Raw genomic sequence first — 71,414 nt, forward strand, 5'->3', positions numbered from 1 at the left:
CAAAAATAATAGCATCTATTGCTCGGGTCACAAGTTCAGCACTTGGCACAATCTCTGGAATATAGTAAATTGATTATGATTATTATTACGAATGGGGAATTAGAGAATGCCAAAGTCGAAGTAGAGAGATCCTTTTGGCTTCTGCAGTGAATCAGACAAGAAAAAACCATGCTCTGGAATAGAGCAGTTGCAATGAGAAAGGGGGGATTCACTTTTCAGAGATCAAACTGCTGAGACCTGGTGACCAGTTGGAGATGAGTGTTGGGAGAAGGCTAACACCCAACCTTCCAGCTTCGCAATGGGTAGATGCCGAGCCATCCAGGGATACCCATCTCCCGTGGATGTCGGGAAGCAGGCTTTAGGAAGTCCTGGGACCTAACACAGTTTTGTTTCATGGGAGCCGTAGCAGCCCCAGTTCTTTGGCAGGTCAGATGCTGCCCTGATGATTTTCACCCATTCTGCAGAGCAATGCAAAATACGTTACGCTTTATTCTGGTCTACAGAGGAAAGTTCTAAGTTGCTAGACCCTCCCCCAGGAAGATACGTTAAGGACACCCCTTAAAGCGCTCTGCAACTTTATTGGAAACTATGTTCTTTATGCTCCTGGTGGTGGAAAGTGGCAGTTCCATGGAAGGGGCTGGCTGCTCAGAGGGTGGGGTCAGGTGTGTCGTACGCTGCCCGGGGTGCTCTTTCTGCAACCCCTAGAACAGACCTTCACCCAGCAGCACCGACCCCAAAGAGCAGGGTCAAACCAGCCCTCAAATCCATGTTGCCACCAAGCCAGGAGCCCATGGACGTCTGTAGGACAATCCTCACCAGATCAGTTACTCTTCCTAGCCCATGAGGGCTAAGCTTGGAGAGGAACTATTATTATTATTCAGTGCCTTTCCCAAAAAAGGGTTCTGTTATTCCTAAAAGGTTTTCCGTTGTTTGATTTTCCACGGGCCTTGCATTGGGAATTGAGGAAATGCCACTGGTTCAGTGTTCAAAGAAAACTGTTTAATGGTGAGACTCACGGCACAGATGCTTCTGGATCTGGGGCCACAGGTGCAGTAGGGCCAGCCTCAGCTCCTTCCACAGCCGTGCCACTCAACGTGGGTTCCACCAACAGGACCAGCGCCAGTTCCCAAGCTGTCACTGGTCTGCTGTGCACTAAGTACAGAAACAGAGACACTTCTATAGCAATTTGACACTGCCAGGATACCCAAGAGCATCGTATTTGTTTCCTGAGACTGCTTTAACGAATCACCACAAACTTCGTGGCTGAAAACAACAGAAGTGTATCCCTCTCTTAGTTCTGGAGGTCAGAAATCTGAAATAAAGGCGTTAGAGGGTTGGTTCCTTCTGGAGACAGTGGAGGAGCATGTGGTCCACGTGTCTTCTCGTTTCTGGAGGCTGCTGGCAATCCTTAGCGTTCCTGGGCTTGTGGTTGTCTTACTCGAATCTCAGCCTCTGTCTGCACATGGCTTTCTCCTCTTTGGTCTGTGTCTTCTCCTTTTCTTTCTTGTATAGGATGGATTTAAGGCTACCTGGTTAATCCAAGGTGATCTCATCTTGAGATACTTAATTACATCTGCAAAGACCCTTTTTCCAAATAAGGTCACATTCACAGGTTCTGGGGATTTGAATGTGGACATATCTTTTGGGGAGTCTACCATTCAATGCCCTACATGGACCATAAGTGGACTCACCTTGTTGGACAGGTATAGAACAGACCAGGTGTCACCTATCTCCTGCAACTGATGGAAGGATTAGAAATAAAGAAAAACAAATAAATAGGGTGCTTCCCTGTGGAGTCTTTGAGACGTACTGCTCCACCCTGCACTTCACAATGCTCCACCAATCCAGGAGACTCTTTACAGATCTTCTCCAAAGAGCTACAAGTCTCTCATGGAACTCCTGAGATCTCCCACAGATCAAGCACAGCCCACAGATCCTTGGGAATCTTCTTAATCTCAATGTCTTACCAATCTCCACCCTCAGGGATACAGCTGAGCCAACGATTAAAGTCAGTTTTCCACGTTCCAGAGCACCAGGAGCAAGTAGAAGTCAATTTTCTTCTGCAGGAGACACTGCCTCTGCCTCTAAATATAGGTTTGGTACCTAACCCCCAATGCTAAGATTGTTAATGTGTCAGTTAGCATTTGCTGTGTAACAAACCACCCCAAAACTTGGTGGCCTCAAATAATGATTTATTATTTTTTACAATTCTGAGGGTTGTCTAGGCTTTGTTTGGTAGCCCTTGTTTGGTCTGGGTCCCGTTCAGCTTTTTTTTTGGGACCTTAGCTGAGATGGCTAGCATGGTTGGGATCCATCTCTTTCCACGTGGTCTTGTAACACTGAACAGGCTTGTTCAGATGATGGAAGAGGGTCTCCAGCAGCAAGAACCCCAATAGATAAGTGCTTTTCAAGCCTCTGCTTGAGCTACCTTTGCCCAAAGCGGGTCACGTAGCCAGGTCCCAATTCAGAGTGGAGGAATACAGTCCATTTCTTCATGGAAGACACAGAAAAGTCCGATTGCAAAGGGCCATATCAGGTTGCAAAGTATTGTGGCTGGTTTTGCAATCTAATGAAGATTGGAAAGGCTGAGTGATGCTGTTGGCTCTTGGTCTGTGGTCACTGCTCAATAAAATATCTACTGAATGCATGTTGTTTTGAGAGGTCTTCTGTTACTCTTAGTGGAGGTTAAACCGTTCAAAACATACTTCTCCCAGAGTCTGGTTCTGACTCTAGATGTCTTTGGATGCCAAAAAAAAGCTTAGTCATCTTCTGTTTGTGTTCTCATCATGGAAGAAGCCAGCAAAGTCCAGTGACCTGAGTAAGAGGAACTACTCCACCTCGGTGTCCTCCATAGAATCCACCACTGGTGTAGACGGGGGGCTGACCCTTCAGGGGGCGGCTCTCAACACCAGACCAGCCTGGTTCAGCTCTCCCCAGAGAGTCACACGTAACACTGTGTGTGATGAGGAAGCAAAGGAAATCGTTGGATGAAGAACAGCTCCATCAGCCACCCGAGTGGGAACCCACAGTGCTGCGCAGTCTGAGCACAGGGTCCACACTTTCCAATTGGGGGGGCTACTGCAGGCAACCAGGTGGGATCCCTCTCACCCTGGATTCTCTGGTAGAAACTCCTCAGCTGGGTTATCTGAGGAAGCTGGGCTGGCCTGCGTGACACAAGGATGTCTCTGGAGGCTTTCTTTTTCTGCTTTGCATGCACAATCCAGGTATGTCACCAGGTCTCTGAGCCATAGCTCCACTGTGTCTGTCTCTCTGTACAGAACCGGGTTCTGAGGATTGACACTCAATGTGATTCCTCCTCCTAAGGAGGATGAACATGGCACAAGAGAGAGCCTGAGCAGCCTCTGGGGACAATGAGACATGACCTCAGTCCACACCCACCAAATTCCTTATTTGGGATCACAGCAACACATCTCTTTGGGACTCCTCATTGGTCTCTACGGACGCTTTCTGTCCCCTTTCTGGGAAAAACTAGCCACCTGCAGTCTCCAGCCTCTGCATTCTGCCTTCAGATCTGCCTTGCAATTCTGAGGTGTCTACAGCCAGTTTGGTTCCCTTGATAGAAACTACAATGTTTGAGCTGCAGAAGGTTGTGGAGCTCAACATTTCCAACAGTGACCCTCGTGGGACCTGATCCTAGGAGATAATTGGGGAGGGGGTAGGCGTTTCATGGTCCAAAGCATTTAGAAAGTGCTTTGTAATCTGGTTGCATATTAAATGACACAGTTGCTTATTAAATGATCTAAGATAATATAGGAGGGGTCACAAGAGCGTGTAAAATATCCCCTGGGAGGAAGAGAGAGGAAAAGGAAGAGGGAGAGGAGAAGGAGGAAGAGGAGGAGGAGGAGGAAGAAAGGGGAAAAGGAGGAGGAAAAGAGGAAGGAAAGAAGAAGAGGAGGAAGAGGAAGAGAGGAGGAAGAAGGAGAAAGAGGAGGAGGAAGAGAAGGGGAAGGGGAGGACTATACATTTGATGGAGTCCAGTGGTTAAGAACACGGGGTCTTAACTTCAGATGCTCAAAGTTTACGTTCTGGCTCCACCTCTGCCAGCTGTGTGCGCCTGGGCACTGCATTCACCTCCTGTTGCGTCTGGGGTTTCCAGTCCTCTACTCCTGGGATTGTGGTGGGTATTAAACAGAGGGTGAGCACAGGGCCTGGAGCATAGTAAGTGCTCAATAAATTATGGTCATGGCGTTTTGTAATTTTTTTTTCCACTGACTATACATCATGGACTTTTCCTCCTTTCCTTAACATCAATTTTACTATCGACATAGTATTTCGTATTTCATCTTATGTCTGTACCAAAATCTACCAATCATTCCCCTATTGTTTGAGATTTAGAATACTTGCATTTTTCTTCAATATTAAAAAGTGCTATGATAAATACCTCTATAGCCAAATGTTCACATATCCATAACTATTTTAAGATAAATTTTAAGATCTATTTTAAGATAAATTTCTAGAACTTTAATTTTAGGGTCGACATTTTAAAGTGAATACTGTGACTTATGATTTCCATATGAGGCTTACCACTGAAGTCCTCTTGATTAGTTTCTAGTCTTTAATAATGAAGAGTAAACATTTTGCAGCCTTGCCCAGCTTTCCCCTGAACCTCTCAATTGGATTTGACCTTTGGCTGTGACCGTCCCCAGCCTTAGCTGAGGTCTCACGCTTGATAAGTGGGTCAGGGCCTCGGAGATGAAGTCAGCTTCTGCTCCGTTTCAAAATCTGAGCCCACGTCAGGTGCAATTGTTGTTCTTGAGCTCAGAGGCACACAGGGAACGATGTGTCATGGGGCTCACCCGCCCAGGTTCCATTCCAGGACCGTGTGTACTTGTCCTTCTTGCTGGAGATTTATGCACCACGTCTTGGCGGAGCCTGCGCCAAGCATTCCACTGGGTGGTGGCTTTTCCTTTCCACGTTCCCCAGTAAGATCCACCTCTGACCACCAAGTGCCAACCTGCCCTCTCAGCACTGACGTGCCCGGTCTGCAGAGGCCTAGAAAATTCATTCATTCCTCTCCTACTCTGTCCACTCCTATGGGACAAGATCCCGCTGTTTTCTCCACCTCCTTCAGCCCATTCCTGGCTGGAGAAAAAACAAAAAGTCACTTAGGAATAAGAGCCTTTGCAAAGTTTCAGAGTTTCCAATCCCAAGTCTACGTCAGTTTTTTTATCCTCTCTTGCTTAATTTGCTCCAGAATAACTTCTCTGCTATGTCAGGAGATGTCAGAGAAAAGACTGCTTTCTCCCAGTCCACTTGCATTTATGAAATCCGGCTTTCCTAAGCAACATCGCGCCTGGGAACAGAGGATCTTTTATAGGTCAAATTGTTCCATTGCCACAACATAACGATTCTGCTCTTTTTCTCTGCCACAGGTGAAGGAGCTAAAGATGTCATTTATTTCCAGATAAATCAGTAAATTTATAAAGACATAATTTAGGGAATGAGCCTTTCCCAACTTGATTTTTTCACATGTTTTTATGTCCTTCTCTTGTTCACAGAGAATATCTTCTAGGGACTTGGAGATGACATAGTTTTAAGTATGTCTATTTGTAGAGAAGCCCACTCGTAGAAGTCAAATGGGCTCCTTCTGCTCCTTCCTTCCCTTCCCTCTGCCTTCTTGTCCCCCTTCACTTGCTCTTTTACAAGCATCTCTTACCTGAGGTCAGAACCGTCTAGATGAGGCAGTAACCTGACTTTTGAGGACCCTCTCGGACCAGCTGTGCCCAGGCCTCGCCAAGACTCCCACGCAGGCTGCAGGCTGTAGTGGATTGGAAAAGGCTTTGTTTGTACTGTAAATACTCACCAGATATTTGTTGGGTGTCTGCTGTGATAGATGCTCCAGTGACGACTTAAACCGCTGGACAAAAATGCCCCATTAAGGCTCACCTCTGTTTTCTCCTCGGAGAGTCAGCATAATGGGAAAAATTGCAGGTTTGGGGATCAGAGGAACTGGTTTTGTGTCCTGGCTTTCACTGGCTGTTTCACCTAGAGGTTCTTCAAGCCTCATCTATGAAATGGGCATAAAGATTCTCTGTTGAAAGAGAAACTGTACACAACGGTCTTTTATACGCTCTAAAGCTCAGGAAGTCTGAGTCTCCTGGATTCTTGCCCCCTTGGACAACAGTGACCGTCTCATGAAGCCAATTTCTCACCAGAAGCTGTTCTGCTGCAAAGTGCGAGTGACACAGAACTTCCTGGAGGGTCTCATTGGCAGGATACGGCAGGATGCTTGAAAGGGGGGCCTCCCTTGATCGGTGCAATCAGTGGATGTTTCAAGGCATGTTCATGTTTCTGCAAAGGAAGAAGAAATGAGAACACGTAACTCGGCATCACGCCTCAGTATCTTAGGTGAAGCAGAGACATCAAATTATACGGTGTCTATGAAAGCACAGAGGCCAAACTGACAGCAGGATGCAAAATAGATCAGGGTGGGAAGTGTGGGAGCGCAGCCGGGCTGCTTGGCTTGAATCCCACTTCCCTCATTTCTTAGTGGTGCATCCTTTAGCGTCACTCAATGTGTGGCTGTGCTCAGTTTCCCCAGCTTAAGATAGAGGATGGTGGCAGCGCCCATTTTGTAGGGTTGCTGTGACTCACGTAAAACGTTTAGAATGGTGGCAGGCACATAGTTTGCCCCTCGTCAATATGAACTATTATTATCGTGGTTATCAGTGATGAACGGGTAATTGACTGCGACTGAGCTCTCGGGACACGGTGTGGCAGGAAAGCTCAGGCGTTGGAGTTAACTGGTCTTACGAGGCTTGGCTGTTTCTCAGAACAGTTGGAGCCCCTGGGTTGGAGATCACAGGGTCACGTCAAGCAGGCCACTGACAGCAGGTCCTCCAGGACTCGGCTGCTGGGGATGGTGGGGGGTTGATGGAGACCCAAGGCCAGGAGCCCGGGTCCTGGTGCCAACCAGCCTAGAGGGCAAAATTGGCAAACTCCACATTCCCTTGCCCCCCTCCTCTGAGACTGCAGCCATCGGAGTAGAAATAGTCTTCCCAGACATCTCCAGGCTGAAGCCTGTCCCGAGGGGCAGAAGAATCTGTCGTGCATTTTTGGAGTCTGAGGGGACCCCCAGGAAGGTGGGCAGCATGGAAGGGTCGGGGAAAGCACAGTCCTGGTTCCCAGCCCCCCTGGGCAGAACAGGACAAGGAAGGATTGAGAGAGACTCCTCTATCTTTCTCTCTCTCTCTACCTTTTTGTTTCTCTCTCTTTCACCAAATATCCACACACACACACAGACACACACACACAGACAGAAACAGACACACAGAGACACACACAGATACATACAGACACATACACACAGATGCACACAGACACACATGTACACACTCACAGATACACACTGTTGTACCTCACAGGGCTGTAAACCATAACACGCTACGATTCTGCAGCACAGAATCTCCACTGGGCTCCAGAGCAGAAGGGAGCTGTTAGGAAATCAGAGACAACCTGGCTCCAGATGACAATTCGGGCTGCTACCATGGAACACCTAGGAAAATTTTAAAAGTTACCCTTATCTGAGCCCCCTCCTAGACCCGCTAAATCAACCTCTCTGGGCAGGGGCCCAGGCCTCGGTTACTTGACAAGCTCTCCGGTGATCTAATGAGCTGTCAGGGTTGAGAACCTCTGCCGGGAAAAATGAAAATGACTTTGACAAAGGGAGAAAGACTGAATTGTTTCCTTTGGACTGGAAGAGGCACCAGCCTTGAGTGGAAGAGGGGAGCGGGCCAACAGGACCCCCTCCTGGCTGGGGACTCCGACACGACATAAAGTCTCCGTGGCAGAGAGGGACTTCCCCAACCTCCACCTGCCACTCCAGCTTGGGGGCTCCTGACACAAGAGATGGGGAAACTGCCAGAAATCCAGGAAATGCATCCAATGAAACCAAGCCCCCCTGCCTTACCTGGGAAGGCTTGCTAAAGATGGAAGACTCATTCTGGGAGCTCAAGGGGTGCAAATTTCAAGGAGCCCAAAGAATCCCCTGGTTTCATTTGCCTCCAGCTCTCTAACCATCCAATGACTCTGCCAGCCTGTCTTGCTGGGCAGGTTAGAAGGTTTTCAACAGAGGTTTGTTTATTTGGATTTAATTATCTCGTGAAGATCATCACTTAGGAGTGACTTCATGATGGACCCAGAAAGGCCCAGAAAGACAGAGCCAGAAGAAACTACTTCCCTGGGCTCCGTCCTGACACGCTGTCAGGGTGGAAAGTTGGGGTGGGGTCCGGGCAGGCAGAGCAGATCACAGGGACCATTTCAGGCTGTGGATTTAGCACACTGGAACCGACTTGGTGACTCTGAGACATTTGGCTCCCCGGGGTGATGCCGTGAAAGATTAACTGGGCAATATTTGAGCTCCTTAACACGATGTGGTTGATTTACAACGAGCTCCGTCTGCACACGTGTAACCCTATGTCCGCAGCCTCTTCACACGGGAAGAATTTGCAGGGAGGGCTGAGGAGGGAACTGAGAAGCGGCAGGACCTTTTTGGTATTTGCAGCAAGGACAGCCTTGGCACCAAATTTTCCGGGCATACCCACTGAGTCCAGGTTCTCCGTGCCCAGAGGAGCCTCTTGGGATCGCTGTGTTCTGGAAAGTATGCAAAGCTGGATGCTGTCTCTTTAAATAGTAGAGCTGAGCCGCTCTCAGGCCACCATGACATATCCTAGCGTTGGCCCAGCCCCTGAATAAACTGGAAAGGCGCCTGGTCCGGCTTCAGTAACAGGAGCATCACCAGGGAAGCGAGTCGGGCAGCCTGGTTGGAAGCAGCGGGGCTCCGACGGGTCTTCCAGCTGTGGGTCTCCCTGCAGCCCGTGGGGAGGGTCTCACCGTTGCACCCCTTGCATTTGCCTGAGGAATCCTTGCGGAGGAAGGAGTTTGCACAGTTCTGCCTGGTGAGTTCTCTTGGCAAACTGTGCCTCTCGGTGGCGGGTGTTTCTGCTTTGCAGAGAGTTGCCCAACTCCCCACCCCCTGCAGGCTGCAAATAGAGAGGACAGCAGCGGAGACAGCGTGTTTGTGTTGGAATTGACAGAAGGGTCAGAGGATTCCAGAGGCAGTTTTTAAATCCCTGGTAAAGAGCTGGATATATATTCTGGCTGGGGAGGGAAGAAGCTTCTAGAAACCCCCAACGCATCTAGATTTGAAGGGAGAAAGGGCTCCAGGTGCTCTTTCCCTGGTGAAGCACAGCTCTGTGCAACGGATGGGAGCGAGACGCTCCACCTGTAGCCCAGCCCTGGCCCAGCCCTGGGAGGTGCCCAGTGTGGTCAGCAGGCACTGAGCAGAGTTTCTATTTCATCTTCCACCACTGCGAGCAGGACAGGAAGCACGAGGCAATGAACGGGGGGATGAAGTCATGCGTCCAGCAGCTTATAGTGCAGTTGTGAGCTGGGTGGTTATGGATTAAAATATTGGGTTCAAAAGAACGAAAGAAACGAGGCGTGCCTTATGATGTGTGCACTTTTCTGGATGTAAATTACACTTCATTAAAAAGTTTAAATGATAAATATGAAAGAGGAAGGCAGGGAAAGAAGATCCTGAGTTAAATATGCTAATATTTGTCAAGTGCTCAGGAGAGTACTGGGTATACAGGAACTACCTAAAGACTGGTTAAGTAAGTAAGTAAATCTGAATAGCATAAAACAAGGCAACTATCCCTAGGGCAGATCTGACCTACAGAATGAATCACCAACGGAGAAGAGAAACTTCTGTTTCTTTGGGTAGCCATTCTCCTCGCTCGTGTGCCTTCAGCCTGTGGGAATTGCGGGCTATTTTAGAACAGGGTGGTCAGGCCTGCCTTGAAAAGTTAAATGTGGGTTAAATGTGATGAAGAAGACGATGATGATAATAAGGGCAGTACTTTACTGGACAGTGGGCTTCTATTATGTTCTGGACACTGAGCTAACTGCTTCACACACAGTGTCTCCTTCAATCCTCCCCAAACCCTTTAAAGTGGAAGCTAGTCCTTTTACAGATGAGAGATCCGAAGCTCAGCGAACTTAAGCTGATTATCCACACTCAGACACTGGCGAGCAGGGTAATCCGGTTTGTCTGAGTCCGAAGCCAGAGCATCTGATCACCGCCCTGCACTCTCTTTTGCAGACACCAGTGAACAGCACCAGGGAAAGGGTACGGCCTGTCTGTGGCATTTAACCAAATTCTTACAAGTGTTGTTTTTAATCGGACAGTGTAAAAGTTTTAAAAGACCACATTGCACTTGCAGAATTTTTCCTTGAACCAATTTTTACTTTTTAAGAGTAAGAATATACAATGACCTAACATAGCAGCTACTTTGAAATAGTAAAATAATATGGTACTGTTTGAATCATTTGGAATGACGAGGTTTTATGACAGTACATTGGCAGATAAGTGTGTGTGTGTGTGTGTGTGTGTGTGTGTGTGTGTGTAAATTTGCTGCATCTGTAGCAAAGGCGTTTACCATCCCCATTCGGGATCCCTGCTCCGTCCCTCCACGGCTGGCGGGCGCGGACCTCTCAGCCGCGCGCCTCCACCACGCCCGGATCAGCCCGCCTCTCCTGGGAACGCTGGCTGACTCGCCCCTCTGGCCGGCTGTGAATCAGCTGATTTCCCGGGCTGCTCTTCCTCCACCTCCAAGGGCCATTCCCCTCACCCCAACCCCAAACCGGAGAGGCCAGGGGAGCCCGGGAGCCAAGCCAGGCTGCAGCCGGCAAACATCGCCTGGAACGCAGCCGGCTGGGGGCTGGTTGTGCCCAGGCTAGAGGAGTCAGGGGCTGGGGAGTCAGCAGAACGCTCCCTCTCACCTTCCCCCATCCCTCTCCCCCAAGCAGAGCTGAGCTAGATGGGTCTCCACCCATCCCCCGGCCCGCGCACTTCCTGGGGGCGAAAGCGCGGGTGAGCGTGGTGCAGGTACCCCCAGAAAAGATACCAGGACAAGCCAGGGGACGTCAGGGCTGGAGAAGAGAAGGACCGCAGACCTTCCGCGGCTGGGGTGGGGTGGAGGGACACATCTTCCAGCCTCTCAGTGCCCGCTCCCCTCTACCCGGCGGAGAAGAAACCAGCCTAAGCCACCCGCGTCCGTGCGTCCCGAAGCCCAGCGCGGGGCACTGGCGGGGGCTACACTGGCGGCTTTGCCCACGTGGGCTGCGGGGGCGAAGGGCTGTTTATTGGTCAACACCAGGTTTCCACGCACTCTGCAGAGCCAGGGGAGGTGGGAGGCGAAGGCGAGAAGGCTCGGCTGCTTCTCGTTTCGAGTGAAAGTCTCAGCGGTTTTGCCGTGATCGACTTTTTCCTGGGGCGCATTTAAGGCCGAATAACTGTCTGCTGCCCTCCCTCCCTCCTGCCCTCTCTCCTCCTCGAGTCCCGCCCTCCCGCACACGCTGACCCAGGGACACACCCTACCGCAGCGACGCAAACAGGGCGTTGTTCCGGTTAAAGGGGGACGCCGGGAGCCTCCCACTCGCCCCTCGCTTGGCGCGCGTGCAGCCCCGCAGCGCAGCTGTTTTTGCGGACGCCAGCAGCCGAGCCGAGGCCACTCTGCGGAACGTGGACGGCTATTCCCCTGGGCTGTAAGTGGTTTTTTTGCGGAGGGCAGAAGAGATGGAGGAATATCATGGGCATCTTCCCTCGACGGTGCCAGAAAGCGCAGAGCAGGCGCGGGCGCTGGGCTGGCCAGGTCCCCGAGTTTCTGTCTGAGCGCGGGGACCCCTGTCAGTCTCGTATCACTCCTGCCAGGCTTGGGGGATACAACGAGGGGCACCTTTGCGGTCTGTGCACTGAACGCATTGCTGGGTTTTGGGGTCGGGATGGAGGGTAGGGTCGGTGCATTTTTTCGTCTCGCTGGGGAGGCGCCGAATCGGGAGCATATTGGCAGAGCAGCCCCTGCGGTGCACTATCCGGGGGTGTTGGACACCAGTGGTCCCCTAGTTCCTAGCTACCTGCCCTCCTCTTGCAGTAGGAATCATCATATTTAAGTTAACCCTCTTGGGAGACATTAGATTCCCTGTCTTATTATTTTTTTTTTTTTTTTTTTTTTTTTTTTTTTTTCTGGATATTCCGGGGTTTCTTGGACTGTTTCTTGTGGAGAGGAATGGAGGGGTATAGGATTGGGTTCTTTTAAAACTGGATTATTGAAATCTCTCCCCGGACCCCAAAACTCTGTCATGATGGCCCCCAAAGACGCAGCTGGCCTTTCACCGCCGTACATATCCTCTAACAAGTCACCCCGCCACCCCCAGCCCCCGCCGTCAGTTCCCCAAAGTCTAAAACGCGGGGCTTGGACCGCAGGACCCCCGGCTCTGACCGGCTGGAATTCTCCGGGACTCGAGCCTTTACTCTTCCCGCCAGGCATCTCCTCCCCTCGGTCCGGCATCCGGTCCCCTGCGCCACCGCACCCAGCCCGAGCCGAGGCTGGCCCAGGTCCGCGCCCCAGCTCTGGGTGCAGGCGTCGCAGCCGGGTCCCCCGGGCGAAAACGTGCGGGGCCAGCCCGGGAGCGGAAGGGGAGGGCACGCCGCCTGCCCCCGCCAGGAACTGCCTGGGAAGGGCGAGCGGTGGGCGGGGAGCGCGGGGTCGGGCGGCCGCCGTTCGGGGCCATCCCTTCCTCTCCAAACTCCCCGGCTCGGCACCGTCTCCCCGGAGCCGCCGGCGTCACCGCCCGGCAGACACGGGGCCAGGACGGCTCCTTTTCGCTGGCAGAACTGGGCGGAAACTTGGAGGATAACGGAACGCGGATCCTCCCTCCGCACCGGGGTCCGGGAAAGCAGCCTCCCAGCTGCTCTGCCCGCAGCCTCGTCGCCTGTGTCCCCAGGCCTGCTTTTCCCCTCGCAGAAATCCGGGCACCGCCCCCCTGGTCCCTTGCCCACCCTACTCCGCAGGGGAACGTGCCATCTGAACCCGGGTCCCGGAGAACTTGCGCTCCGCCCCTGGTCTCTCCGACCCTGGGAAGGGCCCGGGGCGGGTGGAGGCGTGTGGTGGCTTTAGCTGGTCATCCGGGAAGCCCCTCTCCTCCCGGGCTGACCTAGACGTGCGCGCCGCGCGCACCGCCTTTTTGGTTCCAAAGCCAAGGACGTCCCGGGAAGCCTCGGGCGGGCGCAGGGGCCGCGGGGCCGGGAAGCTGCGGTCGGCTGCTGCCCCCTCCCGGCCACCCGGCGGAGCGAGGGCGCGCCACTCCCCACCCCTCTTCCACCCCCTCTCCACCCTCCCCGACCCGGGCGGGCGGGCCCACAGGGCGCCGGGCCCGGGCATTCCGCTCGCGCAGTGACCCTCCCTCCGCGCGCTGCTCCCTCGCCCTGGCTCGTTCCGCGCCACTCGCCGGCCCGGGCCTTGGTCTCACCTCCCGCTTCCTCTCTCCCCGGGCAGGCAGATCCCCCCGCTGAGCAGAACTTGCCACCATGCTCCTGCTGCTGCTGGGCATCATCGTCCTCCACGTCGCCGTGCTGGTGCTGCTGTTCGTCTCCACCATCGTCAGCGTGAGTGCCGGGCTGGGGGGCGCACGGCGCGCCCGGGGCCGGCGGGAGGGAGCGGGCCCCGCGGCGCGCTGAGTCCCGGACCGGTTCCCAGCCTGCGCTCCCTCCCCGTTCGCGGCTGCGTTGTTATTTGCAGACACCGTTAAGTCTCAGAGGTCCCAGGGCGTTTGGCATTTTCTGGCAACCTGCCCCTTTTTAGTTGTTTTGAGAAAAGCAGAGCAGATCCAGGGGTGGGAAGGAAGCAGAGCGCTGGACCGGGCTGGCGTCGCAGGCCGCGAGTTGGCCCGAGTCGTCACCGGGTCCTCCGACCCCAATTTGAGGAGATTGTTGAATTTTTTTGATGCCGTTTTGTTGAGGAGGAAAGTGAAGTATTGGTGAAGGTTCGCTTTTCTCGTCGTCAGAACTGAAAGGATCGATGGGACAAGTTTATAAAATGCTCTTTGGGACTTGAAACTGGGAAGTTTAAAATTGACGTCTCAGAAAGAGGTCAGGGTGCCAGGTCTGCGTGAAGATGTGGACAGAACCCCTTGTCACCAAAACCTCCACTGACAGGAACAGGTCTCCAGAAGGGCTTTTGCTACAAAATGACCAAATGTCAAACGCATTAGAAACTTCTTTTCTTGGCTCTGAAGATGAGCCCGGACCCAGGGCGGTTAAACGGCTGTGACTGTAGCTTCTTAACTTCAGGCAGGTCCCAGGGATGTGATTCTTGTCCTTTTAAAAGCTGAGACATGATTATGTGGGATTGAGAGACAGTGATGTTGGGGGCGTTGTGAATTGGTTTATCATTCATACGATTCTCCGCACCACGTCGATTGTGCCGGATGACAGCCTTTTCAGACTGAACTAAAAGTGAGGAAATGGGTTTGGGTGGGGGGGGTGGGCTTGGCTTGGGGAAGGCACCCAGGAAGTAAGGGGAGCAGAGAAAGCTTGAATGCAGGTGTCTCGGTTGAGTCCTCGGCACCTTCTAGTACAGTGCACACTTGTGCACGGGACAGCTCAGATGTGGTGCTTTTCCACTCACAGAGTGCTTTGCAGTTACAAGAGGTTGGCTCTCTGCTCATCGCCCCGTCCGAGGCTGGCTGTCACCGCCGCCTTAACCAGGGTGTGGCCTCTGCCCTTACCCCCCTGGTGGGGGCGGCTGAGGATGGCCTGTGGAACTGGCTGCCTTCTGCCTTCCCTGTGTCTTCACCCCCTTGCCCCTGCCCCCTTCGCCCCTCACTGTCCCCCCTGACTCAGGATGTCCGATTCTTTCTAGCAATGGCTGGTGAGCGACGGGCTCACGATGGACCTCTGGCAGAACTGCAGCATGTCGTCCTCCGGCAGCATCCAGCACTGCGCTCTCTCGTCGACTAACGGTGAGCCTGGCTGGCTTTCTCCCCTGGCACGGCTTCCTACGTCTGTAACTTGTTTCCCAGGCCGGACCTGGAGACCCTCCTTCTTGGAAGGCAACAAGCTTAGAATGTTGTTGCTGGGGTGGGGTGGAGTATGGTGGGGACGTGTGAACCCCAGAGGAAGAGGAAGAGGGAGCCTTACAGTGCACCCCTCTAACAGGGAAAGGCTCTTGAGCTCCCTCCTCATCACTTGCTATTATTTTTCAAAAGAATTCTTTCTGAGTAAGGAAATATGGATCAAGACAAGTAATGAAGATGGAATAATAGCTAAACCTTTGGTGGACCTCACTGGGACTTTTGATCCAACCGTCTTCTTTGTCTGTGTCCAGAAATGTCCCACCACTTCCTCCCACCGTGACAGTGGGGCTGTCCCAAGGACAATGGGGCCTGCTTTGGGTTGTCCAGTTACAATGTTGCCCTTCGGGATCTCAGGCCTCAGTGGTGCCACCTGGCATAAAAACCATGGAGTGTTTCCTTGTTGCAAGATGTGTGTGTGTTCGCAAAGCCCTAGTCTGAGCTTGTGGGTTCTTTGTCTGGAAGATTGCATTTCTGCTCTGGTCTCAGCGCTTTTGCTTGGAAACTATTGGAAAATGGGCTTAAATTGGAGTCAGCTTACAGGGAGAGTCGGCAAGGGGAGGCACCCCTGGGGAGCCCTAGCACCTAGAGGTGTGGAATGCTCAGCACGTGGCCTGGTGTCTTTGGGTATGGAGAGGCATGTGTCCTTTTAGTGGCCGTTGGGTGCATAGTGGCAGTGTGGAGCCCGGGAAGGGGCCACAACATTAGGAGTTGGAAACACAGGGAGCCCTGCTCAGCACAGTTTAGTGCTCTGCAGGCTGTGTCCTCAGCCTGGAGAGGGAAGGAGTCATAGAAAGGGTAGGGCTTTCTGAGCATCTCTGAAGCACGGTTTTAAGTGTTGCTGCAGTTACTCCTAGATCCGATATTTATGTCAAGATGGCTATACTTGATGAGAGAAACCAATTTTGATCCAGCTCAATATGGCAAGCAGGGAAGTCACCCTTAGTTAGGGCTTTGCAATTCTGTTTCTTTGCTGGACTTTTTTTTTTTTTTTTTTTTACTTCCTATGGGCTCTGCACCCAAATAATATCCAAGCATGCCATGGAAGCATTTCAAACAAATATCTTGAGCCTCAGTATAAATAGAAATCGCCAAGTCATGTGGCATCTTTCGTGGAAAGGGTAAGAAAAGAAGACTTTCCTAGTGGAGTAGAACGCTCTGCTTCATGCTTCCACGTTCCTGCAAAAACAAAACCAAAAACAAATTAAAGGACCCCACTCTTTATTGAGCAGAGGTGGGGAAGCTTGTCTTTTCTCTGAGTGCATGGGGGGTATGGAATTAAAACCATCCTCAGGGCTTGCACGTTGGGTTTACATGGCGATTTGGCAACAAAGTAAATGAGATGCTCACAAGTGCACCCCTAGCGCTGATAGCACTGCTTGCCCCCAAAGCCCCAGCATCCGGCCCCTCCTCCCCCCACGCCTCCAGGGTCTGGCCGAGTTCCCTGGAAACTCAGGGCGAGAGGCTGCTCCCTGCTGCCACCTGGTGGCCGCGCAGCAGGGCGGCGGCGTGCAGGGCTCCGTTCCCAAGTGCGGTTTGTCCACGTGGGGCTGGCACGGAATGCTGCGCTCTCGGCCGGAAAGAGGGGCAGCTTTGGCAGGGGTGTCAAAACCCGGCCGTGTTTCGGTAGAGATGGACGGCAGAGGAACAGCTTCCTAAGTTGTATCCAAATCTCCTGCAGGAAGGAAAGTGACATCTGCCCGGTGGCCTGGTACTTACCTGCATTTGGCTGTCATTCAGCCCCCCAAGCGGACTTCAAAGAGGCACGTGTGCTGTTTTAATCAGAAAACTTCTTATCGCTCAACTTGCTGCTTCGGTGCCATGCTTATCTTTTCAGGTTCACTTGCAGTAACTTTGGGGTTCCAGCTTAAGATGGTTTACTTTCTGTAAGGACCCCACTTCCTTCTTTAGGTCTTCTTTCTCAGTTCTCACAATCAGGGCATTTTGAAGAAATTCAGACAAGCCCTCAGACAAGCTGTGTTTGTTTTGATTCAGGCTTATTTTGAGCAAGGAGTTTCCAGTTGAGCCTCCAAGCAGTGATCTTTGTTGGAGTCTTCGGTGTGTGCGACGACTTCGGCTGTCACAGGCCAACTCTTTCATGACTGCTCTTTCTTGTTTTGGTCTAACCATTGCCATGACTGATGCTAAGGGGAAAAATATATATGATTTCTTGCAATTGGGAAGCCTTTGCAAATGAATGGAGCTAGTTGCAGGTCATTTAACCTTGTTTGTATTTGTTCTTAGAATGTTCAAGACACTTTTTGTTTAAGCAATTGAAAGTAATTCATTGTTGATAGTGATTCGGGAAGAAGATGTTGTGTGAGTGTGTTATATGGAAAGTACTTTGGTGTTCATGGCTTGCTCTTGACAACCCTGAAGAGCCTGGTTTTCTTGTGTGTGGGGCCACGGGGTCCCCATTCATTGTGTTTTCTACACAGACGGTGTCCCCTGGTGCTGTGCAATGGGGTGCCCAGTCTACATCACACATCTGTTTTACACAGTTTGATGTTATGTGGTTTGAAGAAGTTATGCCCGATCTTTCCTCCAAGCTACCTCTTGATATTGGACGTAGTTTTAGATTTCTTACCAGCTGCCCTCAACTCGGCCTGCCTTCTCATGTTCTAAATTCATCATACACACCTTCTGGTCCCTTCCTTCTCCCAACTGTAGGCAGAGGTGAAGGAGTCGTGATCTTCTACTGAATGTCTTCTGGGCCTGGGGGTTACGAGACTTGCCCCTGGTGATCCCGAGTCACCAGTTGTGGACGATGAGTCATGGCACAGGCAGCCTCGGCCAGAGGCCCCGGGAGTGGGGGCTGGCAAACTGCAAGTGCGTCAGCAGTCAGGGAGGAAGTGGGGTGGAAGTCTTGGGTGGGAGGTGAAATTTGATCCATCCATCCTCCAAAAGATGGGTCAGATATAAATAGACACAGGCAAGGGGGGTATATTCCCTTCGAGGCAATGAAGCTACCAGAAGCAAGGGGACAGCAGTGCATGGGACATGTAGACAAGTCGGCCAGTGTTTGCTCAGGATTCGGGTCAGCTGCAAATAACAGAACATCCCCAAAGGGTGGTGGTGTTAATAAGACAGTTTATTTTTCTCCAGGATAGGTATGACAGTTCCTTGAAATTGTCAGAGACCCAGGTCTTTCTAACTCATTTCTTTGCTGTCTCTTGGGTTTGGCCCTCATCTTCGTGGCCCAAAAGGCTGTTGAACTCCGGCCATTTCATCCACGTTCCAAGCAGTAGGGTGGGGAGAGAAGGAGGAGAAGAATGTGACCTCCTTCCTTTTCTTAAAAAAAAAATTATTTATTTTTAGTTGTGGAAAAATATACATAACAAAAATCCTTTTAACCATTTTAAGTGGAGAAGTCTTTTTGACACTAAATACATTGATAATACTGTGTAACTTTCACCATCTCTTTTTCCAGACTATTTTCATCATCCTAAAGCAAAACTCATACTCATTTGGCAAGAACTCCCCATTCCCCCCCTGCCCTCAACCACTGTTCTGCTTTCTGTTTCTATAATTTTGCTTATTCTAACTATTTCATAGAAGCGAAGTCATACAATATTTGTCCTTTTGTGTCGGGCTTATTTCACCCAGCACGATGTCTTCAAGGTGTGTCCATGTTGTAGCAAGTACCAGCTCTTCACATCTTTTCCCGGCTGAATCCTAGTCCATTGTACGGATGTACCACTTTCTGTTTCTGCATCCCCTGTTGATGGACACTTGGGTTGCTTCCTTTTAATGAGACTTCCAGATGGACCTCACATTTCTGTGTCTATCTCATAGCTGGAACTCAGTGGAAGGGAGGCTGAGAAATGTAGCGTTTTGGCCCCTGGAGAAGCTGGTTTCCCGATTCATAGACATTTAATAACGAGCACCGCCTGCAACCCTGACTTGAAATTGCTTCTCTCAGAGGCTGTGGCCACCCCTGCCGTCCCCAGCATGCTTGTTGACATCACTGTGCTGGGTCCTAGGTAGTTTCAGTGCCAGGCCCAGCTATTTTAGGATTCTGCAGGTATCCAGTCTCTTCTCAAACCCAAGCTCTCTCAGCAGCACGTTCGTCTTGCCGTGACCCAAATCAGAAACTGCAGAACCGTCTTAGTCTTCTCTCTGTTGATTTCTCTACTTCTGCCCTGTTCATTGAGAGAGTCTTATTATTGTTTCATGATGCCTCTTGAACCTTTCTTTTCCTCCAGTTCCTCTGAACAGAAGGCACTCCGGGGTCCCTTCTGAACCCCAGACCCCTAAACCCACTGGGATGTCTCAGAGCCCCCCACCCTCATACCCCATCAACATGTGCAAGGTCACCCGCATTCTCTTCCACCAGGCTGCCCCGTTGCTGGTGCCACCAGCCGGCCTCGGGTCTGGGCTCTCCCTGATGTGTTTCCTTCTCTCTCCCTTCTTGATTCAGTAGGGAAACTGTCAGCCGGTCTCATGTGTCTGTCTGTTGTTGCCATGTCTGTGGTCAAACCACCTCCAGTCTTGCCAGAGCCGTAGTTTTCTACCTGGTTTCCCCAGGCCCCTTCTTGCTCCCTTGTGACTCATTTTTTCATATTCTATCTATGAGGATGTATGAAAAATACAAACCCAATCATGGCACTCCCCAACTTCAGGCCTCCAGAGGCTCTCTGTTGGACCTGATCTTCAGATGAAATTCCTCCATAAGGACCTTAGGAATTGACCTTGAGCTCCCGTCTCCCAGCTTGCCTCCCTCCTCCTGGGGTTTCAAACTTCACTTAGTTCCTTGAATGTGAAGGGCCACTTCCCATCTCAGGCTTCCCTCCTTCCCGTCCTTGTGTTCTTCTGTTTGGAATGTTCTGCTGAACCCCTTCTCACACAGACCTTCTATTTTACTGGGCAAACCAGTCCCTGAGCATAGATAACATGGAGCAGTGAGGGGGCTGTGGAGGGGGTGAAGCAGGGTATTGTGATAATGAGGGCTGGCGTGGGGAGGGAGCCCTCTTTGAGGTATGGCCCATTGAGGGGACCAGGAGCTGCCATATGGACAGTCATGGGGTGGTGGGGGGCTTTCCAAGGTAAAGGGACCCTCGAGTGCAACATTGTCTACCAGGGAGAGAAGGAACTGGGTGTGTTTGAAGCACAGAAGGCAGGCCAGTGAAGCGGGAACAGAGAGCAAGGGCTGGAGTAGCAGGTGGTTCTGAAAGTCCTCCTAGACCTGGAAAGCAGTTTGGGGTGCACTGAGGCATTGCTAATGTTTACGATTTCATCCCGAGCTGCTCTGTCTTACAAGTGTTTTCGTTCCAAGTTAAGGTAACAGTCCGGAGCATTTATAAGGCTGAACATAGCAGAAATCTTGCAAAGTAGAAATGCACCGTTGTATTTTCAGTGATTATCCTGGGTGAGGGGATTCTCGTCACATTTATCATTTTCTTTTCCTTTGCTGCCTGACACTTTTTCCTTTTTGAGATCTTTTACTTTTCTAATCAGAATATAGCCACAAACATTAACTTATGTTAAGAAATTACTATTTACAATCAGATATGTCCTCTCTGCCTTGATGAAGAGCTTGGCTTCTCAGGGCAGTGCAGGAAGGGTCCAGACTGGGGCAGACGTGACGAGGCCGGTTCCTAGAGCCCTTGTTTGCAGACTGATAAGGTCTGAGAAGCTCTGGTGGGGACTGGGGATGGGGATGGGATGCCCCCTGGAGCTCTCACCCCTTGGGGTAAGTTTATAATCTGCTGACCCAGAAGGTTCAGCCAAAGCATTTGCTTTGCTCTTGAGTGTACTCATGGATTTGTTTCGTTCTGAATTCTCCGTATTATCCAAATATTAAGTACAAAGACACATGAGAATGCCCCCTTTATGGGATGTAGCTGAATGGGCCAGATTTCTGGAGCCAGGCTCCAGGGTGCTTGGGAAGCTGGGGGCACCACCCTGGCCCCCCCACGCCCCTTGGCTTGGTCTTTGTAAACCTCAGAGACAGGCTGAGGCAGGGCAGGCGGAATTCATCTTCAGGGGACCCTTCTCCCCATGCCCTGTACCCCATTACAGAATCCTCTCTTGACTCTCAAGCAAGAGTTGACAAATGGTTTCATAAGAGCGTGACCTTGAAATGGAGCATTTTCCTTTGTAAAGAGGCCTGGGAGGAAATAATGGGGGCCCCCTCCAGTCTGTCCCCACAGCCACCTCCAGCACAGAAAGGCAGCGCCAACCACACGCCTTTCCCCAGCGCTGTCAGTCGGGTCTACTTGGGTCTTCGTGGAGACTTGGTCCAAGCCCGGAAAGACTCATTGTCTTTCCTTTCCATTCTATACAACAACAGCAACAACAAACTTACACCAGTCAGTAGATCAGGGCAGCGTTAGAGCAGGGCTTTGGATTGAAAATGAGGAAGAGTAAGTCTTGCCAGACCTGGTAGCACTGAGCATGGCCCCTGGTGGCCTCGTTCGGTGTCCGTCATCAGAATGATTCCAGATTTATCTTGTTTGTCATTTCTGCAGGGCATCAGCCCATTTCCTCATCTGCGGCTCGGCGTTTGGACCTCCTCTGTGTTTATGGGTTCATGTTTTGAACCATGCTTAAAATATTTGTGGCTCCCTGGGCTAACCCATAATCTCTAGCCAAGTAATGGCTCTTGAGTTCCCAGGCCCTTGTGGGATGCTGAGGCCCTGGCTTGGCAAGGGAGGTACAAGAGACAGGATATGCTGTCCTAATGTTGCTCCGACCCTTGAGAAAGTTTCTACCAAATGCCAACATCCAAGAGTTGATACGGAATGCTTGTTCTAACCTGTGCCTGAACCATACAGCCCTTGGAGCTCACAGTCTTTGCTTTTGAAAAGTTTTCAGTTGCAGCACCAGATTTTCAGTTGCATCCCTTGTATTTAAGGAGCAGGGATTGGCCATGGTGGGGCTGAGATAGTGGATGTTGGTTTTTGGTGCCCGAGGGAAGGGTGCCCGTCTGGGACCAAGACTTCTGAGTGTGCAGGAATCGACACACAGATAGATGCCTAAGGCCATTTAATTTATCTCCCAGCCCCACTCTATCTGATGCTTTGGGCCCCTCTGCAGTGTACCTACCACTGGTCATCCCCCCAGTGATGGGAAACTCACCGTCTTTTAAGGGAGCCCCTTCCATTTTCAAAGATCTAACAACGTGATTCCTTTATTCATTATTCAAATAGATTGAGTACATTCTATAGACTAGGCATTGTTCTAGAATCTGGGCACACAGAGGTGAACAAAACTCAAGGTCTCTGTCCTTGTGGAGTTCACATTTAGTTGGGGGAAACTGACCATAAATAATGAAAAATAATTGTGGATACTGGAAAGTGCCCTGTAGGAAATAAATAGGGGGATGAAATAGGAAGTAACCATTGGGGAGGAAGCAGCTGGCTCTTTGAAGGTGACGAGGATTGAAACTTGAAAAACAGAGAGGGACTGGTTATGTGAAGAACCCGAGGCAGAGAATTCTAGGAAGAGGGATCGGGCAGGGCTGGGGACTGAGGTAGGAAAGAGTTGGGTGTGTCCAGCAATGAAAGGGGCCAGTGTGGCTGAATATGCTAGCCAGAAGTCTCAAAGCAGTCTGGAACACTCTGGAACATTCCAGAACATTCCAGAACATTCTCAGTACAGGCCATGGTTCTGAAATTGGTCATCAGGACACCACTGAATGTTTACAAGCAGAAGAGCAGCACAATTTGATTTGTGTTTTGAAAGATCATCCTGGCTGTGATGTTGAGAGTGTATTTGGGGAGAGACAAGAGTGGAAACTGGGGACCTGGGAGGAGCCCATAGTAATGGTCCAGGCACGACAGCAACATGATGGTGAAGGTGACAAGAACACCAACAGCACGTGCAGGTGCCAGGCCCTCTTCCAGGAGTGTTGCCTTGAATCCTCACCAGAACTACAGGAAGTAGTTGGTAACTTGGCTGGGGCAGGGTAGAGAAGGGGTGCAGGAGACAGGTGTGACGATAGGACTTGCTGGTGGCTTGGATTTCGGGGGGTTAGGGACAGAGTAATTAGAGATGACAACTAGATTTTCCCCTTGAGCAACTGGCTGTGCCTTGGGGCCTTTGATTTAGATGGAGAAAGAGCAAGATGTTTTTGAGGGATGGAATAGAAATCAGTATTTGGGTTTGAACCATCAGAGATGTTAGCAAGGAACTTGGATTTAGGATTCTGTAGCTCAGGGGGAGAGGTCTTGGCTGGAAATTCAAATTCCAGAGCCATCGTCTCTGAGGGAGGGTATTTAACCCCAGGGTGCTGAATGCAATCATTTTAGAGGCAGATGAGGGTACAGGGCAGCAGGTTAACAAAGGAATTAGCAGAGGAGATTGGGAGGTGGCCAGGGATGTTGGGAGAATACCATGAGATTGCATCCTTAAGAAATTATTTTGTTAAACCCAACTCTGCCCCCTCTTCTGTCTAGTTATTTTTGGTTGTCTTTATTCATCTTGATGTGCAGCATTTTCTGCGCTAGACTAGGGTTGTAACCAAGTTGCATAGCTTGTCTTCAAGGTGTTTAAACCTTAAGAGTCCTGGGAAGAGCACAGAAGGGCTACAGCTCCTCTTCCACATGATGACCCTTCAAATATTTGAGGATGGCAATTCTGACTTCCCTGGGTCTTTTCTTCTCCTGGTAATGCACTGTCCTTTCAGTGGTTTCCCTGGTGTTGGCAAGAGTTCCCTGGGGTCCCATCTGTGCAGCGTTGCCTCTAGATAGCAGTCCTCAGCCTCGTCTTGCCCCTCTGAGGTTGGCTGAGTGGTGTGTGGGTTGGCAGTCTGGGGAACAGAGAATAAGAAATCTCTCTCCCTTTGCCACCCTAGTCCCCCACATCCCCTCTAGCTTCTGTGAATTCTAAATCCAAAGGAGAGGAGCTGGATCATGTGACGCATTAGCTTTTAAGCACGTTATTGAAGTTCTCCGCACCCTATTGGGCTGTCGTGGGAAATGAAGTGGACAAACAAGAAGACTGGGCATCTGGAGTCCTTGTTTTTTTGACACTGGCTCTGCCTTTGACACACGGTGGAATCTGGAGTGGGTCTCTTGGTTTTCTAGTAACAGAGAGGGCATTGCTTTAGGGCCTGGGGTCAGTGTCCCCCACTCACATTGCAAGAATCCTGGGCCCCTGTTCACATTCAAGATGCATTTGTGACATTGTGGGATCCTGAAATGAGGTAGACTTTGAGTTGGTCCTTGGATATTTGGTGGAATTTCAGTTGGCAGTGTGAGCAGGGAGTGCTTTGTGCTTGGGGCAGGGAGGGTCGTTTACTGTGGCTGCTTGGGGGTGGGGGTCTGAGGAGGAGTTCTTTCTAGTATTGTTTTTGGCTTTTAATTTCCATGATGCTTTTTATTTGAAGAATTCATTTGAAACCCAAAGATATCAAGTATGGCCAGTCATCTCCTGCTTCATCTTTCATTAGCAGAGCTCATGGTTGAACTAAGAAAACTGCTTTTCTCCTCTCAGCTGTCATTTTCTATGGCCAGACCCAATGTTTCTGCATATGTTCTTTGGAACACTGGTTCCAAGGGTTGTTCTTAAGCAAAAAATGGTTCCCTGTTAAAAATCAGTTTGAAAACCACTAACATTTTAAAGTTAGGCAGACATTTTTCTCAATTGCAGGGCTTCTTAGAGCCTTTCATATTTCGTTATACATTGTGAGCGTCCAAGGAGGGAGGTTAATATACTCGACATGGAAATCACCTCCCTCCTTTTTTTTTTTTGTATCACTGGAGGGATACGTCTTCCAAAGACAATTCTTTGGGAACACACAGTGAAACTGACCCTCCTATTTCTGGAGTTTTCCAGCGGTGAATAAAGGAAGCCTCAAGCAGTTTAATATTTTCAGGTGACCTCAAGTTGCGTTATCTTCTCCTTTCAAGTCCAAGCACTAGTTAGAGAACAAGAACATGGGTGTCAAGCCACAAAAATAAACTCGACCCTAGAAAACTGGTTGTGGTTCCTGACCTGAGGTCTCTTAATTAGGGATGGGTCTGGTTGAGCTGGAATACTTTGACCTGAAGCTTTTCCCACCTGCGGAACAGTCTGTGTTCACACTTCTCCAGCCGTCACTTCTGCTTTAGCTCAAATGCCTGCCATGATGGTGTATTCAAACAGCTTTCCACGTGGCCTTCTTCATCCTTGTGAGCTCCAAGCAAATGTCTTTGGGCTGAAAGCTTTTCCCCATCTGGCTTGCTTTCTCCATGGGTCACAGGCAGGATGAGCCTGAGCCCTGAGCCCCGAGCCCCATCTCAGAGCCACCCTCTAGTCTGGACAGGGAAGAAATTGAGGACCCACGCTGGTCCTGGACATGCTTGAGCCGGTGGGCGAAGCAAAAGGGCGAAAGACGGCATTGTTTGGGACGGGGCCTCTTGGAAACACAGTTATTTCTGGAATGACATTCATGCTGAGAAATAAGGAAAATGGCAGTTTGTGCGATGGCCGTGGGCTGGGCGGTTGGGGCGTCAGAGTTCCTGGCCTTGGGGGACCTGCATTTTCCAGAGCAGCCTTCTGCAAATGGGAGGTGTTAATGCTTGCTTTTGTGATCCATCCCTGGGATGATCCCATCCCCTTGTTTTTTCTCCCATCGCCTCCCCACTTTAGCTTCTAACTCTCCTGAAGCCATTCTTGCTTTCGCTCTCAGCAAGCCCTGTCCTTTCGCATCAGTAAGCTTTTATTAGTTATCCAGAGTGAGACTCAGGGTGGGGCCGGGAGGTCTCCCAGCCCTCCCAGACTGGTCAGGGAAGATGCAGACAGACCCAGATGAAAGGCTCCATTTAAAAGGTTGTCATCGTTTCAGAGCCCCTCACGCTCTAGAGTGCAGGCTCCGGGCTAAGAATACAGCTGAGGGGGCAGATGTATTTCCTCCATCGCTTAGCTGCCAAGGCCAGCAGCTGACCTTGAGCGAGCTTTGATCCCCATGCAACTCAAGCTCCCAATTCTCATGTCAGAAAGCTGTCAGCAGCCCTGGTACCCGGCACCGAATTGAAACCTGAAGTCTGCAGTGAGCTTTAGGGCTTTAGGTGCTGGCTCTCAGCAGCAGCGTTGGAGATTGGCTTAAAATGCTCCTTCTGGTTGCTGCACAGAAACGTTGGGAAGGCACTGAGCAAGGCCTGGAGGGCAATGCTGGCTGCTCTGCTGAGGATTGGGGTGCTGTGACTTGGGGGAGAGAGACAGGGCATCACTGCCATGGGGCTTGTGTACAAGCCAACAAGTTTGCTTCTTGCCTGAGGTTCTGTCGGTACAAAGCAGTTTTGGGGCAGGATTTTATTTCTGTTTTTGTCTTGCATCATATTTCTCTTGATTCTAATCATTCTTTACAATGCAGCTGATTTGCTTTGCTCTAGTAGAGGTTGGCACTCGTCAGGCTGCAGACTAAATATGGCCCCCCTGCCTGATTTTGTAACTAAAGCTTTATTGGGACACAGCCATGCTCATGTTCACCTATTGGCTGTGTCTGCTTTTGAGCTACAGTGGCACATCTGAGTCGTTGCGACAGAGACCACGAGTCCACAAAGCCTGAAAGCGCTGGCCCTTCATAGATGATGTTTGCCAACCCTTGTGCTGTAGAGTTGTTGTGGCTGGATCTCCAAATATTTTTGGAGTCCCGGCTTACATCCTGATAACATACCTTATGTGAACCCTGGGTCCCTGTTATAATATTGCTTGGCATGACCAGAAGGCTTGCTTAGCTAAAGCCTCGAGTGGCATCTGCAAATACCTCTCGCCCCTCGACATCAGCCTTTGTACTGTCCTTCCAACAGAGCTTCTCTCTCCACTCTTTTGTTTGACATGAGAGAACCCTACAAGATATGCTAGTACCTCATTTAGAGAAGAGATTCAAAGCCAAAAAAATGTTCGGTGGCAAGTTAAGCAGACAGTTTGCAGAACTGGGCAACACTGCCAGTCTCTCAGGCTGCTCTGGAGCACACGGCTGCCTCCCCAAAGCCAGGGCAGAGTCTGGTTTTGTGCCTCCTTGTACAGGATTCCATCCTGGGAAGGTCCAAACACCTGTCGCCCCTGGCGTGTGTGATCGCTGCTGTCCCTTGGTGCCCCAGGCATCGATCTATTCCGGTTCTGATGGAGGATTCTGGCCCGGGAACAATGTCATATGAGCTCTGGAATCCCTTCAGATCACGGCGGGCTTCCCTTTGAAGGATGCCGGTGAGCGTTCTTGAGTCCACGGCCAGCCTTTTGGGGCTGGAGAGGGGGCTGCTTCCTTCTGGCTGGCTCTGCTCCTACTTTGCTTCCCGTACGTGGTTTCTAATTCGATGATAGTTGAGAAAGAAGAAGTCCCCTTCCCCTTTGGGACAGAGCAGCCTGAGCCTGCCCGTGGGTACAGCAGCTCTTTGAGATTTGAGATCCCAACTCTTAGCTTACTAACCACCATGCCATCTGTATTTTGTCTTCTTTTGCATTGGTTTTAATTATTCAACTATTACGTGTATTGCATGAAAATACTCTCTCTATTAAAAATAAATCAAACAACATAGATCAAATGAAAAGGCCTTGATAAAATTCTCTGTCATTCTAATTCCAGTTCCCGTGGGTAACCTTTGCTATCAGTTTGGCACATCATTTTTAGACCTTTTTTTCTACGACTACACCCACATATGCGTGCATGTATATATATCTGTAGTTTTTTTGGCATGTGTTTATGTAATGATACCAAGTTGAGTGTTTCACTGTACAGCTTCTACTTTTTGTTGTCTTAGAGCTCTTTCAAGCACTGTTGATTTCTAATTCATGATATCTTTAACTGCTGCAAAATATTCCACTGGACAGATATACCCTACTTTATTTTCCCTTTTAGAAGTGATACGAAAATGAATATCCTTATTTGTTTCTCTTTGAGTATATATTCCAGTGTTTATCCAGGGTATAGCAGTTGAATCGTTGTGTCATTCTGCTAAAGTCACTTCAAAATTAAATATATTCTGACAAATTGCTTGTCACAAAAGGATTATTATGTTCTAATACCATGTTATTACATACTGAGTTTACATGTGTATTCCAGTGTCTTAATTCTGTTCCATTGTTCTATTTGTTTTTCATGACCAGTGCAAAAATTATGAACATTATTTACAATAAATACACAATATTTTGATAATTGGTAGGTGATTCCTTGCCTCATTGGTTTTTTGTTTTGTTTTTGTTTTTCATATTTTGGTTTGTTTCAGCATTTCTCTTGGCTATTATTCCTTATTGTCTCGTAGATGAATTTTAGAATCACTTTGCTAAGTTCCATGAATATATCCTGTTGGGTTATTGATTAGGATAACATTGAATATATAGATTACTTTGAGGAGAATTGGCATCTTTGCAAATTTTGGTGCCTCTGTCTAGGAACACAGTATGTTTCTGTTTCTTTAGCACTTTTTTATGTCCTTCAGTACAGTTTGTCTACCTTATTGGTGTGTGTTCCCCCCGTCCCCACCCCAGAGAACCAGCTTTTAAAATTAGCTTATTTTGTCATAATTTTTTCTATTTCATTAATCTCTGCTTTCATCTGTAGCAATTCAATTAATTTTGGATTTATTTCATTCTTCTTTCTCTAGCTTCTTGATTTGAAATATTTAGTTTATTCTTTTATTCCTAGTAAATACATCTAAGGTATAGATTTTCTTCTACTGCTTTGGCCACAGCCACAGGTTGAAATGTAGGGCTTCCAATGTCACTCCTTGCGGAAAAGGATTTTATTTTGCATTTTGATTTAGTTATTCATGGGATTGTCTGGAGTACTATTTTGAAATTTCCTATTTTATGACTGGTTTGTTGTTTTAAATTTCTAATTTATGGTGGTTCCCTTTTGTTGTGCCTGTATCATTCTGTTTTCTTTGAGAGTTGTTGAGATTTTTTTGTTGCCCATTTCCTGGTCAGTTTGTGAGACTGCCCTGTGTGTGTGTGAAAATAATGTATAGTCTCTGTTGCTTGGATACACATTTTCTTTTAATCTATGAGATTGAATTAGTTAATTTGGTTAATTGGTAATATGAGTTATCTGTGTCCTTCCTTCCTTTTGATCTGCTTGATTTCCCTCTTCTGAGAGGAGTATGCTAAAGCCTTCTACTATGCAGCGTTATCACTTTCTTCTCATCAATTTTGATTTTTTTTGCTTTGTAATTTTTGTCTGTTATTATATGCATAAAGGCTTATGACTATCATGTCTTCGTAATAAAATACATTATTCAACACAATGAATTATCGCTTTTTGTCTACACTGATCCTTTTCAACTTAAATTCTGTTCGTCTGAAGCAAGTATTACTATAACTGCTTTCTTTAATATTTATCTGGTGCCTCTTTTAAAAATCTTTGTATTTTCAATGTGTTTGTTTGTTTTAGGTAGATGTATTGTGTCAGAATATACTAGAATTTTTAAATCCAGGATGAAATTCCATATCTTACAAAGAGTGACTTCAACCCATGCACATATATTGTGACTGATGATGCAACTGAACTTACTGTCTTAATGCATTTGTTTTATTTATTGTGCCGATGGTTGAAACGCTTCTTCATCTCATATCCCCAGCATCAAGCAGAGGGCCTGGCTCAAAGCAGCAGATGTTCAACAAGTGCTCAAGAAAGAAAAAAATTTTTGATCCCTTGTTTCTGGTCTGATTTGAGAAACAGCTTACAGCAGCATAACTTGGTTGCACTTGCATTGGGACTAAAGTTCAAAATATTGGCGAAAGGAGTTTTAAGGATTTAGTTACACTGTTCAATCTAAGGAACTTATTGTTCATGTAGCTTTAACATGTAAGATTTTGACTTTTCTCTGATTATGAGATGTTGGTAGTTCCTGTGCATAGTGAAAATCACGGCTGAGACCATGTGAAATGAGCTCAGAATTGGAGAATGAAATCCAAGCTAAAATTTGCACCAGCCGTACCCTTTATGGTGGTATCCACCAAAAGACAGCAGAAGTGATAGCACTCAGCTGGTTTCAGTTTAGGGACTGGTTCTCATATATCTTTGTGTTTCCAGCTGCACCCACCAGAGTGCCGGATAATTGGTTGATTTAAAATGAAATAACATTATAGCAACATTATCTTCATTGCACATTGCTCCTTCAGATCCACCATGCTGGATAAAGACAAACAGATTTAATTAAGAGTATATACAAAATGAAATCAGGATGGCTCACAACCCATCAGACATCCTTTTCTTCCCTTAATTGGCAAGGAAATTGAAAAACGAAAGAAGTATACATTGTGTTATAGTGGAATGAGCCCTAGACTGGGCGTCACAGACCTCCCAGATATGGCTGTGTCACTTGGATTCATCAAAACATCTCCGGAAATCTCTTTGAGGCCAGAGGAGCTGGATTAGTTTGATCTCTCAGGTTTCTTCCAACTCTAAAATGCTTCCAGTCTGTGTCTGGAAAATCTTACCTGAAACTCTAGTAACAGTTGACCTAATTACTGCCCTTAAAATTCTGACATGAGCTACTTGCAACTCAAACCAGGTTCTGTTGCTCAGTTATTGATTGCAAACCTTCCTGATTTTGCAGCTTTGAATGTTATTTAAACATCGATGTGAGTGGTTTTTAAGCCATTACACGGTGGCCAGTTACCGAGCTGAGAGTTTAAAACCCAGTAGCCTCTCCAGGTGCTTTTCCTTGTTTAGGGCAGAACCCGTCTCAGTGAACCTTGGCATCTGCAAGAAAGGATGCAGGTGGCAGGATGGGCAAGGCCAAGTGCAGTGTGTCTACTTTCTAGGCAGACACCACAGGTTTCTTTCCCTAACCCTGAAGCCAGTTATCCTGGTCTCCCTTCCTTCCCGAATGACCATAACTTGCAGCAGGTGGTGAGCTGGAGAGACTCCGGGGGCACTCCCTTTCTTGTCTGAATTTTGGTTGGAAGCTTGGAGATTTGACCTAAGCTTTGGGGTTCAAAAATGATGAGGGAGTTGAGGCCATGATCCTATCTGGCGATTTGAGGATCGAGAACAAACTGCTCTGTGCTGAGGCTAATGGCCGTGGCGTAGGCCAACCTAGAAAAGGGACAGCTGGGCCTGGCTGAGCAAGTGGATTTCCATAGCTTTTGCTCCCAGTTTTGTCCACAAGGGCTCTAACACCCTTCTCTTCTTCCCAGCTATCACCGTGTTCTCATCATCATGAACCTTGGGGGATGCTGATCTTTTGAATTGTGCTTTGCAAACTCCTCTTCTTGGGATTTAGAGGGTTCCAATAAGCCCTCCAGAGGCCCCTGAAAACCAGAAGGGGGAAGGCAGTGGGAGCTCTGAGTGAGGCTCTGGCCCTCTGTAACACACACACACACACACACACACACACACACACACACACACACACGTAACACATTTGGTAAAAAGCTTGGAAGGAAAATCAATATAATTTTAGCTGAATTTAGCTCTTGGTGGTGGGACAGTAGATATTTTCTTATAGCCTTTTCCTAATTAAATATATATGTATGTATATATATACTCTCTATATACTATATATGTATAAATACATTATATATTGTATGTATATGTACACATTATATACTATTTATAATATATGCATACATAATATAGAAGAATATACATCATATACAAATACATGTATATGAAATATATATTTTAAGGAAACTGTGAAACGGAATGACCTAAGAGTGCCAGTGTGAGCTGTCTTGTCTTTGCTAAGGACAGAAGGCCTCTGTTGGCTGGGAGGGCCGTGGCTCTCGGCGGTTGGGATGCCACAGGGCACCCCCTCCTCGGGGCAGATTAGCCATGACCGGATTTCCCTAACCGAGTGTCTCTTCCCCCCAGAATGGCTGCAGTCCGTCCAGGCCACCATGATCCTGTCCATCATCTTCAGCGTTCTGTCCCTGTTCCTCTTCTTCTGCCAGCTCTTCACCCTCACCAAGGGCGGGCGGTTTTACATCACCGGAATCTTCCAAATCCTGGCTGGTAAGTAGTGGGTGGCGAGGTCCGTGTGGCAGCCAGCCGTGTCCGAGGCCGATCGGTCAGCGGAGGGCTGTGGCCCCAGAATGACTGACGCTCGTGTGAGTCTGCCCGCTGGATGTTCTTCACAAAGCACGGGCATGTGTGCGTGTGTATCTTAAGAGTTTTGGAATGAGATGCATGGGGAAGATGGTGTAGAGATTCTGGAAAGAATGTGTCCAACCAAGCAGACCTATGGGTGGCGTGGAGCTGCACTCTGGACTGATAATCAGAGACTGAGGCTATCAGTCAAGCCAGGGTCAGTCTAGAGAGCTGCTTCCTGTAGATTACACTAGATCCCAAGATACAGCCCTGCTTCCGGATAGAAAATGGCCTTAATTATGCTGAGAGCTGGCAAAGTTCTTCTCAGGTGTATGTCTCCTACCTGCAAGCAGTGTCCAAGGCAGGTGGACAGATTCTCACTCTTCTGTGCTCCAGTCTCTAGATTGCCCTGGGCTTTGATTTACTGCTGTTGTCCTCTGAGGCCTTCATTTTGGCAGCCTTGTGCCACATGCCATCATTTCCAAACATGGGACCATGACAGCAGATGGAAACACGTGGGAGGGCTTCTTTGTCTCCTCCCTAAACTGTTCTCAGGTTCCCCCATTGGGAGATTGTGGAGGCAGCTCTATCCTCACACCCACAGAGTGAGGGCTTCTAGAGACTTCTGTGACAGAGACTGACGTCTTCCAGCGTTGTCTCTAGATTCTGACCAGTGTCTTGCTGCATTGCTGCCTTCCCTTCTGTCCATTGCCTGCCGGTTGACCGAGTCAGCAGGGCCTTGGAGAGAAGTGAGAGGCAGATGTGGTGGTCAGTGCCACAGACAAAGTTTATAAACTGCTAGATCCCATCGAGGTCTGGGAATCCTGTCAAGAGAACTTCTGTGAGATGTTCCTCATTCTTGGTAGACAAAGGATGTGGCAGCTCTTGTTGTAATTGGTTGTCAGAAGTTCTGTGGTGCCCTGTTGTCACCTTGTGTTTGGGGGAAGTCATCAGAGAGTCAAAACCAACCCACATCTGCGATGGGTGGATGAGCTTATTTAATGGCTCCCACAGGGTTTCATGGGAAGACACAGCCTGAGGTTGAATATTGGCAACCTTTTCTAGAAACCAGGGAGTTGCCTTTTCTTGGGAAAAGAAATTAAACTGGAGAAACCACCCCCCTCCCCCCACACACCTTTTTTTTGGCTAACACTTAAATACAATATTTCAGTATTCACACTTCTGGAATTTCAACACTAAAAAGTGCTTTGGTTTTGCACAAGTTTTATTATATCAAGCCACCCTCCTGGATTGTTACCAGTTTTGTTTAATTACCGCTGATGCAGTGAGATGTCTTCTGTGGGTACTTTAGAAACAAAGAGTTATCATTACTCCATTTCTAGAGCTGATGCAGAAAACTGTAATTCTGGGTTTCTTTTCTACTCATAGTTTATAGCTTGATATCAGATCAAATGATGACTATATCCATTGCATCAGTGGATGTATACTCGAGATGAACTAAAATAGGTTTAGGAACTAGAAGTTTCATAAAATATTTATATTTAATAGTATGAGCTTGTTATTTCACCAGTGAGACAGTGAGACCCAGAGGGGATAAATGAATACACAAGGTCTCAGCTCATGGCAGGGAACTTTGAGCACCCCTTGTCCACCTCCCCCTGGACTGAATATAAATGCCTTCTTATATCTAGAGGGTAGCCCCTGCCTAAATTCTTAAGGAATACAAAAGGCAAGGCACAAACTCTGATTTCTGTATTAACTTTCATAGACCCTGATTTATAGTAGAAGGTAAATGTCAGTTTGCACCATTCATCATCAGAACTAATTAAACTGAAAAGAACGGCCTAAGAAGAGCTAAGTTATAGATGAAGGGTTTTTTTTAGAGCAGGTAGCGTCTCCATATTCATTCTTCCTGCAGAGATATTTCAGCTTTTAATTCTCTAGCGATGTCTTTTTAGCAGTGTCATTTCAGGGCAAAGCCGAAAGTCCAGATACAAGAACCATAAATTGCACATGTTGTAATGGCACTGTCCATTAAAGTATTTCAAATCTGCTCCCCCTTGAAAAATAACTTTTAATATGGAGGTTTTCAAATCTTGCAAAGTGTATTTGTTGATCCATACTTGTTTCTCTGTTTTAGTTCTCCTCCAAGTCCATTATGAGCATTAGAGAACACTGCTTTTAAAAAAACCTCTGAATTTAAAAGCATGTGATTCGTTCTTCCTGTATCGCCTGCAAATCTAGGTTTTAATCTCTCATGGGACCAAATTTTCAGTTATCAATTTGCCAGTTTAGCTGTCTGTATTTGAAAAGGAAGTGACTCTAAATTAGAAATTTTGAGCCAAAATAGTAGTTGTAACTTAGAAGCCCTTACGATATTATGTTCTGAATTGTTAACTCCAGTCACCATTATCTGGAAGTAAGTCTTCCAGGAAACATAGATCTTTGGAAAGTTGCATTTGAGATTGCTGTAGAGTCCTTCCACAAATGGTGAGATTTCCTGACTCCTTCATGCTTCGCAATTCTATTAGCTTTGCCATGTGTGTTCCTAACTCACATCCTATTCAGAAGCTCGTGACTGGAGAGAAAATTAGGGAAGGGTTTTTGGAGATGAGGGCGAATGAGGCCTGAGAAGTGACAGCTCAGCGTCTGGGAAAAAATCAGAAAAGCAGAAACAAACAAAAACCAAAAAGAAGAAAGAAGAGAGGGAGTGAGGGAGGTAAAATCTGAGGGTCCCTCCATCCTTCCACTCCTCTCGCCCCCACACCCCACATCGAGGGACATAAATTCTAGGTGTCTGCCTCCCAGTATGCCAGGTTCCATGGTGCACACACACCTTCAGAGAACCAAAGCATTTTAAGTGGAAGCCACCAGGGTCCCTGCTGAGTCCTAAAGTGGCTGTTTCAGGCCGGGTTACCTCTGTGCATAGCTTTGCTTTGGAGGGTCCGTGCTGTGGTTTATTAGATAATAAACACGAGTTTGGAGGAGAGGCAGGTGAATGGTGTAATGGATTCTTCAGGCTGATTTCAGGTTCAGGAGTTATCCTTGCCTTGCTCTAGATCACAGCTCTGTGTGTGGCCACGGGGTTTATCGGATTTGCTGCATCATTCCCTTCCCATATCCTAAAAAGCCACAAGCCTCAAGCTTGAGTGCTGTCATTCCTTGATTCTGTACTTAGCTTTGGCGGCTTCCCGGAGAATTCTCGAGAGTCACCTTCATCACAGTAGAGCGGTTTTCAACTTGAGCTGCACATCAGTTACCTGGAGTGCTTTGGAAAAATACCTGTTCCTAGGCATTGCCAGAGATTTTGACTTAGTAGCTCCGGGCTGGGGCTGCTCCTTGGGTGTCTGTTATCTGGTCCAGGCTTGGGGACCCCTGGCATAGCCATTAAACTGCCCCAAATCCCGTGGTGAGGTCTCTGGGACGTTTCTCCCTGAGACATTTCATCCATTCATGAGCTCTAGATTCTTCTTAGAACACAGCCCATCCTGATCCTGTACCTGATTTTGGAGTCACTCTTATTTTCTGAACCTGTAGCCAATCTTCCCAGACATGGCTGGCTTGGGTTGCACCAGATGGGAAAACATCAAGAAATCCAAACAGACACAGACAGGAAAGAAAGATTTATATGCTTTGATTTATGCATGGCACAGAGAAGTCCTGAAACAACTATTTGTTGCATCATTGGAAAACCATGTTCCATTATCAGAATCAAACTTGGTTCAAATGTGCGGTTACTGTGCATTGCTATTAAGAACAGAAAAACCAGTAGAAGGAGACTCCTGAGTGAGGTTCACTTTTTTCTCTGTTTTGTTCCTTTTGTTGTAGACAGATGAATATATTTAGCATTTAGTATAAAAGAATTTGGAGGATTAATAAAAACATGATGCTCACTCTATTCAGAGCTTACACTGGATACTGCACTTAGAATCCCTTGTTAGGGAAGGACCTTCCGGATGTTTCATCTAGTCTTGCTGTGGGTGACTCGTTAGGTACGAGGTACTCACTTGAGATGCTCAAAATGGAAACTGAGGCAGGAGCACAGAGAAGGCTCTGTGGAGGTCAGACTGAGCGCCCAGTGCTTGTCGGGTAGCAGGCCTTACATAAGCAACTTCCTGCCCCACCTCGTTGCCCTAAGGGTGAGCTGGCAGTGACACAAGGGTTCTCACTCATCAAACCAACACCAGGGATGCACTTTCCGTGGACCGTCTCCATGACCTCCCTTTGCACTCACTTTCCAGCTGACCTCACTCTGGCATCTTTCCCAGGCTCTCAAATGGAACAGCTATTGCAGAGGTCACCCATGTACATTTTTAAGTCTGTCATTTGCTGGATTGCTCCATGCCTTTCAATATTGTAGGCTACTCACTTTCTAAAACTTTATTCCCTTGGCTTCCAAGACATCATCATTTTCCCATTACCTAGGTTAACAAAACCAGGCAATCAGGCTAGACTCCCTTTCTCCCTGCCCCACGTGGACTCTGCTCCCAAGTCCTGCATAGATGCTATATCCATTTCTGTTCTCTTTTTGTACTACACCATTGCAGTTATGCAAAAGCATTCTCGTGCATCTTCCTGCCACCTGTCGCATCCCTTTCCTTAAATTCATTTTCTGCACTGTTGCCAGAGTGATCTTCTTAAAGCACATCCGATCATCTTTCTCCTCTGCCCAGAATCCCATTTCCCATCACAGCTTCCTCAGCGTGCCAATCAAGGCTGCTGTCTTCTGGCCCGTAGGGAGCTTTCCAGCCTCGTCCTGGGCTGCCATCCCTGGCATGTGAGGCTCCGTTATCCTGACGGGCTGGTGTTTCCACTGAGCTCTCTCCATCTTCCTTGCCTCGCTTTGCTGCTCCTTCTGCCTGGAATTCCCTTCTCACTCTTTCTCCCCCATCCTCTAGACCAAGTCCAGTGCCATCTTTTCCAGAAGCCTTCTTCAATCCTTACTTTGGACTCGGTGCCCGTCTTTTTTTAAGAGGTGTCTGTCTGCTCGAAGAGACTCACCTGGAGGAAGGAACCGCGTCTCATTTATGTTGGGTCTCTCAGCCTCTAGAACGGTGCCTGCCTCAGAAGGCATTCAGTAAATTTTGACTGGACCAGATTGGATGGGGACAGGGGAGGTGTGAGAATTCTCTTGGGGGCTTCCTTGGCCTTTGGCCCTTTGGTTGCTCCCTTCCAGAGATTCCAGTTGCTCACCTGAGGTTGTCGTAGCTATGAAAGGGGGCTTGATGTTTCTTCTCAGGTGGGCTTTGGGGAGGATGTTCAGGGAGTTGCAGACCCAGCCATCCTGAGACATGCAGGACAGGAGACTCCGATTCTTGAATGCCCAGCACTTATACGTTGTTTGGACCGCGTCAGTGACCTTCTGCTTTAAGCCAGCCTGCACTGCCAGCTCCAGCCCCTGTCAGGGCTTCCAGGCCACTGCTCACCTGGGGGGAAGGTAGAGCCCTGGCCTGTGTTAGGTCATGGTGGACGCTGTTGCCATGTCTCCACCTGCTGGGTGCTGAGAAAGCAACTCATGGTCCACTCACTGGGAAGGATCCGGCTTGGGGGCCTGCTACTGTGTGTCATTAACTTCTCTTCCTTGGGGAGTGGACTGGGGGCACCTGGACAAGGAGCCCTTCTTTTCTATACTCCAGGGCTTATCTGTTGTTTTACATCCAGACAGTCTTGCAGTAAAAAACCCCCTAAAGCGCCAGTCTCCCGACAACACAAATTATAAGGTGGTATCCTCTCTTTGATTTTGGAAGCATCTAACCTTATAGCATTGCAGTTAAGCTTAAATACATTCATTTGTGAGAGTCTAGCAGGGTGAATGTCCTATGAATTTAACCATCTAGTTCGTCACTGCACTAGTTGACCTGCCTTTCTTTGCTCCTCTTGGGTAAGGAGGGGACCTGATGCTTTCTTCTTGCCAGTGAAGTCAGGACAGAGCTGGATACACGGTGACTGTGGCATTTTTCATCCGAGAGCTGGTTAGGACACGCACCCCACTGGAAGCCTTGCTGACACGATACCCGGTGTCCTACCATTTGAACACTCCAACACCCCACCTTCTGTTTTTTTTTTCCTTGTTCATGCCTCCCTTTTTCTGGCCCTGCCCTCAGCAGGTAGGTCAGACATAGCTCATGAGACAACTTCAGTATTCTTAAAGACAAGCATTAGCACTTTGAGACATGAGACACAGGGCAGTGGCTGGAGCTATTTGAGGATCACGGACCTCAAGGCCATTGAAGTGTGTTCCCAGCAGATCCGAACAGCCATGTTTCTCAAACAACACATTCACCCACAGTGTTTTCCCTTTGGCCACGCAGACATCTTTGCTCTCACCTGAACCTTCTCTAGGTAGTGGGCGCTGGATCTGATCCCACTGTGGTTCCGAGACCCGTGTGTGGGTTTCTTAATGGGGGCCCATTGAGTGGGAGTTCTCTGATCTGACTTACAAAAGGAAAATCTTATCAGGCTGGTCAGTGTGGCATATCCCCACTTCTGCGCTTTGTTCAAACAAAGGTGCAGTGTCCAGTAAAATAGCAGCCCAAATAGCAGTGAGGTTAGCTGTAGGTGGCCGGGACAGTGGGAGCTTTGGAGCCACATGAATTGCACATGGCAGGCTGGATTTATAAAGGAGTCACTCAGAGCCTCTCAAAGACCCTGCTTTCAGGAGCAAACAGACCCAGCTTTGTGCAGCTCCAAGCTGGGATGCTGACATCACTGGTCCCCTCCTGGCAAGGGGATTTGGCCTGTCATCACGGGGGTGGACAGTCAGCTTGGCTGGGGCTGCTCCATGGGCCCCATGCTCCTCCCCACACCGGAAGACTGTTGGCAGCAAGGAAGGGGCAGCCTCTCCTCTACCTGTGAGCCCTACACCCTTTTACCCCAATTTGGGGCTTCAGACATGATGCTGGAATCTAACCATGAGGGCACCACGAAGTGTTGAAAGGGACAAATTGAAATGGAGCTTGACACAGATAGTTTCCTCCTTCTGCAGCTGTGCCTTCTATTCACATCCCCTCTCCTTCCTTCCTCATTTCCTCTCCGCTCTCTCCTTTGTCTGCCCAGTGCTTGCTCGGTCTCTTTTTTGGCAACTTGGTCAAGGCGACGTAGGCCCCTATGGTCTGCACGGAGCCTGAGGCTTTGATAAAAATGATAATAGTTTATCAGTATCAGATAATGGTAAAATATTATTTTCATGGGTTTCTGGTGATGCAACCATCTGCTTGTAGAGGGGTTCACAGGTTTCAAAGCACTTCCTCTCCCCCCCCCCTTGAAAAGAGACAAGTAGGTTTATCTCACAACCTGAATTCTCATGTGGCTGGGGACCTGGTGACAGTTAAAGGAAGAAACGTGCAGCCCTGAAAAATGACGGCCTGGGGCGCTGAGATGGGAGGTTGAGAAAACGAAGGGAGCAGATCTCTTCCCTTAGTCCCAGATTTCAGAGCCCCCTCCTCCTGACTCACCCTGGAAGCAGATTCCTTTAGCATCTAGAAGGGTTCCTCTTTCCATGCATGTCTGTCCTCTCCCGCAGCCCCTTCCTTCTCTCTAAGAAACAGGAGGCCCTGTGTGTGTGCATGTGTGTGCATTGTGCATGTATGTGTGTGCACTGTGTGAGCATTGTGCTTGTACACGTGTGCATGCATGCATGTGCATGTGTGTGTGCACGTGTGTGCATTGTGCATGTGTGTGTGCACTGTATGTGCATTGTGCATGTACACGTGTGCATGCATATGCATGTGTGCACATGTGCATCTATGTGTGCACTGTATGTGCATGTGTGCATGCACGTGCACTGTATGTGCATTGTGTGTACACGTGTGCATGCATGCATGCGTGCATGTATGTGTGCGCTGTGTGCATTGTGAGTGTACACGTGTGCATGCATGTGTGTGCATTATGCGTGTACGTGTGTGCATGCATGCATGTGCATGTGTATGTGTGCATGCACTGTGTGCACATGTGCATCTATGTGTGTGCACTGTATGTGCATTGTGCGCGTACACATGTGCATGCATGCATGCATGTGCATGCATGTATGCGTGTGCATGTATTTGCATGTCTTGTGTGCTCATGCACGCTGCTGTTGTGCATGGATTGTGCTGAGCACACCTGGGCAGGTGCCCCCGTCCTGCGGCCCGGGAGGAACCGGTGTTGGGGTGCTGCTGGGAGAGAGGGGGTCCCCCTGCCCTGACCTCTCCACCTGCCTGCCTCTCTCCCTCCCAGGTCTGTGCGTGATGAGCGCGGCGTCCATCTACACCGCGAGGCACCCCGAGTGGCACCCCAACTCCAGCCCCAGCTACGGCTTCGCCTACATCCTGGCCTGGGTGGCCTTCCCCCTGGCCCTGCTCAGCGGCGTCGTCTACGTGATCCTGCGGAAGCGCGAATGAGGCGCGGGCCCCGCACCGGAGCCGCTGCGCATGCGCGGGGGAGGGAGGCGGGAAGCCCAGAAAACGCGGGAAATTTAAAAAAAAGAGAGCGGTAGCCCCAGAAAACCCAAACTCAAACCAAACCAAACCGAAAGTAGCTGAGGGTGGGGTGACTGTTGATTGAAGATGTATATAATATCGACGGTTTATAAAACCTATTTATAACACTTTTTACATATATGTACATAGTATTGATTGCTTTTTATGTTGACCATCGGCCTTGAGTTGAACCTTAAAGAAGTATCTAAAGAACTTTAAACCCTAACAGTATAATCAAGCTCCGTAGTTTCATTTTGGTTTTCTTTCTTTTTTTCTTTTGCCCAGAAATAAAATAACTCCATCTTGCCCCTTCCCTTTTACCTGGAAGAAAGTACCTCCCCCCCAATCCACCTCATTGAGAAACCCACGGAGTGGGTTTAATCCCCAAATGGCCAAATGCCCTTTTATGGTGGGTCACCCAGTGCATTAAAACATAAACGTCCACTGCCTAAACCTCTGCGTTGAAGTCTGACGCACACAGGGCCAAAACCGCCCCACACTGGAGCCCCTGGCCAAAACACAGCTAGTGGCTTTGGAATAACTGGCTCTCTCCGTTGGGTGTTTCAGTCACGCATCTCAATGAGAAATCAGCGACAACAAATCTGTGAAATGGTGCTATGTATTTACCATTCCTTATTATCACTGATCATCTAAACTACTCACTGGAAAGCCAATTCATAACCTTATGACACAAAGTAGAACGAAGACCTGAATAATTCTGTGTAATAGAAGTGGTTGATAACCGCTCCCCTACCTAGTGAGGCTGCTATCCTTACCATAATAAATGAATAATAAGGCCCTTATCACTCCTCACATTTTTTCTTACGGTCAGAGCATCAGGACAAGACTCTTGGACCCTCTGGGGCCGGGCGCTCCCAGGGTGTTGGCTGGGTCTAGAATGTTCTCTGCTTCCAAGGACTGTCTGGCAATGACTTGTATCGGTCACCTACTGCAGATGTACATACGGTGCCTTTTCTGATGCTAAGACTCCAGACCTTTATTATTATTATTATTATTATTATTTGCTTTGCTCTTTCTGATTTTATACCAACTGTGTGGACTAAGATGCGTTAAGAATAAACATCATAACAACTCACCGTTCACTGCTGTGCTTTGTGGGGCCTTGGGGCATAGGTGTAAGTTGCATGCCCAAGCGTGCCAAAGGGTATCTGGGAGAAGCAAAGTTGACATCAATCCCAGCTTCTTTGTATAGGCTACAGGGAGCACATGCCTGCTAGGAGCCTCTGCAAACCAAAGGCCACTCGACGGGCAGGCCCAGGAAGCGGGGCTGAAATGGAAGGTGTAAATGAACCTCGAGCCACGTGAGTGTTCCTTTAGCTCTGCTCTCTCTCTTGCACCCTGTTCTGTGACGACTCACTGGTTTCCAACATGGGCTCCCCTTATATGAGATACTGGAGAACAACCCAGATCCCTAACCTGATAGGGTGAGACTTTGCTGGATGGTGGCTTAGCCGGTGCCAACTGAGCTAAAACCGAACTGAGGGAGGGAAAGCACTGGCCATGTCCTCAGCTCCAGTTTTCTGGGCTGTCTTGTGTGTGCATATTTTCAGCCATCGAACTTTTTATTGTGCATCTATGATATAAAGCCCTCAGTGTTCTTTGTATTTACTGAGCACCCACTGTGAGCTAGGGCACCAAAGATCGAACAGTAAATGACACGACTCTTGACCCCAAAAGATCACCTTTTGGGTGAGACACAGTGTAAATGAGTAACTGTATTAGAGAGAAGATCACAGATCTTAGCTGGGGTTTGAATTTGCCTGCTGCCACTTCCTGGCTGCCTGAGCCTGGACGAGTCACTCATATGCTTCAGATTCTGCTCCCTCGTCTGGAAGATGAGGAGGCCAAAGCCAAATTTTCAGGGATTTAAAGGAGGTGATGTGTAAAGTCCTATGTGCACAGTCTGGCACGCTATAAATTAGAGTGGTTATTGTAAATGTTACCATGGAGATGTAATTGCAGCACTAAAGAGCAGGGAAGAAGGTGGTACTGATTGTTCTGGGGGATTCTCAAGAGGAGGTTGCAAACTAGAACCACCCCATGCAAGGGTCCCTGGTGGAACTCACCATATAACTTCCAACAGCAACTACAGTGCAATTCCCACTCTCACTGCTTGGATTTGGTGCAGATCCCACAAGGTAAGGACACCGTCCCCAAAAGACTGCAGTCTCTAGCAGCAAGTTTGCGGGTTCCCAGGGCCACCTTCACTTCTGACCAACTGGCTATAAATTCAGGGGTTCCCGTCCCCTCCTCAGGTTTGGAAATTTGCCAGAGTGACCCAAGGCACTCCGGAAAGCACTGTACTTAGGATTATAGTTTTATTACAGTGAAAAAGGAGACAAAGCAGAAGAAGCCAAAAGGAGAGACACAGAGAGTGGGGTCTGGAGAGTCTCAAATGCAAAGCTACTGTGTCCTTTCCACGCAGAGTCAGAACGTGTCACCCTTCCGGCACATTAGGAGAGCTCTCTGGAGCTTCAGGGTCCGGAGTTGTGACTGGGGTCTGAGTTTTGAGGGGGTCTGAGTTTTGACTGCGAGGCTGAGCTCCATCTCCAGTCCTTGCACGCCCCTTCCCTGGAGTTCGGGCTGATACCTGTGCCTCCAAGCCTCAACCCCCTGACCATGAGTTTGGTCTTTCCAGCCCGGCCAGTCCCACCCCAAGACTGCAGGCGTGTCCCCATCCCCCTGTATTGAGTCATCTCATTAACACAAACTATTGGGTGGTCTGAATAAGGACGACACTCCTGTCTCCCCAGAAATTCCGAAGATTTAGAGGCTATCTCCCAGGAACTGGGGACAGAGATCCACCACGTTCTTTTTTATGCAACGCTCCCCACCATGGATGTTTCAAGACCCCTGCTGGTGATTCCAATGTGCAGCCAGGATGACAACCTGAGCTAGTGATTCTCAAAATGTAAGGTGCTTCTGAGTTGCCTGGAAATCCCGTAAAATGCAGATGCTGATCCAGTAGGCCTGGGTGGGGCCTGAGCTTCTGCATTTCCACCAGTGCCCCAGGGGATGCTGATGTTGTGGTCCACGACTGCACCTGGAGTATCGGGGTGGAGGATAAAGTCACCTGTAGGATCTCCAAGCTCTCCTGCGACAGAGGGACCGCTCCCTGAGCAGGGCCGAGGTTTTAAATACTTACTATTTAAAAGCAGGTGCTCTGCTTTTGCCTGGGTTAAGGGGGCACAACTGGCTGTGAGATGCACACAAGGCAGAGGTATTGGAGAAAATTAGGAATTTTGCTTCATAAATGTGTAGTTCAAAAACATACTCTTTTATTTCATGAACTTTTGAATAACACTTAATAAAAAATTTAACCCAGCAAAAAAAGAGAAGAAAACAAAAAATGGCCCCAAATCTCCCCACCCAGATAACCCTATTGGCATAAAAAAATAGTAACATATAATACATTAGAAATTTTATATATGTATATTTAACATTCTAGCTGTATCTAAAGGAAAAAATAAAATGCAAAAGCCTCTCTACCCACCTATGATCTCTTGCCAAAGGTAACCATAAGACATAGTTTCTTGTTTGTTTTTCTAGGGAATAAAGGAATGACCATGTATATGAATCGTTTATGTATTTAAAAATTTATACGAAAAGGATCTTACTACTCACACTGTTCTGTACCTTGTTTTTCTTTTCACCTGGTATAAATTGGAGATCTTTCCACATGAGCACCTACCTTATTTTATTTGATGAGCTCTGTTTCCTTTTTTAAACATTCTGCATAGTATTTGACTGTGTAGCAGACAGATCTTTATTCACAAGCTCCCACTGACAGCACCGGGCTGTGAGCAGATTTTTATTATTACCCACGGTGTGGAAATGGACAACCTTGCATGTGAACACTGTGTTTTATTTTTTTTAAATTGGTCCAAATGTTGAATTGCTAGTGAGCATATTGCCAAGCCAGGATGGCACGTGCATTTTAAAAATTTTAATAGGTATTGCCAATATGTCTCTAGAAAAATTGCACCAAACACGACCAACAGGGGAATCTGTGACCTCTGTAGGTAACTCCTGGAGTCTGCCAAGAACAAAAACACTCGAGGAGAGCCAGCTGCGCTGCCACTGGCTCCTCGGAATGCCATTGCTGTCCATCTCCATTCATGGGCCAGTTTCATTTCCCTGGAAAAATGGCTGCGGCACCCGATTCTCAGAGTGATCTGGTGTCTGGAATGTGGCGGACACCTTGCTCTGCGGCTCTCAGGGTGGATCCCATGCTCCCAGCTCTAAATGCTCTCATGTGGCGCTCGGGTGTCCGCAGCTCCGTGACCAGCCACAGGCTCAGAGTTTGCCCGGAGCAGAATCTGGCTCCAGCCTCATCTTGCAGGATTGTCGTCTCCTCTACCAGCAGTACTTAGTTAAGTTTGAAAAGGAAAGAAACCCCTGTCTGCCCAAGCTGCTCCTAATTTTCTCATTTAGGTCTGTTCTTTTTGTTTAAAAAGTACTACACCTTTGCACTTTTGTGGTTTGGGTTACTTTATAAAAGGGGATGAGATTCTAGTTCCTTCCCCACGAGATAAAGCAAAACAAGATAGCAGAGATGGACAGTTCACATATTTCTTTTCCAACAGCTTCTTGGGTTTTCCCAGGGGATTGTTTTGATGACACTTATTTTCCATCCTGGAGAACTTCTGAGAAGTATTTCAATCTTAGGAATTTACAGAAATGGTGTTTTGACCGGAAAGGACCCTCTTAGCAGCTGCTTTTTTGGCCCTGCTTCCAAAATGGCAAACACACGGAGGGGCCTGGCTGCCTGGCTTGCACTTCTCTTCTTTCCAGATTTTAGTAGCCCGAGGCTTCTCTGCGGATCCTTTCTGCGTTAGCATCTGCTTTCTGGACAGCTTCTCAGCCTCTTGGTCTGCTGCTTGTTAATTAGCAAATTCCTCAAAGGGACACTCAGGAATGAATGATGGGCTCCCCTCAGTGGGTTTCCTTCTCTGTCGTCTGCTGGCTCCTGAATTTCTTGTAGCTTTGGCAGCTCTCCGATGTTTTCAAACAGATTTTTTTATTTCTTATTTTTAGTTATTTTATCCACATTTTCTAATAGCTATTAGTCAGAAGAATTTATCTGACTAATTATTTTTTCTACAAGAAATTTCCCGTTGAAAACAGAAAATATTTTTTTTTTTGTTTTGATGGAGTTTAACTTTATAAGTTAATTATGGGAAAAACTGATGTCTTCCCAAGTAGGTATGCAGTATGAATAAATTCTAATTATTCAGTCCTTCATTTATGCTGTAGTAAACTTTTTTTTCTTTATGTAGGCCCTATACTCTTAAATTAACCTATTTCTAGGCATTTTACAAGCCTTATAGCTTTTGTGAGTTGACATTATTCTCTATTTAAGAGAACTAAGAGGCCAACATGGATGCTGACACTTGAAGATGCAGACAGAGGGGCGTTTGGAGATGCTAAGCTAAAAGAGAAGCCCAGAGTTTGCCCTGGAGAAACTAAGACAGGACCCCCAGAAACTTACAGAGAAACGCACTGGGAAAAAGAAGCAAGGATGCACAGGACCTGAGAGAGAGAAGCTAAGAGAGACAGAAGCCCAGAGACATTTTGGGGAAAGCCATTTTGAAATGAGAACCTGGGAGCAAAGGACCAGCAGATGCCAGCCGTGTGCCTTCCCAGCTGACAAAGGTGTTCCTGACGCCATTGGCCTTTCTTCAGTGAAGGTATCTTCTTGTTGATGCCTTAGTTTGGACACTTTTTTGCCCTTAGAACTGTAAATTTGTAACATAATAAATCCCCTTTATGAGAGCCAGTCCATTTCTGGCATTTTGCATAACAGCAGCTTTAGCAAACTGGAACATAGATATTATTGGTGTTTTGAAGATTTGATAGAAATCAGCAATGAAAACTCTCTGGCTGTTGGAATAGTGTTCTAGTTTGCTAATGCTGCTAGAATGCAACACACCAGAAATGGATGGGCTTTTATAAAAGGGGGTTTATTTGGTTACACAGTTACAATCTTAAGGCCACAAAGTGTCCATCAACAAAGGGTGCCTTCACTGGAGAATGGTCAATGGCGTCTGGAAAACCTCTGTTAGCTGGGAAGGCACGTGGCTGGCGTCTGCTCCAAAGTTCTGGTTTCAAAATGGCTTTCTCCCAGGATGTTCCTCTCTAGGCTTCAGCTTCTCTCCAAAATGTCACTCTCAGTTGGTCTTCAAAATGTCACTCACGGCTGCACTGAGTTCCTTCTATTTGTCAGCTCATTTATATGGCTCCAGTAATTTAATTTAGACCCATCCTGAATGGGTGGGGTAACACCTCCATGGAAATTATCCAATCAGAGTCATCACCCACCGTTGGGTGGGTCATATCTCCATGGAAACATCCAATCAAAAGCTTACACCCTAATAAAAAAGATTAATCAGTCTGCCCCACAAGATTACATCAAAGATAATGGCATTTTGGGGGACATAATACATTCAAACCGGCACAAACAGTTATCCTATCAATTATAGGATAACACTTTGGTAACTTTCTCAAATTTGTGCCATGATTTGTTTTTTTACTTAAGCATTTGAATCCTTAATTTATTTTGGTAATTTATATACTCTCTAGGAAATTATATATTTTATTCAGAAATTTCAAATTTATTTTCATAAAATCATACCAACTTTTCTAATAATAATTAGTTTAAATCCTCTATATCAACTTTCTTATCTCTAATTTTGCATATTTGTGGGTTTTCATTTTCTTGATTAGTATAGGTTCTGGCTTATCTCTCTTATTTTCTTAGAAAAAACTATTATATTCATCAATTTCACATTTTTTTTTGAATTTGTTAAGCTTCTTGTTTTTCATGCTTTTATCTTCCTGTCTTCATTCAGTTTATCTTTGTTTCTTGCCAATTCTTCCTTTGATCTCTAATCGTGTCCTGCTTCACTAATAATACTATGTTATCTGTTGCATAAAAGATTTGATATCTGTATCCCTGACTAGATTATACCCCTTTACAATATAACATGGCCTTATTTGTCCTATTCAGTGTTTTTTGCATTTTGGATTTTATTTTGTCAGCATGTAGTATTGCCATGACATTCTCTTTTTGTTTATATAACTTCAGTATATCTTTGCACATACCTTACTTTACTTTTAAAATTAAACTTCTTTTTTTAGATGCCCCTTTTGGGTATAAACTATATGTTCTTTACTGTGATCTCTTCTTCATTGTTTGGGAAGACATATCTCTTATTATTTTACCAGGGATTACATTTGGAGAGTTTTTTTAAGTTCTTAACCCTATATTTATTAAATTTTTAGAGCTGCATGAAACAGACTGTGTCCTGTTTACTTTCACTCTCTCCTTGCTTCTCCCCTTTCTCAATGTTTAATCATATGAACTGGGTTTTAAAAATTCACATTATTACTTTTTCTACCATGCATATACTTTGGAAATGGGACTTGACAGTAACAATAACTCTTGTAATTGATATTTAGCAGTTATTTTGCTACGCCGTCTCACATCTTTCAGCGCTCCCAGGGACTTTTGTGCTATATTTTCCCCACTCTTGAATACTTAAATGGGCTTGACTTTTTTTTAGCTTGTTGGAGGACATCTTCAACTAATTTTTCCAGAAAACGTGGGTGCAATGTTTTCTGAATCTGTGAATAACTGAGAATGTTCTTCTGTTACCCGAATACATGAATTGGCTGGATGCAAAATTTGTGGCTCATGGATTTTCCCCTCAAAATGCTAGATGATCAATTGCCTTTGGGATTCCATGTGGCATCATAGGAGCCTGTGGGTAGTTCCAATTCTTTTATAGATTACCTCATTTTCCTCCCTTGTTGCTTGTAGAGTTTAGTTTATGTCCTTGTACATAGTAGGCACTTAACAAATATTTTTGTGAATAAATGAATGGGGAAATGTTTATGATACCCATAAATCAAAGGGTTCTCTTTTTAAAAACTGTATATCAAAATTTCTTACCAATCAATAAGAAATTATAAACATACTGGTAGAAAAATGGGTGAATGTTTTAAGTGTATCATTCACAAATGAATAGTTATAAAAGGTACCAAACATTAGAAATCAAAACAACCAGATCCTAAGTTTTTTGTCTACTAAATGGAAAAGAAATGTTAGTATAGGATTATAAATTGGCAAACCTCTCTGTAGGATAATTTGTTAAAATGTATCAAAATTATTACATATGAAAATATCCTTTGACTCATCCATTCTGCCTTTTGGATTTTACCCTGAGGGAATAATCAAGGCCAAGTTATTAATTTCAGACTTCTTACTAATAGGGAAAACTTGGAAATAATAATAAAATATTATTTAAATAAATTATGATAACATCCATCAAATGGAATACCAGGCAGTATTAAAAATGGTGACATAGAAGAATATTTATCAGAAAGGAAAAGTAATCACAATACATTGTGAAAGGAAACAGCTGGCTATAAAACAGTATTTCAATATAATTCTGCACATTACAACTGAATTCAGCAAAGTTTTATTGATTATATACAATGTTGTATCCTCTGTAAGGGGACTGGCTTTCTCTAAACTGATTTGTATCCAAACCAAAACATTAATTGAGTCATGGATTTCTAGTTCAATGTGAAAATGAATAAATTCCTTAACTCACATCCCTAAAATGTTATTTAAGTTATTTTTGAACACATCTTACTCTCTTCCCTTTTATAATCTTTTTGACAAGGTTTCTGCTTGCAAAACTTTCTTGGAGTCCGCAGAAAGTACTCAATGAATGTTGTTGAATTGAATTGTGGTTCTTCTCTTTGGTACTCAGGTTAGCTCATCTGGTTAGGTTGTGTCAGTGTTGTGTTAGGATGTGTGTGTGTGTGAGTGTGTGTGTGTTTGAGGAAGGAAATAAGGTATGAACTCAGTCTCTATTAAATACAGAGATGCTGTCAGTTTTAATTTTGTTTTGTTGTCCGCTATATGGAAAGAGTCATTTTCTATACGTTTGACAGTTTTCACGTCACTTGTAGTTCCATGCAAATGACCGTCATTTAGCTTGCAAGGCAATTCACAATTGAGTAACTTACTGATTTGACTTTTAGAAAGTATCTCTCACATCCAGTCTGTGGATTCCAAAATTGAAAACTACATATTTGGAATTTCTGATGACTCTTGTTTGTAATTTATATTGTTTTGTGTCCTTTTTTTTTTTAAATCTCAAATTGAACCAAGAAGACAGGATTTTAGAATGCCTGAGCTCTATTACTGCACCACAGATTTGGAATATAAGATCTTTGGCATGTTTCTTCTTTTCTCTTTGACATTCATGGAGGTTTAGGAGTTAGAGAGATGTGGCAGGTATCTTGAATTACATTTGTAATTAGTCAGCTGAGAACTATATGGTGAGTCCACTTCTCAGGTGGACTGCAGCCAAGAAAATTTCCTTGCTACCCATCAATGCATTGAGTAAAAATCATTCCCCTGACTCCTTTTGCTAATTCAGTAGGTATTTCCCAGGATAACTGTGTTGCTGTGCTAAATTATGAGTAACAAAAATAGCAACAAATGCATTCTCTGGGCACATCTTCCTAAGACTTATCCTATCTTTTCCATCCTAAAGCAAATGAATATTCTTCTACTTGACTAAATCAGCAATTTGGTTCCAAAATTATTGGAAAGTCTTCCATTAATTTATGTATACAGGCGATATCCACCTTGAAAGTTTAAATTATGGATGCCTTTCTTGTTCTACCACCAAACTGGCAATTCAAGAAGAAATGGCAATTCAATTAATTTGCAATTGACGGGCTGCAAAAGAGATTTCCAGCAGGGAGAGCCCCATCTTGGGTAACGGACGGGAGGAAGCACTTTCTCCTGTGTTCTTACTTTAGCTAAAACTTACAAACTCTAGATTTTGGATAAAATTAATTTTCACAACTTTCCACCCCTCCCAGCTCCAGTTATACTTGTGCACTAAGCATGAGATAGTTTTTTGGTGAAACGAACCAAATTACAGTTTCTATCTCTAGACTCAAGGTGAGTGGCTCGCACAGGTAGGGCTCTGGCTTTGCAGGCTTGCAATTGCCTGGGAAGCCTGGGGAGTGTGGGACTGCTTCTGTCTGCCCTGGGGCCTCACCGGTCAGCCTTGTTGGTCAGGATGCAATTGTTTCCTGGAGGAAGGAGACAGGCTTATTTACAGGCTGTGAGGCTCTGGATGGGTGTCTGCGATGCAACCTTGAACGCTTTCACCCAAAGCCTTTCTACCCGCCATGCCACTGCAGATGAAGCCAGAGACAGTCAAGTGGAAAACAGGAGCTCCTTGCCAAGGAGGTGCACTGGCCTCACTCTGGGCTCACCTAGTGAGCCATCTGCAGGATGAAAAGAAAGGGGCATCCTTGTGAGTTCTCTGAGGGAAAGATCCTTGGTAAATGTGTGTGTGTGCAATGATGCAAACTAAAGAAATCAGCATAACTCTTGATGTCCCATTTCAGATTTTAATCCATGAAACTAGCATTCTGGACTGAATTGACCGTCTTAAGTTGGCCTCGACTTACCGGACTTCTCTGGAGAGATACTCTCACTTTTGACTTTACAAAAGAAACTTTTGCTGCAGTAAAGCCTCATTTTCTTTTGTCATCAATCTTGTTCTTTTTTCCCGTATTCTCTTACATTGTCTTTTAAGCTGGAAGGAAGTTCCAGAGGTCTGTAGCGGAGAGAAATACAGCAGTTTGCAGGAGGAAGAGCGTGTTGAGTTATGGGGTGATTTTGCAGACGGCTCTCCTGGAATGGGAGTTGGGAAGGCCATTCTGTGATTGCATGGCACCCCCAGGGAGGACAGGAAACACATTTCCGGCTGTGCTGGGGACTCTGGGGACGGCAAAGGTAAATGACTGTCCCTGGGAGCTTTAGAGACTTCTGATGGAGGGTGGGTCCCAAGGACAAAGACGCATTGAACACATCCAGCTATTCCCAAAATGCCATTCGCAATCTCTTTCTAAAAAATGAAGTGTTAGGAGGTGGAGAGGAGAAAAGAAGTGACTGCCTCCCTTTTTGCTACTACATATGGAAGCTCCGCTATGTGTTGTGAGTTGGTTGCAAGGACTTGAGGGTTCAATTGCACTTTGGTGTTTTGCATAAATACTGACCACAGAGTGGTCTAGAGCTGCACCATCCCATGCAGTAGCTGCTAGCCACGTGTGGTTATTGAACCCTTGAAATGTAGCTAGTGTGACCAAGGAACTGAATTTTTAAGTTTGTTTGTTGTGATTAAATTTTAAATTTTTGACATTTTTTTTTTTTGATCAGAATCTAGAGTATTTATTAGCTATGAAAGAGAAAAGAGGATGATGTGATGTAGATCTGGGCAGGAGGCATCCATTCCGATGTAATTCCCAGAAAAGGGAAAACTGTGTTATGGGAAGACACAGCAAGAAGTGCCTGAGTGCATCAGCATCAGATGCTTACTACTCCCCACGATCTACACCCTGTTTAGGGCATTTGTTATTTCTTTTCCTGAAATTATTTTCTCGTGTATCTTTCAGAGAAAGACTGCCTGGATTTATCTAGTTCTATGTACATTATTTTACTCTGGTTGTTCTTATTTTGATAATCTCAGTTTTCTTAAAGCACTTCTTTGAAGACACTACTAAATCAAATATGCAAACATTAAAAATTTAAAATGAAACTTTTCCATATTGTTACATCACTAGGTTTAAATCAAATAAACCCATTTCATCCCCACAAACAGTTATTAAGTGTTTTAAATTAAGTTTTAAAAAATTATGTTTTCAGGCAATTGATTTTCTCTCAATTACCTGTATTTGTCCAAAAAAATTCTTCAACCTCAATTATTTGCCAAATATTTTGAGTTCAACACTTTTATAGTATTAAATTAAGAAAGATTCAACATATTTAAAGATATACAGATGAGGAATACAAACACTAATTGAAATTCATCAGTTTCTTATATTGTTAATATTTCATTGCACATATTTCTGGCTTTATTAAGAAATTAGATTTGATAACAATGTGGTTTTCTCAGCCAACATCTGCACAAATGGATCAGAAACTTTGGGACTAAACAAACTGAATTCAAATCTTGCTTCTGCTCTTTTAGCAGCTGCATAATTGTCTTCAATTTCTTTAACCCCTCTGAATCTCAAGTCTTATGCAATAGGAAAATAATGCATAACACTATTTGTTTTCATGAAATGTATTGATACTGAAAATATTAAGGCAGAACCTCATACATAGTGCCTGCTTCATAAATGATCACTACTGTCCTAACAAGTTTTCCCCAGAAGGGTAGAAGGATGGATGAAGTTGAGAAATGCTGACCCCTGGCTATAGACATAGTAGATATGCAATGAACGTTCATCTAAGGATGGCAGGAGAGAAAGGGAGGTAGAGAGAGAGAGACAGAGATTGAGGGAGGTAGGGAGAGAGACGGAATGAATTTAATGGAAATTATTAGTTGAAACTAACAAGGGAACTGTATAAACCATCTGTTCCAGTTTGCTAATGCTGCTGTTATGCAAAATACCAGAAATGGATTGGCTTTTATAAAGGGGGGTTATTTGGCAACAACTTTACAGTCTTATGGCCATAAAAGTGTCCAATTAAGGCATCAACCAGAGGATAACCTCACTGAAGAATGGCGGATGGCATCCAGAACACCTCTGTCAGCTGGGAAGGCTCGTGGGTGGCATCTGCGGGTCCTTTAGCTTCTCCAGGGCAAACTCTGGGCTTCATCTCTTGGCTTAGCCTCTCCAGATGTCCTTCTGTCCACATCTTCAAGCATCTCTCAGTGTCAGCAAGCATCTTGGTTTGTGTTGGCTCTTTTTAATGGGCTCTAGTAAATTAACCATGACCCACACTGAATGGGCAGGGCCACACCCCCATGGAAATAATAGTTTGGAGGCTAGGGGAAGTCCAAAATTGAAGTGTCAGCAAGGCAGTGCTTTCTCCCCAAGGTCTGTAACATTCTGGAGCTGCTTGTTTGCGCTCCTTAGGGCTCCTTGGCTTGCATCTCCCACCCCGACACAACTGCAATCAGCATATGTATGATGAAATGATAATATTTTAGATATGTTGGGTTAAAATTTATTTTTGAAATTAATTTTGCTGATTCATTGCACATTTAAAAAATTTGAATACCTTTATCAAGGTATGAACTGCACATAATTAAAGTGAACAATTTGATAAGTTTTGACACGGGTATACATCTATGAAACCATGGCTGTAGTTGAGATTACTAAACATGTCCAATCATGGGTAATTACCCAGGAAAGGTATGGATGGATCCTATGGTAGGTGTAATTTTAAATTTTTAAGAAACTGCCAAACTGTTTTCCAAAGTGGTTGCACCATTCACACCAGGGGTGAAGAGAGTATCATTTCTCCACACGCTTGCCATCACTGGTCAGTCTTCAATTTTGGCTATCTACTGGGTAGGTGGTAGTATGTCATTGTGGTTTAATTTGCTCCCCTGAATGACTAATGATGCTGAGCACTTTTGGACATGCTTATTTGAAACAGTACATTTTGGGTAAACTGTTCAAAAGCTTTGCTCATTTTTTAATGGGTTGTTTGTTTTCTTATTGAGTTTTGAGATTTCTTTATACGTTCTGGATACAAGTCCTTTGACATATAAAGGATGTGCAAGTATTTTCTCCCAGGCTGTGGCTTGTCTTTTCATTCTCTGTCTTTCAAAGAACAGAAAGTTTTAGATTTTGATAAAGTCCATTTGATCAATATATTATTTTATGGATTGTACTTTTGGTGTCTGAGTATAAGAAATCTTTGCCGATCCAAAGTCCCAAAGATTTTCTCCCATGTTTTCTTCTAGAGCTTTTTAGCATTCAGCTTTCCATCTGGGTGTATAATCCATTTTGAGTTAATTTTCGTATATGGTATAAGGTATGGATCAAAGTTGTTTTTTAATATGGATTTCCAATTTTCCAAAACCATCTTTTCTGCATTAAATTTTTCTTGTGCCTGGACTTGTTCCTCCTCCTTACACTCAGCTCTATGCTAAGTGCCACGTCGATCTTCCATCTCTCCTGTATCCTGTAATATCCTGTCTTCATAGATAACTTTTATTAGTGACATTTTATTGAGCTCTCAGTATTTGCTTTTATGTTAACTTCTCTCTATTCCTCTTGAACAAAGCTCTACAAGGGAATTACCTTGTCTTGCTGATGACAGTATCCTCAGTGCACAGAAGGCTGCTTAATAAATATTTGTTCAATGAATGAACAACGAACATATAATGGGTCTTTTTTCTCACTTGATCATTTTAGTAGCATCCGCTACTGAGGTACAGAACCCAGTACAAGACAACAATATAAAAAACAGAAATATAAGTGTCTAGGCTGTTAAAGACATTACAAATGGGCTGGGGGAGTGGAATTGGGGTGAGAGGAGATAGAAAAACTGTGGCATGCTTACAGTTATCCAGAAGTTCAAAACGATGTGCGTACATCCTAAATTGAGCAATAACTGTGTCATCTTCCATTTATTTAGTGCTTGACTGCGTACAAACTGAAGTGTTTCCACACATTGTTTCTTTGAAGTGTATGTGAAAACTGATATGAAAACCCGATCTTACCAAATAGATCAATTAAAGGGTGAGTATTTGCATTACAAAAGAATTCTTTGTGGTACAAAAGGATTAGCAGCAGGGTTCCTTTACATCGCATCTCCCCTGGTGCATTGAAGTGTTTATTTATAGGTTATTAGCTGCTTGACCAAGAGGCCGCAGGGTAGAGCGACTTAAAGACAACTGGTCAGGAGGCAGGACCTGTGGAAGATCAATTACATTGGAAGACAAAGTGTTCCTGAAATCATATGTAAAGTCAGTGGGGAAAGAGGATCCACGTACTCGGATATGTTAATGCATATTATCCTGGGTGAACTACACATCTCTGCGATCCCATTCCTGTAGAACCTAGATCCCTTCCCTAGACGACACGGCTAAGGTCCAGGGTTGTAGCCATGTTTGGCCTGCTTTGGGTTGTGCTTTAATTAAGAGGTAAAAATTATTAAAGCAGCAGCTGTTTCTAGCCTGAGGGCCCAGGCCTTGTACACCAAGCAGATGGTTCCAAGCAAAAGAGCCCCCCTGAATAAAGAGACATTTACAATTCATGAGCACTCGCAAGGGTCTGTTTCCCTCATCCCCCAGTGTTCTGCTTGTCAGGGGTCCCATTGTGTGGCCAGAGAGCCGGAGAAACTAGGCAAACCCCTTCTGGTTTGGGATGGAGTCCTTGGTGGATAAAAATTGAAAATCTTACCTCCTAGAAGGTCGAGGGAGTGTACTCTCCAGAGTGGGGACTTCTGCCACTCTCCTCCGTGATGGCATCAGCAGCGCCCAGGAGAAGACTCTGAGCTCTCAAAGAATGCACCTGCTTCTCTCTGTGATTCCTGAAACCTTCACCTTGGGACCCACCATGCTCAGAACTGGGCTCTCTTTGAGACTTTGCTTGGGGGCCTGGAAGGCAGAGGCTCTGCAGAGATTATTTTCCAAAGGCAGATTTTTCTGGCCAGACATGAGAGAACTTGGGTTCTTTTGATGCGCAGTGTGACCCAGGGCAAAGCTCACCCACACAAAAATCTCTAAATTGTAGTTTCATCATTTTTATCTATTTAATAAATAGTTCCTGAGGAGCCACGCTGGGCAAGTCAGCTGTGAAGGGGGAGGATAAAATTTGCCCTCTTTATCTCACCACAGAAGGGTGGGGCTCAAAAGAGATAAATGAATGGAAGTTATTTAAAAGTAACATTTCAAGTTAATGTCAGAGGCAAGATATCATGCCAGGGACTATTCCCAAGAAACAGAAAAACATCTTGGTCATAGACACAATATGGAATACAGCAAGAGACCAAGAAAATGTAAAGCTTTTATGTTAATTCATTGCATTTAATGTTTCATCTCTTTTAAGAAGCTGAATTGGTAAATGACAGCCTATGTTTAATAGGAAAGAAGTTCAAGGTGCCGTTGACCCAAGATCTTATCTCCCTCCCCACCTTTTTTTTTTTTTTTTTTTTTTTTTGTGGAATATCACGGGGGAGCATAGAAGGAAGGATGAAGCAGGGCTGGCCTCACCCATGTGCATCCAGTCTCCTGTTTCCTCTGTCCTTCTAGCACCTTCGCTCACCTCCCAGGCCCTCTACCCCCTCCCTCTTCTGAGTTCTCGGTATCCTGGCACTTCCAGAGCCTCTTTTGGCAATGCCCCAGCTAGGGGCTGATCACTCTCCCCTCCGTTCTATCCTGAGGCCCCTAAGCCCAACCTCAGTTGAGTGCCAGGTGAGAAACCCATCAGATGAACTAACTCACTCTAAGGAATAAATAAATAGTGTGGTCTGGCTTAACTAGAGGGAGATGTATTATCTTGTTTCCTGAGGGTACACAGGCTTCTAATGCATGGTTGAGTTAATAAAAATTTAATAAAAAGAAAAGAAATTGATTCATTAAACATATGATCAATTGTGGATACATCTCAACTTTAGAAACTCTAAAATGCTAGAGTTGACACTAAATGCAAGAGAGAAAAAAATAAGTGCCTTAAAGGAAAGATACAAAAGTCATGCCTATTTCACGAAGCCTAAAGGTGGTGATGTAGTGTCCTGGGCCCTGTTGTGTTAACTTCATTACATGTTGACTTCATTACATCCTCATCCCTGTGTGGTAAATTAAATGGTGGAGGTAAGCAAGGAAGGCAAATGATGACAGCAGAAAGCTTTAGAATTCAGCTGAGAAACTTTGGGTGTTATTATCTGTAGAACAGTGAAAATAATATCAACTTTTCTTAGGGTGGTTCTAAGAATTAAATGAGGTAAACAATATAGCATGGGTCCTGACCCATAATATGTGCTCAGTAAATATTAACTTCAATCAGTCTTCTACGTCTCCTTATCTCATTATCTATTCATACCGAATGGTTGACAGCTAGAGTAAGGAATATGGAGGGGATAGAAATCATATAATCAGGTGGAATGTGAAAAGGTTATTGTATTTTAAAAGTTTATTGATGATGAGATAAGAGAAATTGGAAGTAGGTAGGGCAGAGTTATATAATGGTCAGAACTGCTTTGGATGCAAGTGACAAACCCATCTTAATTGGAAAACCCATCTAATTGGAAATCCAAGAATCAGGAGCACTTGGTAATAGAGACTTTAATAATGTCATTAGGATTCCATCTTTCTCTTCTCATCTCCTGGAAATTCTTGCCTCTGCTTGTCAACTTTCTCAAATAGGCTCCCTCTACATGGCTGCTAGATGTCCTCCAGCAGCTCCCAGGCCAGATGTTTCTTAGAGCCCATGGTCCAAGAGAAAAGAACTTCATTTCTGATAGGTCTTGCCAAGTCAGGTTCTGGGGAGGACTCTGATTGGCCAGGCCTGGATTATGTGTTCCTTTCTGTGATAGTGGGAACGGGGTCAGCTCCACTAAACCATATGGTCTGAAGAATGAAGGATTGGTTTCTGAAGGAAGGTGTTGATCAGACAAACTTTTATGTGCTCTACAGGTTACAACTGAGTAAATATGGTGGGTTGAGCACACATATTTAATTGAGCAGATATGGTGGGTTGAGCAAGCATATTTAATTCCTTATATCCATCCTTAATTCTCATGGCATAATCAAATTAATTTTAAAAATAAAGAAAAATTGTATTTGTTTAGCGTGCAGTCATATGCTGGAGACCTTGAGGTGCATTTACTCAATATTAATCATTCCAAGAAAATGTTCAACTAATGTCTATTTTACCCTATAGAAAAGAAGAGCTCATTTACGAAATAAGAGCCAACATCCTTTCCTACCTTCTGATTTAGATAACAAAAGCCTAGAGAAGAGGATAGACATTGAGCCCTGTGGTCATGGAAGGGAAAAATAGTAAAAAGGTAACTGTAAAATTCTTGAGAAAATCCATCTCTACTCCAAACACTAGACCAGTGCTCTTTGAAAGATTGGAAAGACACATAAATCAAAGTCATTTGAGAAAATATAGCTCTTCCAAAAAGAGCCAATATGGCATTAAAGCAATGCCCTCTTTTGAAACAAAATTACATTATAAACTGGAGAGAATTTCAGAAGCATATGTTTCAACTGGCAATTTAATTAGATTCAAGATGACATTGCATCTATAAAATGTGAATTATGAAAAATCTGTGAGATTGCATAAGGATGAAACAACTGTCAGACTTTTAAAATGGAGGCTGTAAACAACACCTTGATTTGTGCTCAAAATCATCAGAATTAGAAGACATAAATTAGAGTATATGAAAATGATGAGAGAAGGGATAAGTGCTACAAAGTACAGGTCTCAAAATGTTTACATGTATTTTTTCCCAGATTATGCAATCATCCGTGTCAGAAGGTTTAGTGCAATAAAAAATTTTCACGTAGGTTTCTTGAGCAGATAAGTAAGCCTGGCTGATTCTGGAAAATTGAGACCCCATTCTCAGACCTGGAAGGAAGTGAAACTTGAAGAATCCTGGGTGTAGCTCAAGGAAACTTCAAAGCACTCTTGGGCCAGGAATCAGACTCTAATTCATCAGACCCTAATTCATCAGTTTTGACCAACCCTGATAGGTAGGCTGAGTTCTAGGATGCAAGCTTGGGTTTCAGATATCCCACTGGACAAGACATTAAACCCCTTTACTGCCTCACATCAGTGTCCAGGACTCTGAGCTGCCCTGGACCATGGTTGGGAAGCCACTTAGTCAGGATCACTTTTAGCTCCATTACTGAAACCTTTACCATCTGATTCCTTCCTGCTGTCACCTGCTTTCTCCTCAGCCCATATGTGAAACATCCAAGAAGTTGAGTTTGCATCCTGATAGTTTCTCAGTTAACTCAGGATATTCTAATTTAAATGAAATAATATTAAGAATTTTGTTTTATTCAAAATATCGATGCAAAACTGGATTTTCACATTTAACTGGATTAAGATAAAAGAAGTGTCAAAACACATTAAAATATGAAATATAGATCCTAATTGGCAGACTTGCATCAGAAAAACAACTACATAGCATGTAGTACCATTTTGAATTGCAATTTTACTACATTAGAATTTTTCAAATACATCTTTCTCTCTACCTCCCTCCCACCCATTTTTGTTCTGTCAGTATAGGTTGCCAACTGTCCCTTTATTTGCGGACTGTCATATATTCTGAAATTATATCCTTTTTACTCACAAAGTTCTCTTTTTAAATGAAATGATGGTGATTGAAGAAGTTAACTTTAAAAAAGTTTTATCTCGGTAAAATAGGGGAACTGTGGCAACAGTTATTGCCAATGGATTTACTATCTCTAACCTGCCTCTATGTTCACCCTCTCATTAAATATCTGGCAGCCTTTGAAGGTTCATGGGCCAAGGTACTACCTCCTAGGTCTGGACTGACAGAGAACAGTATTTTCCTTGTGGGAGTGGATGCTCTCCTTCCTTTTAAAATTTAGGCTTCCATGTATGTCTCTGTATTCTCATAAATGTGTTTGCATAATTATTTCAAATATTGTAAATTTTCTCAAATTTCTTTTTGGATCTTTAAAAATTGTTATTTTTCTACAGAAAATTCTTATCTGCTCATTCATTGTGAGTATATTTTCATTTATTTCCTTGAGCATACTTAAAATAGATGCTCCCAAATCTGAACTCAAACATCTGGGTCAACTTGATGCCATCTCCACTGATTGTTTTGCCTCTTGATAATGGGCCACATTTTCTTTTTTTTTTTTTTTTTCATATAATCAGTGTTTTGAATTGTATCCTGGATGTTACAAATGTTATATTTTTTATTACTCTGAAGAGGATTGAGTTTATTTGTTTGTTTTAGCAGGCAATTTACTTGGACTATAAAAGCAAATTCTGTCTCTTGTGCAGCAGCTCAACTTCCAGCTCAGTTATTTTATCCTTCACTAAGCTGCCTGGAGTCTGTCCCACACATGTGTAGTTTGGGGGTTAGCCAGAGATTTAAGTCAAGTATAACCAGGTTTGGGGCGCCCACATATGGCTGTGTCTTTTCTAATGTTTGTTCCTCATTTTCCAATGCTTATGGTTCCCTCCAACTCTTTTCTCTAGTTCTGCAGGCTAGAATGACAACAGGCTTTCTATTAAAGCTTTAGCCATCCCCATCTGGTGAAGACTGGGATCTACAATCTGTAGAAGTTGTGAAAACGGGAAAAACTCACCCAGTGCTGTTCCCGTCTACCAAGTGCCAAGTCCTTTCCAGAATAGGCCTGTTTTTGGTCATTCTGCAGTGCTTTCAAGTAGTTGGAGTGTGTGTGTGTGTGTGTGTGTGTGTGTGTGTGTGTGTGTGTGTGTGTGTATTTTGTCCAGATTTTATGGTTGTAAACTGCAGGAGGGTTGGTCTGGTAGGCACCTACTCAGCCATATCAGAAGTGGAAACCATCTCTACAATTATGTACTTAATTAGCCAGTCTCTTTAGCTTCAAACTATAGAACCCATGCTAGTTAACTCAGGGAGGAAGTAAATGCAATGAATAATATCAGGTACTTATCCATTCTCCAAGGAGACCAGAGAATGAGGCTATGGAGTCAGTAACCAATACTGATTTAAGTCACCTCAGAGTTCCCATGGGGACACTGCTACTGTCACCTCAACTTGCATAGATAGCATAGAACCTCAACTTGTACCTTAAATTTGGACATTGCATACCACCTCTAGAACATCTACCAACGCAGCCTCTGAACATTAGATGCCACTTCTACCACTTGCACCAGAAGTGGATTCCACCTGGTGCTTGCACATTTGCATCATGAAATTCCATATCCAAGTCTCTCATAAATAAATCTTTTCAGTGGAGCTTAGGTCATTTGTGTGTGTTCTCTTTTGTGTGTGTTCTAGCTACAAGGGAGTATGGAATGTGATTTTCTGACTTCTACATTAGGAAGCACCGACTAAAATGGTGCAGATGCCCACAAACGTGGGAAAGTAGTGCCGAGTTTCTGGGTGGCCAAACATTGCAACAGATATTTGTCCCTCATGGAATAATTCCATAATCCAGAGAGCATGGTAACAATAATGACTAACATTTATAAGGCACTTTAAGAAGGGCCAAGTACTATGCTGAGCTTTTTACATATGTTATTTTATTTAATTCTTGCAATAACCCAATAAGTAGGTATTATTATTGTCCATACTTTTAAATGAACAAACTGAGGTTCAGATAAGTTCATTAACTTGCCTAAGGTCATGTGGCTAATAAGAAGCAAATTTAGAATTGCAATCCAGATTTTTATTTATTCCAGATCTCATGCTTATAACTACAATACTGTCTGGCATCTCTCTGTATAAAGCTAGAAAATCCATAGGTAAAAAGCAGAGCAAATAAATGACAAGTGATAATCAAAGAAATGCTAAAGGAAACTTCCTAAAGAGTGAATAAAGAGTGGTGAATTTAGATGTGAAAGGGCTCACCAAATAGCAGACAGAATTAACAGAAAGAGAACAGCATTTACATATATTTTGCCAAAATTTTGAATTTTAAACTTGGGAAAAATAGTCTACATCCATTAAAGAAAAAAATGTTCTACCTACATATGAGTGAAAAAGTTTGCCATCAGCCTTCTGTGCAACATCCAATGTGAGATGATCATAGAAAATTTTCTTGAAAACATTAAGGGAATATGTTTGTGAACCAAAATTTCTCATCAAGATTAGGGTTCACGCCCCCAAGAATAGTGCTTATATACATTTTCTAAAGACATTGTCAATAAACTCTTTTTATATTTGAGTGGGAGATTGAATTAAAAAAAGTAATTCTAGAATGGGAAATAAATGAAATGAAGCCAGCAAAATACAGGGTGAAATATAAATAACTTATTGATATCATCATGAGTGGAAAGTGCCAGAAATAATTGTTTAATGAGAAGCTACCTAATACAAGAATCTAGTTTAATAGAGAAATTTTTTTTTTCATCTAAAACTCAGTTTGTAATTAACACAAATGGAAATATGTGGATCTGGAAAGAAGCAGAGAAACAAAAACAATGAGTCAGAAGAATGAGTCATTCTTAATGCTGTTACATAGGGAGAAAAAAGTTCTTTTTAAAATTTGAAGGTAATAACTTTAAATAATATGTAGAAAATTATTTTTATTCAGAAGTTACTGCCAGTATAATAATAACAGTTTGCATAACATCCAAAAATTTGTAAGTAAAGAAAAAGGAAAACATATAACAAGAGCCAGGAAACAATGACACATAAGGTTAAAATAAGGATAAAGCAGTGACTAGAAGAAAGCAAAGGAAGAATATTAAGATCAGATGACGTTAAACAATAAGGGTCAAAAACCAATAGAGGAAAAAAGAGTGTTGTTTTCTGTGGATAAAAGGATTACTGAACATCAAAGATATGACATAATAAAATTTCATTTGCCAAATAACATTGCATAAAATATATTGAAATATATAAAACAAGAATGGTTGAAAGCATGAGAAATTAACAAAATCACAATCATGGGGTGAGACTTTAAAACACTACAGAGAGATAAGGTAGCCAAAAATATAAAAGGTACATTTGAAGATGTAGAACTTTCTTTTTCTCTGAACAGAGAGTATTCATTAAATATCCATGGAATACTAAAGTTGATCATACTTTTTAAAGGAAGTATATAAACATCAAAAAGTATGTGAATGGCTTGTTTAAGGTTATGATGCAAAATAATAAAATGAAGACTTGTGGATACTTCACTAAGAAATAGAACATTTCCCAAATCTTTAATGTTCTGTTTCCTTTCTCTGATTTACCCAAAAGAGCCCCACATAACCTTTCATCTGGTTTCTGTCTATTGTTCTCTTGATTACCTGCATGGTTTTCACACACGTTGGCATCCCTTCATAATTGTGAAAATGGAATCACACTGTACGAATGGTTCTGCTAGTTTTGCTCCCCCAACATCATGCTTCTGAAATTCATTGAAGTTGATTTGAATATCTGCATCTCGTTCATTTGCATTCTATGTGGTATTCCATTGAATGACCACGTCACAATTTATTTAACCATTCTTCTGTCAGGGGCTGGTTTTATTATTTCCAGTTTTTTTTCCAATTATTAGCAATGCTTCTCTGAATATTCTCACACATGCCAGCTGGTACACATGTGTATAAGTTGCTCTGTAGCTGTGGTTTTCAAACTCTAGGTCCCAACCCATTGGTAGGTCATTATATCAGTTTAGTGGGTCACAATATTAATTCATGAATTAATACACATACAAACTGTAGCAAACTTAACCAAAATAATAGGGGAACACAAATATACAAGTTTAAAAGTGAGTTGGGGAGGATGACCACAGAATTTGATTGGCTTAAAACAGTGAAAGAGAATTCTATAAACAAATTCCATACTAATAAATTTGAAATTCTTGAGGAAATAGATGATTTTCTAGTAGATATCAGTTACCAAAATTGACACAAGAAGAAGAAACCTAAATAGGGATCACTGTGAGAAAAATTTGAAATACTTGTCGAAGAACTATCCCATCCCTAAAATACTAGGTCAAGAAGGCATTAGAGATTAGTTCTTTGACCTTCAAAGAATAGAAAATTCTTGCAATATTTAGTCTGTTCCGGAGCATGGATAAAAATAGAATGCTTTCCAGTGCATTCAACTGAGTTAGCCTAACCATGAATGTGTTAGAAAAAACAGCAGGACACATGTCACACTCACACTGGGTAATTCGAAGAGAGTTCAATAATGGTGTGGGAAGGGTGTAGATAAACCAGGGGTAGCACAGTCCTGTTTCCAACCTTAGGCCTGAGGGGAAGGGGAGAGAGTGATGCTGGGAACCCAGTAGGGGAGCCTGAGAAGAGCCGGGATCTTTTCTCCAAGGTTCCCGTCAGCTTCTGGAAGCCTCATGGGGAAGGGGCTGGGAAAGCACTGGGAAAAAGCTCGTCTTTACCTCACTCTCCTTCCACCCTCCCATTTCCTTTCCCGGGCTCCTCATTGGTCAAACCAGCTGGATGGATGACAAAAGACAATGGAATCTTGGTGTGTGCATGTAAGCCAGAGTCCTAGGTTGGGGCAGGTGGAGAAGGGTGGAGAACGGAGCTAGAGGGGCAACTGGAAGTCATACGGTCCGCCATGATGCCCAATGCCTGGAATGCGATCTAACAGGGATCATGCAAGAAACACAGGTGGAGAACAATCCAAGCTTTGGATATGGATGCGAAAATGTTGAAGTAAAATGTTAGTGAACAAAATTCAGAACTGTGCTGTAAAACTATTTGCAAGTAATGCTTTGGTATTGAGCTGGTATCCATATGTTTTTAGGATTCATTCTCAATTCTTCAGGTTTCAAGGAAAATTCCTACTGTTTCCTCCACCCCTCATTCTCTCCGCCCCAAGGAAGGATTGTCCTCCTCAATTGATGAGCTTTAGGGAAGACACTAGGCATGCTGGTTCTCTTCAGGAGAATCTCTGCTTCTCGTTGGAGTCATGGCACAGAGAAGGCTCCTGGGCTTCCTGCTGGGCCTGTGACAAGGCAGGCCAATGGCCAAATTCACCTTGCCACCCAACCCAGCTTTTAATGATAAGAAAGCTAGTGTTTATCTCCCTCTGACGCCTTTTACTTGTTCTGAAGTTGGGAGAGAAAGAAAGGACAGTGTTATTTATTGGCTTTAAAAAATGCGAAGACCATTTACCTGCGTGCCCTCTTTTTCCCGCCACTTACTCCACGCTCATCACCATCCAAATTCACACAACCATTGGGAGTTCTATAAAAACTGCCTGTGGGTAGGGAAGACTCAGAAAGGACAAAGAATAGATTTATTGGATCTTGAACGCTTAAGCAGATCTTTATAAATCTATGGCCAAAATATACATGTAACAACCATGGCTTTTCTTCAAAAGAGGGGAAAGCATTGATATTTCAGAAGCTTGGCTATACATGGAAGACTCAGCCATCAACACTACACCATCAACCAGAGAACAGGAAGAATTTGGGATGAAGTAAGAATCATTCCCCTGCTCAGAATAAGGAAAAAAATCAACCATAGGTAAGAAAGAGAGAATGAGATGAACCTTAAGAGAACTTGGGCTGGATGCTTGAGCAGAAGGGGCCATTTTATTCTGGCTCTTGTTGTTTTCTTATATCCTGGCTCCATTTCCCACAGGGCTTTCCAGTCTACAGATTCTCAGTGCTGTGATGCAAGAAATAAATTCTTTGGTTGCTCCTGTAATCATCAGATGAAGATAGGAAAGGGGTGGATGGTTAAAAATGAGGACACACAAAATGACTGAAGCTTTCAAAGCACTTTTCTCACAGCGGCATTGAATGGGAATTGTTCAGAGATGAGGAAAATGGGGTCCCCAGAGATTAAAGCTGTCTCCAGGAAAACAAAGCTGTGAAGTGGCAGAAAGTACAAGAAAGTGCATTCAACCCCAGATTTTATGCTTCTGGGTCCCATCCTCCCACCGTCCCACTGGGACACAGCGATGGCCCCAGTTGGGGTGAATGTCAAATGAACTTTTAATGAGGTCTTAATCAACGGCTTTGTCACTGGGACTCTTGGGGAGCACAGCTACGGCCCTGAGGAGACAAAAGCTGGTATTCAAGCCAAAAGGGTTTAGGAGAGCTCAGAGGTTCTGCTTCCTTTCAAAGACCTCACTGTCCGCCTTTTCACCCCTTTACTCCCACCACCCAGAAGACCTGGGAGCAAACAAAAGGAAATCCCCTCAGATCTCCTTTGCATTTGCTCCAGGCTGCCCTTGGCCTTGGTGGTAATGAAGTAACTTAACAAATTCCCTCTGAAAAGTTGCATCTATTTGCATATGTTTAGTTGCTCCCAGCATCCCAAGTCTGATGTGACCTTCCTAAAACCCCAGGAAGCCACATTTTTCTCTCTTTTCTTCCTTCCCTCTCTTTCCTACCCCTGTTACCGGGTCTTGCTTGTTTAGGCTGATCTCACAACAAAGCTTAGCCCCTGGCAGATTTTTCACGACAAACCGAAAGGCAAAGATTCATATGCCTTCATTTGGAGCTGCGAACTTAGCTTGAAATTCAAAATCCCAGCTTGACCTCATTTTAGGCTGTATTTTCTCCCCCAAAAGACACAGAGGTGGATATGCTCACAAATTGATTAAGTAGCGTTCCTAAAACCTCTTGGTTTTCAGTCGGATTACTCAAATAATGTGGATCTGCATAAACATTAAGTCTAGAAGCCAAGAGCATATTTAAGGAAAATTATTATAGTGATTTGGGGCATTTTGCACTCATTCTCATCAGATGCCTTGGACATGGGCCTTGAAAACAACAAACACTAAAAACTGAAATATTGATTCTGAAGACCTAAAGTTCAAACAGAATGAGCCGGGCATCTTGTCATTCGCTCCCGGAGGATTTCATGAACCATAATACACTAAAAGCGTGAACATGAACACGCCCATAAGAAGATGGCAATTGTAGCTTGCATGAGGGGGATTAAGAATATCTTATTGGAAGGGTATCAGAAAGCAGTCTGTACTATTATAACAAAGTTAAATGGTCCAGTGCATTTTCTTTCCTATTTCATCCCTGATGACATTAGACACACAAGTCAGCCTCATAAGACAATGACAGAAGTTATCACCTTATAAGCCCCACTCAAAGCATATTTGTCTCCTCTAGATACCATCCCCTTCATCTTGCTCCCTGTGGGAATCCCAGGCCCCCAAATGTCTTGAAGCCTGCACACAGCAGTTTGCTTGACCTAGGGCAGTTATAGTTTGACCTATTCTCTTTGTCCATGCTAAATGTAATCTATAACTACCTCCTCCTTGAGACTCCCTGAGCTGCTATCTACAAGATAATCTATAATCTTCCCCTCCTCCCTGTTGATTACAATCAATCCCTCCCTTTTTTGCAAGCTCTCATTCCCATTGGTGTCAAGCCCTTACAACCAGCTTGTGCAACCCCCCCTAAATTTCGGAGTATCCTCATGTTGAGCTCTAAACCTGACACCATTCAGAGCAGCTCCTGAATTCAGGGCAATGTGACCGACTTCCCCATCCTGTAGGTGAGCCCCCAAAATAAAAGCTCATGTCTCAGAACATGCCTGGTGCTTTCTTTAGTCCTTTGGCTGCAAAACCCTCTTGGGCCATGACACTCCCCAACCTCCTTGCTCCCAGGATGAGTGGGAGGAAGGGAAAAGTAGAATTTAGCATCTAGTACACAGTATTATAAATGTATAAATATTAAGTCTTCTGTTTCTGTTAGTTTTTTCTCAGATACATGATGGTAAATGGAATGGGTTCCCAGAGATTCTAGAAATGGGAAGAAATGTACACTGACCAAAATTAAGGATATGACAAAATTACAATTGATTAAATTATAGAGGAAGATGTCAAATGATTATGTCTTGGTTTTCCCAGGCTGCTGTGACACATACCACCCAATGGGTGGCTCAAATGACAGGAGCTGATTGTTTCACAGTCTTGGCAGGGCTCCCTTTCTCCTGGAGTCGGTAGCCTTCTGGGAATCCTCCGTCACATGAAGAGCTCTCTCTTCTTGTGTCTGCCCCTCTGGTTTCCGCTGAATTCTCGCTACTCCTTCTGTGTCCAATTTCCTTTGCTTCTAAAGACTTCAGCCACATGGACTAAGGCTAGAATATGTCAACTTTGCCTCATCTAAACAGGCTCTTTTTTTTTTATATTCAATTTTATTGAGATATATTCACATACCATGCAATCATCCAAAGTGTACAATCAATTGTTCACAGTACCATCATATAGTCATGCATTCATCACCCCTATTTTTTGAACATTTTTCTTGTACCAGAGAAAGTGAAAATAAGAATTAAAAAAAAAAGTAAAAAAGAGCACCCAAATCACTCCCCAACCCTATTTTTCATTTAGTTTTTTGTCCCCATTTTTCTACTCATCCATCTATACACTGGATAAAGGGAGTGTGATCCACAAGGCTTTCACAATCACACTGTCACCCCTTGAAAACTACATTGCTATACAATCGTCTTCAAGAGTCAAGGCTACTGGGTTGTAGTTTGGTAGTTTCAAGTATTTACTTCTAGCTATTCCAATACATTAAAACCTAGGAGGTGTTATCTATATAGTGCATAAGAATGTCCACCAGAGTGACCTCTTGACTCCATTTGGAATCTCTCAGCCACTGAAGCTTTATTTTGTTACATTTCACATCCCCCTTTTGGTCAAGAAGATGTTCTCAATCCCACGAGGCCAGGTCCAGATTCATCCCCAGCAGTCATATCCCACGTTGCCAGGGAGATTTACGCCCCTGGGAGTCAGGTCCCACATATAGGGGAGGGCAGTGAGATCACCCGCTGAATTGGCTTAGTTAGAGAGAGAGAGAGGCCACATCTGAGCAACAAAGAGGCATTCAGGGGGAGACTCTTAGGCACAATTATGAGCAGGTTTAGCCTCTCCTTTGCAGTAACAAGCTTCATAAGGACAAGTCCAGTGATAGAGGGCTTGGCACACCAAACCTCCAGTCCTCAACGTTTGTGAGAACATTAAATAGACTCTTTGAAGATCCTATTTGCAAATGAATCCACACTTAACAAATCATAGCATCTTCAAAGGCCCTATTTACAAATGGGATTCCACCTACGGACCTGGGGTTGGGCTTGAACATGTCTTGTGGGGGACACGACTGAACTCCCAATAGTTTATAATAAAGCTATTTTATTATTGGACTTGAAAGTTGAAATCCATTGGTATGGAGGATGCGTTTCACTGCACATATGTCTGATGTCACCTTGGATTGGGGACCGAGGCCTTGCTGGGCTGGATCCAGCCTGTCCGGAGAGCGCTGATTGTGCCATCTCTTTGCAGCTCCGAGATCAGTGAATCTGTGTTGGGTAATTTGAAATCGGTCAGAGTAAGAATATTCACACCCAGGAAACTAGCAAATGGTTCAAATCAGGGGTTCCACCCCCTTCAGGAGGATGATTTACCAGCTCTGCAAGATCTTCACTGGATAGGTTGCCCATCTAGCCTTGCTTCTACCACCAGATCCTCTGCACCAATCCCTCCACTCTCACTGCTTCTCCTGCTTTTCTCAGTTCAGGGGAGAGTGGAGTGATGTTTCATTTACTGAGCATCTGAAATGTGCAAAACTGTGCTGGATACGACGGGGGATACTGCAACGACAGGGAACCCACTAACAACCACTGCCGTCCAAGGAGCTGTAGTCTGGGGCAGAATTAAAGGAGCACAATCAGAGAATGATCTGTTGGGTATTGTGACAATGTGAAGTTATTCGTGAAAGGGGGGCACTAGAGATGTTCTTTGGAGACTGGAGTAAGACTTCCATTGGCTGAGAAATGGAGGGATGCTAGGGAGAGCGAGGAAGGGCATTTGGATGAAGGAACAGCAAGAAAAAATAGATTGGGTCTATGAAACAACAGAAGCAGAAGCAAGCATAGCAGATGGGCTGTTGTCCAGCTGAAGGACACAGAGGTTGCGGGAGGAACCCGAGCTGCCAATGGGGGGTGGGGTGGTGGATTTCCTGGGGGGCCTGATTCAGGTGAATATGAAAACCTCACTTCTTTCTTAAGAATGAGACAGGGGAAACTGCCTAGTGAGTTGCTACCCAGAAAGCAGATAACCATGGGGCAAGGAGTCACAAAAGCTCTGACTCCATCGGAACCACTTCAGCAGGCTGCAAGCTTGGGGGAGGCTATGCTTTGGACCAGTGACCCTGTTATCCGCTGCTCCTAAAGCCACCCTTTGCCTTCCCTCTTGGTCATTCTTGAGGCTCAACCTCACTGTTCTTTCCCTGGTATCTGTGACTGAGGCAGAGTCAAAGGCAGGGGTGGGTCCTCTTTCCCCAAAATCCCAAGGGAAGAAGAGCTGCTGGCTGCTGCTCTGAGACGGCCCAATTTGGGGGACTCCCTGGCACCAAAGATTGATGCCGAGCCCAGCTGGCTTCAGTTCCCATCCCAGTCCACAGCGCCTGCACCCCATGTCTTGTGCAACCCCCTTCTTCATTGGCAACCCCCAATGTCAGTATAAAAGTAAAACCAACTTGATAGAAAGACGTCTGGTTGGGGATAACGTTCTTCTTACAAAGGCTTATCCCTCTTTGCCATCTGCTTCCTCCCCTCCTCCACTAACCCACAGTACTCTGTCATCTCCTCCACCTCCCTTATCTGTTTGTTGATCTGCTAGCCCTGCTACTGCCCCTTAGGGTCACCTACATCTTCCTGGCCCCTGTGTGCACTGCCAGCCCACTCAGGAGAGGGGAGCGTCAGTGTGTAAGTCAGGGTTCTCCAGAGCAACCGAACCGATAGGAGATATATATATGTATATGCAAATATTAAGAGATTTATTGGCTCACACAACAACGGGGATTGGCAAGTCTGAAGTCCCTAGGGCTGCAATTTGGAAATGCAAGGAAGATGAAGATGAATTCCCCAGGAGAAGCTGACCGGCTGAAGAAGAGGCAGAGATTCTTCCTTCCAACTTCTGAAGTCCTCAGTTCTTGCTTTGAAGCCTACAACGTCAAATTTGCCTGGGGAGACTCCTCTCATGGCTGAGAGCCATCTCCTTTTTTGATTGTAGATGCAATCAGCTGTAGATGCAGTCAACTGATTAGAGAGGCAAAGCCACCTACGAAATAACCTCACAGTAACAACCAGCCCAGTGCTTACTTGACCAAACAACTGGACACTGTAACCAGCCACAGCAACACATGAACTCAACCATCGCAGTTGGGGACTGAGCACAGGCTGCCTCAGGCCAGGGGCAGACAGAGGGATGAGGCGAAAGGGAGCCCTACTCATTCAGTTTGCCTTTCGGCACTCTGAGTATCAGCTCACCATCCTGCTGATTCCTCATAGCCCCCTCACATCTGTCATTCTCTGATGTACCCAGTGTTCTGGGTGGGTGGGAACCATATCCAGCAGCATACGTTACCTCTCCAAAAGCCATTGTAAATAGTGTTCAGATGTCTAAAAATGGGAATTATTAAATAGTAAAAGGTCTTTCTTGTCCTGATTGGGATACTGAAGAATATTTCCTTTGCTCCCTCTTGCCACCCAAATCCTCATCGCTTCTCTCCCCTGAACGGTTGCCTCTCATGGCTCATGCCCAACCAAGAGCATCACTACCGAAGTTGTGTTTCTCCTTTCAAAGAGAAGGGGTTTGGGGAATGTCC

At 45.3% G+C, this 71,414-nt stretch overlaps 1 protein-coding gene and 1 long non-coding RNA gene across 4 annotated transcripts; one reads left to right on the top strand and one right to left on the bottom strand.

Annotated features, from left to right (window-relative positions):
• Nucleotides 1–1,037: 1,037 nt before the first annotated feature.
• On the bottom strand, nt 1,038–8,145 carry LOC119514093. Its single transcript, XR_005212750.1, has 5 exons — nt 7,931–8,145; nt 6,174–6,312; nt 5,908–6,028; nt 5,678–5,779; nt 1,038–1,152 (listed from the first exon to the last, which is right to left on the bottom strand). It is a non-coding gene; the product is annotated as an uncharacterized LOC119514093 (long non-coding RNA).
• A 589-nt stretch (nt 8,146–8,734) lies between these two features.
• On the top strand, nt 8,735–41,404 carry PMP22 (peripheral myelin protein 22). 3 transcript variants are annotated; one of them, XM_037809659.1, is made up of 5 exons: nt 8,735–8,918; nt 13,359–13,468; nt 14,724–14,823; nt 31,676–31,816; nt 40,067–41,404. In XM_037809659.1, exons 2-5 carry the CDS (start codon nt 13,391–13,393, stop codon nt 40,228–40,230), a joined length of 483 nt encoding a protein of 160 aa, XP_037665587.1. In that variant the 5' UTR covers nt 8,735–8,918; nt 13,359–13,390; the 3' UTR covers nt 40,231–41,404. The 3 variants fall into 3 exon arrangements, with proteins under 3 accessions (XP_037665587.1, XP_037665585.1, XP_037665586.1); XM_037809657.1 differs by lacking the exon at nt 8,735–8,918 and adding an exon at nt 11,414–11,568; XM_037809658.1 differs by lacking the exon at nt 8,735–8,918 and having other exon boundaries at nt 13,215–13,468.
• The last annotated feature ends 30,010 nt before the right edge of the window (nt 41,405–71,414 follow it).

Source organism: Choloepus didactylus, chromosome 18, assembly GCF_015220235.1.
Source record: "Choloepus didactylus isolate mChoDid1 chromosome 18, mChoDid1.pri, whole genome shotgun sequence".
Lineage (NCBI taxonomy): Eukaryota > Metazoa > Chordata > Mammalia > Pilosa > Megalonychidae > Choloepus > Choloepus didactylus.

Coding starts and splice junctions, on each gene's coding strand:
- PMP22 (XM_037809659.1), top strand. CDS start 13,391: ATGCTCCTGCTGCTGCTGGGCATCATCGTCCTCCACGTCGCCGTGCTG. Junction 13,469..14,723: donor TCGTCTCCACCATCGTCAGC/GTGAGTGCCGGG, acceptor GATTCTTTCTAG/CAATGGCTGGTGAGCGACGG. Junction 31,817..40,066: donor AATCTTCCAAATCCTGGCTG/GTAAGTAGTGGG, acceptor TCTCCCTCCCAG/GTCTGTGCGTGATGAGCGCG.